This window comes from Theobroma cacao, chromosome 2 (assembly GCF_000208745.1).
Source record: "Theobroma cacao cultivar B97-61/B2 chromosome 2, Criollo_cocoa_genome_V2, whole genome shotgun sequence".
Lineage (NCBI taxonomy): Eukaryota > Viridiplantae > Streptophyta > Magnoliopsida > Malvales > Malvaceae > Theobroma > Theobroma cacao.
This window is the reverse complement of record NC_030851.1, coordinates 39,783,193-39,852,759: the sequence shown is the minus strand read 5'-3', so window position 1 is coordinate 39,852,759 and position 69,567 is coordinate 39,783,193. Positions and strand designations below refer to the sequence as shown.

General features: G+C 33.6%; 9 protein-coding genes and 1 long non-coding RNA gene across 13 annotated transcripts; 3 read left to right on the top strand and 7 right to left on the bottom strand.

Annotated features, from left to right (window-relative positions):
- On the bottom strand, window positions 116-2,312 carry LOC18610331. The gene has a single exon (XM_007045927.2). It carries the CDS (start codon window positions 1,823-1,825, stop codon window positions 743-745), a length of 1,083 nt encoding a protein of 360 aa, XP_007045989.2. The 5' UTR covers window positions 1,826-2,312; the 3' UTR covers window positions 116-742.
- Window positions 6,055-7,337, top strand: LOC18610330. Its single transcript, XM_018115849.1, has one exon. It carries the CDS (start codon window positions 6,180-6,182, stop codon window positions 7,179-7,181), a length of 1,002 nt encoding a protein of 333 aa, XP_017971338.1. The 5' UTR covers window positions 6,055-6,179; the 3' UTR covers window positions 7,182-7,337.
- Window positions 8,908-15,046, bottom strand: LOC18610329 (probable protein S-acyltransferase 22). The gene is made up of 9 exons (XM_018115848.1): window positions 14,474-15,046; window positions 14,239-14,352; window positions 12,149-12,553; window positions 11,627-11,695; window positions 11,468-11,539; window positions 10,906-11,034; window positions 10,600-10,680; window positions 10,248-10,436; window positions 8,908-10,126 (listed from the first exon to the last, which is right to left on the bottom strand). Exons 1-9 carry the CDS (start codon window positions 14,513-14,515, stop codon window positions 9,344-9,346), a joined length of 1,884 nt encoding a protein of 627 aa, XP_017971337.1. The 5' UTR covers window positions 14,516-15,046; the 3' UTR covers window positions 8,908-9,343.
- Window positions 26,435-32,375, top strand: LOC18610328. Of its 3 annotated transcripts, none has more exons than XM_018115881.1 (11): window positions 26,435-26,705; window positions 27,315-27,448; window positions 28,201-28,582; window positions 29,004-29,087; window positions 29,199-29,450; window positions 30,087-30,219; window positions 30,339-30,501; window positions 30,893-31,021; window positions 31,335-31,529; window positions 31,682-31,804; window positions 31,911-32,375. In XM_018115881.1, the coding sequence occupies exons 3-11, from the start codon at window positions 28,294-28,296 to the stop codon at window positions 32,028-32,030; spliced, it is 1,488 nt and encodes a 495-aa protein (XP_017971370.1). In that variant the 5' UTR covers window positions 26,435-26,705; window positions 27,315-27,448; window positions 28,201-28,293; the 3' UTR covers window positions 32,031-32,375. The 3 variants fall into 3 exon arrangements, with proteins under 3 accessions (XP_017971370.1, XP_017971371.1, XP_017971372.1); XM_018115882.1 differs by having other exon boundaries at window positions 26,435-26,763; XM_018115883.1 differs by lacking the exon at window positions 29,199-29,450.
- LOC18610327 (probable WRKY transcription factor 3) lies at window positions 33,168-37,513 on the bottom strand. Its single transcript, XM_007045919.2, has 4 exons — window positions 36,884-37,513; window positions 34,695-35,395; window positions 34,447-34,605; window positions 33,168-33,854 (listed from the first exon to the last, which is right to left on the bottom strand). The coding sequence occupies exons 1-4, from the start codon at window positions 37,349-37,351 to the stop codon at window positions 33,593-33,595; spliced, it is 1,590 nt and encodes a 529-aa protein (XP_007045981.2). The 5' UTR covers window positions 37,352-37,513; the 3' UTR covers window positions 33,168-33,592.
- Window positions 41,045-44,912, top strand: LOC18610326 (glutamate 5-kinase). The gene is made up of 12 exons (XM_007045916.2): window positions 41,045-41,400; window positions 41,542-41,778; window positions 42,018-42,115; window positions 42,334-42,376; window positions 43,007-43,068; window positions 43,196-43,252; window positions 43,865-43,900; window positions 43,985-44,062; window positions 44,151-44,217; window positions 44,297-44,359; window positions 44,454-44,557; window positions 44,635-44,912. The coding sequence occupies exons 1-12, from the start codon at window positions 41,352-41,354 to the stop codon at window positions 44,740-44,742; spliced, it is 1,002 nt and encodes a 333-aa protein (XP_007045978.2). The 5' UTR covers window positions 41,045-41,351; the 3' UTR covers window positions 44,743-44,912.
- On the bottom strand, window positions 45,202-46,765 carry LOC18610325 (eukaryotic translation initiation factor 5A-2). The gene is made up of 5 exons (XM_007045915.2): window positions 46,527-46,765; window positions 46,085-46,207; window positions 45,930-45,986; window positions 45,773-45,847; window positions 45,202-45,573 (listed from the first exon to the last, which is right to left on the bottom strand). Exons 1-5 carry the CDS (start codon window positions 46,647-46,649, stop codon window positions 45,472-45,474), a joined length of 480 nt encoding a protein of 159 aa, XP_007045977.2. The 5' UTR covers window positions 46,650-46,765; the 3' UTR covers window positions 45,202-45,471.
- LOC18610324 (mitotic checkpoint protein BUB3.3) lies at window positions 48,326-54,334 on the bottom strand. 2 transcript variants are annotated; one of them, XM_018115857.1, is made up of 10 exons: window positions 54,040-54,334; window positions 53,810-53,940; window positions 52,774-52,856; window positions 51,633-51,884; window positions 51,332-51,404; window positions 51,025-51,105; window positions 50,862-50,943; window positions 50,153-50,253; window positions 49,111-49,247; window positions 48,326-48,867 (listed from the first exon to the last, which is right to left on the bottom strand). In XM_018115857.1, the coding sequence occupies exons 1-9, from the start codon at window positions 54,142-54,144 to the stop codon at window positions 49,163-49,165; spliced, it is 993 nt and encodes a 330-aa protein (XP_017971346.1). In that variant the 5' UTR covers window positions 54,145-54,334; the 3' UTR covers window positions 48,326-48,867; window positions 49,111-49,162. The 2 variants fall into 2 exon arrangements, with proteins under 2 accessions (XP_017971346.1, XP_017971347.1); XM_018115858.1 differs by having other exon boundaries at window positions 51,633-51,866.
- Window positions 55,287-58,312, bottom strand: LOC18610318 (cell division topological specificity factor homolog, chloroplastic). Its single transcript, XM_018116149.1, has 2 exons — window positions 58,051-58,312; window positions 55,287-56,188 (listed from the first exon to the last, which is right to left on the bottom strand). The coding sequence occupies exons 1-2, from the start codon at window positions 58,138-58,140 to the stop codon at window positions 55,592-55,594; spliced, it is 687 nt and encodes a 228-aa protein (XP_017971638.1). The 5' UTR covers window positions 58,141-58,312; the 3' UTR covers window positions 55,287-55,591.
- LOC108660966 lies at window positions 64,048-64,788 on the bottom strand. The gene is made up of 2 exons (XR_001926769.1): window positions 64,548-64,788; window positions 64,048-64,450 (listed from the first exon to the last, which is right to left on the bottom strand). It is a non-coding gene; the product is annotated as an uncharacterized LOC108660966 (long non-coding RNA).

The window sequence follows — 69,567 nt, the reverse complement described above, 5'->3', positions numbered from 1 at the left end:
GATCATGGAAGGAATACCAAACTGTGAACTTGATCATGGAAGGATTAGTTCAGTTCTCATTTGTGTCTCCAAAGTGAGATTATTGAACCCATTTTCTGGACTAATCCAGGATGCATTTATTCAATAACAAGCATATTCATATAATAATTCTAGCTTTCATATGATTGTTCTGCAACAAAAGGAAGTAAAAGAGAAAGAGATAGTACAAATTGTGTATGCTTCCAACATCAGCAAACATACTTTTCCAGACCAATTCATTCTCATTGCTCAAAATCATTCTTAAGATCAATTAATACTCCAAGCTCTATTTTTTGACTATTTTATTAAGCATTTAAAAGAATTCAGAAGGAAAATACAAGGGTAGAGAAAGGAACATGAAATGGTCCAACACTTGAATTGGAACCATTTAAATCAAAGATTCTACCCTATATAGCTGATGAATATATATATATATATATGCAAAGATCATGAATCTAATTTGTGTATATAATTTTGCATTTCCATGTCTGGTAGATGACAAGAAATTTTATGCACCTGAGCTATGAATATCTTTGGAAGAGTTGAGAGAATCATCTTAAGCATATCATGAGCTGCAAACTCCCGATGGAGTTTTACTGAAACGACAACAAATACTCCTCATCAGCACCCCAGCTATGGGACTGGAATTACGCAGGCAGTTCCATCTTTCATGTTATGAGCACAAGAAATATTAGCTGATAACATAACAATGCCTGTGATGATGTCATTGAACACCCAATGATTCAGCAGAAACAGTTATAGTTTCCAACATTGATCGACATTCACCATCTGAGGCTTCGACACTATAAGATCTGCAACTGAAATAGAAAACTGTATTCATCATGGAATCAACAAGCACCACAAATGAATACATTATAACCAACAGAGGCCCTTCCCAGATCCTAGAAGATCCATCTCCATAACTCAACGTCTTTACCCTATGTTCAAACAACCCTTCCACAAATGCCAACCCAATTGTAGATCCAAGAAATATCAAAAGACCAACCTGAGTCTGCCCCTTGATTAGAACACCAGCACGAAGCAATGCCTGAAGTCCGGAAACCTCCTCCAACACACAGATTACAATCCCAATATTGCAGACAACAATAGCATTGGCAAAAACAACCGAGAACACTAGCCCCATCATAATCACCGCATACACAATTAAATCAGGTGTAAAACCAATGACAGAAAGTACGCTACATGCCGCAACAAGAAAAACGAAGAAAGTTGTTACACAACCAACAATTACCATACACATCCACACATACGTAGAAACAAGCCGCCTCCAAAACTTCCGAATTATCACAAAAAACTTCGAAACATCAGCTGATTTCCTTGAATAAGTACAATCTACACAATAAACCACCGCGGCTTTTGATAACAAAGACAATGTGATGAACAAAGGGAAGCACATTGCTGAGGAAACAGCCGTCTCAGCAAAACGTTGGCACGACTGTTTGAGGAAAGATCTCAATGGGAGTCCACTGGTTTTGGCAACTAACAAAAGCCTAACAGTAAATCTCTTCACAATGGAATGATCAACTAACAAATTTGACATAAGTACTGCAGATACTGGGCAAATTAACAAAGCTGCAATGATCATAAAACCGGACGAATTGTACCTTAAAATCCTAACGGTTTCTCTTAAGATCTCTAATGCATTCATGGAATGGAATTGGTGGTTATGATCACTAACATTACGAGATGAGTCTAGCTCAAAACTTTCCCCATGGGTTTCCTTCAATCCTTCTTTTTCTAGGTGATCTAATCTCATTCGTGGAGAAGTAACGCTAGCAATCTCCATTTTGATCAATACCCAGAAAACACACCAATCCCAGCAGCTAAATAAACATTCGAAACGATAGAAACAAAAAGTGTAAATCAGATCTGAAAGAGCTAGACCCACCTCTGTAACTGCTGAGAAGTCACAAAGAAAACACTGTGAAAATACTCAAACAGGGGAATCCAAAGTGCCAAGCACGAAGATTGTGGGGATTGGAGGGAAAATTCTCGAGCAGTAAATGTCTGAAAAGAGAAGAAAAAGGATCGGTTAGAAAACGTGCGAGTTTGAGTCTTGTGGATTTGACCCCTGGCCTTATAGTGTGCATGAAATTCTTCTGCAAGCTTTTTATAGTCTATTCCATGAACGAAGTTAGCTGCCATTATTGGGGTGCCTACGCCATGGTGCCGGCGTTCATTAGTCTGTAACAGCTCGAAACGGGATGTTTGGGCTCTCAAGATTGGAAAACGTCGACAGGCTTTGGATGGTTACAACCATCGAGGGCCTAAGATTTAGCAAAGTGACAGCGATTTTGGATTAAAATTGGGCTTTCGATGAAATTAAATAGTAAACATTAAACAAGACTTTTCACATTAGGAGTCGGTGGCCCTCGAAACAAAACAGCATATGGAAATCATTTTTACCATTAGCCTTAGCCATGGTTTCTTCACATTCCCTAATGAGAAGGATTTTGAACAGATTTGTCTTACCCCTTTCAGTTGCTCTAATTTTCCTTTTCTTTCCCCTTTCTTAGCTCATTTGTGACAACAATTTAGTTATTATGGTTTCTCTTTCTATGCTCACTATTGATATATATATTTTTTATTATTTTTTAATTTTTAGTAAAAATTTAAAACAAGTAATAAAAATATCAATCAAACGAAATCTAAGTAGTTTTTTGTTACGTAAATTAAATGGAATTTATGGGTAAACAATGAAGTAAAAGAACAAACATGTGTAATAACCACTTTAAAAGTATTTTTATGTGTTATAATTTATAGATTATTGATTTTCTTTTAGATTTTAGTATTTTTGAAATGACCAAAATACCATTTTAAAAGTATCTAATTTAATTTGGGCTTGTATTTGTTTTGTTATATTTGTATGTTTTTAGCTAATCGTAAATGATTGTTATTCAAACTCTAATTTGATAAATTAAGAAATAATTGAACATTCAAATTTTTTTAATTTTTATAAAAAAAAATTTGACGAGAGCAAGGATTTCCATTTCGAATAAATCTCTAAATTCTTGCCTGAGGCGAGGATAAGATAAATCGAGGACAAAGTTGAGGAGGCGAGGTCGATGACGAGAAATGCACTTTTCGCCCAATCAACGTGCCTAATTTCCTAAAAACCATATAAAAACTTTTTTTATAAAAACCTTATTTGACCTCTCAAACCTAAGACAAGCATTTGCTAAGCTTGACTTACTTTATATTTCTTCCTTCACAAAATAGGGGAAATACTTTTCATTTTTCTCCAATTTCTAACACATTTCCATGCATTTGGTTTGAATTAGTGGGCTCAATTCACCTGGATTGGAGGCCTAATAAGAAATTTAATGGGCTAATAACATGCTTGTAAGGCCCAAAGAGAGACATAAGCCTTGGATTATGAGATAGCTTGCCTGGCCCAATCAACTTAATTATTAGTTTTCTTATCAAATAATTAACTTCATTATATCTGTATCTTTAAAAAAAAAAACACCCTTGTACATCAAATTTGTACATAAAAAATAAGAAGACTTTATTTTTTATTTCATATTATTTTTTAAAAATATATTAGAGGTTAAAGACTTTTATAAACATTCTTCTTGGTCTTTTGAAATTTTAATTAATACGACTAATTCTTTAAATTTATGATAAAAATATTAGTGTGTGGACACTTTGACAATGAATTTCACTATCAAAATTGGTTTTTCTTGCTAATGAAGTTAATGCTCAAGAATATAAAGCCAATTGAATTGAATAGTCATGGAAGTTGATTTTTGACACATTCAAATTCACCCTAACTTATTACAAATTTCCTTATTTTGAGCTTTTGACAAGGAATAGTCATATACCCCTTTTCCCATATTTTTGTTATTTTATTTTATAATTAAACTATATGTAACCGATAAAAGTTGGGAACATGCAGGTGTCGAGGCACACCGAGATGGCGCATGCTATTGACCACGATCCTGGCAACAAATGTCTCGATAGGCGTATCATAGGCCCAAGCTGGAGCCATCGCCAAATTCCATGTCGATCCACATTCCACGCCCCAAGTCGAATCAGCTCTTGTTGTTCCAAATTTGATCGACATGCTCTTCTGCTCCCCTCTGGACAATTTCAAACATTTTTTAATTCTCTTTTCAAAAGACTAAGAGAAAGTATTTTAATCCTATATCAAACACTTGCATCAAACAGAATAGGAGATATTAAAAAAATTATGCTAAAATACTTTCATCTTTTAAGTTTTAATTAAAATTTTAAATAGATCTATTGATTTAAAAAAAAAACACTCTGTTTGAAAAAAATATATTTCATTAAACACATAGGTCCAATCATTAGTTAATTATTAGTGTTTTCGTTAATTTGATAACATGAAAATATTGAAAATATAATTTTACTTTTTATTAATTTTAAAATTACTAATTATTTAATTTTTAATAATTTTTTTATCAGTTTAAAAAATAAGAGAGTACTTTATTTATTTTTTTCAAAAAAAATTATGTAATAATAATTTTTAAATTAATAAAAAAAGACATTTTAATTTTTTTTTACTCTCTATTAATGGTATTTACACTTTTAGGACTAGTGTATATTTCAAAAAATTAATAAATTCATTTGAGATTTTGATTAAAACTTGAAGAGCGAACATATTCTACAAAATTTTTTAAAATGAAGATATTTTACCAAAATATTTATAAACATTGACACTACATAAACAGTTAGTTCTTTTTTGTATTTATGAAACGACCAAAATACCATTTTAAAAGCATCTAATTTAATTTGGGCTTGTATTCGTTTTGTTATATTTGTATGTTTTTAGCTAATCGTAAATGATTGTTATTCAAACTCTAATTTGATAAATTAAGAAATAATTGAACATTCAAATTTTTTTAATTTTTATAAAAAAAAATTTGACGAGAGCAAGGATTTTCATTTCGAATAAATCCCTAAATTCTTGCCTGAGGCAAGGATAAGATAAATCGAGGACAAAGTTGAGGAGGCGAGGTCAACGACGAGGAATGCACTTTTCGCCCAATCGACGTGCCTAATTTCCTAAAAACCATATAAAAACTTTTTTTATAAAANTCATGAAAACTTCTAGTTGGCATTGTCAACTCAAGCCGAACAATTTTGTGTCTCTATTTTCTTTTATCTTTTCAATATTATCTTCCTATAAGTGACTTGTTTGTTTGGACAGTTATTTACTTCATATCTGATATTTCCATCTAAAGTAGCTATCTCAATAATTGTTTTCTTGAGTAATAATAGATTGCCCCCAAACCTGCTGCGACTTAGCTTGGCATGGTTTTTTAGGCTTGGACTCGATTTAATTTGGAATATTATTTTTCTTTATTTTTAAAATAAAAATAATTGTTTGCATATTTTAATGTTAAAAGTTTAGATAAAATATTCTTATTTTTTAATTTTTTAATTATAATTTCATACAAATATATTAATTTTCATAATGGATAGTTTGTTTTAAAAAATATATTTTCTGTTAAACACATAAATCCAGTCATTAGTTAACTGTTAATGTTTTCATTAATTTGATAACGTGAAAATATTAAAAGGATGATTTTATTTTTTATTAATTTTAAAAATTATCTTATATTAATTTTTTATTAATTTTAAAAAAATAGGAGAGCATTGTTTTTTTATTTTTTTCCAAAAAAATATATAATAATAATTTTTAAAATTAATAAAAAAAAAGACATTTTAATTTTTTTTTCTCTAATAATGGTATTTACATTTTTAGGACTAGTGTATGTTTCGAAAATTAATAAATTCGTTTGAGATTTTAATTAAAACTTGAAGAGTAAAGATATTCTACAAAAATGCAAAAAGTGAAGATATTCTACAAAAAATTTATAAAAATTGACACTACGTAAACAGTTAGTTTTTTTAGGAGATAGTAATGATCCCATAACATACAGCATACATGATATAATATAATTCATTATTAAATTCAATATAAAGATAAATCAATAAATTTTATCAAATAACGAAATAAAACTAGAAATAGTCCGGACTTTGGCGTGTCTGACTTGTCTCGAAACCATAGCATAAATGAACAAAGCACTATATAAAGACAAAGCATCCCGATCGCTATAGTCCGCTTCCTGGATCAGAAGCTTCTCGTCTTCATCTCCTCCATCTTCACCGCCATGGCAACGCTACCATCACCGCCTGTCCACATCGACCTCTGGACCATCCTATCAGAATCCAAACGCATAATCAACGCCCACTCCCGCCACTTCCTTGCTCTCTCCGTCCTCTTCCTTCTCCCTCTCTCCTTCTCAATCTCCGCCTACCCCGCCATCAACCAGCTCGTCTCCCGACCCTCCCCTCTCACCGTCGAAACCCACCTCAGCTTCTTCAACCCTATTCAACAACAGCCCCGTAACTTCCCCGTTAAAACCCTCATCTTCTTTTTCCTCTACACCCTCTTCACCGTCATCTTCTCTCTCTTCGCCACCGGTTCCATCACTTACAGCGTTTTCCACGGCTTTTACGGCCGACCCGTCAAGCTCGTATCCACTATCAAGTCAGCTTTCACTTCCTTCTTCCTTCTCTTGTCAACTTGCGTTATTTCGGAGCTGATCGTATCTGGGTTCCTTTTAATTCTTGCTTTAATCTTCTTTTCATTAGTCAAAGCAATCCAACTTCTAGGCTTCCAACTTGATGTCTCTTCACCTTATTTTATTTCCCTTTGTCTGGTTTTTGTAATTTCTTTCATTTTTATTGTGGTTTATTTACGAGTGAATTGGACATTTGCTTATGTTGTTGTCGTGGTTGAATCAAGCTGGGGACTTGAGCCGTTAAAACGAAGCAAAAACTTAGTTAAAGGAATGAAGGGGGTTGCTTTTTCGATGATTCTGTTTTTCGGGTTCGTGAGTGGGATTTTTTCATGGGGCTCAGCTGTAAGATGGGGTGATGCAGATGCTGATAATTGGAGAAGTTGGGCATTTGTTTTAGATATTGTGGTCACTTCCACTGCCTTAATGATGCTTATGCTTTATAATTTGGCTGCAAGTACAGTTTTTTATATGTATTCCAAGGCTATACATGGAGAGCTTGCAGGGGAGATTGCTGAAGAGTTTGCAAGAGAGTATGTAAGTTTGCCTTTTGATGATGGCAAAATTCCTCATGTTGTTTCTGTTGTTTAAGGTTGATGAAAATAGGAATTTTGAGTTAGTTCAAGTTCTGTTGTTGTTGTTGTTGTTGATTTGTCCATGTTTTCTCTACTTTTACTTGTATCTATAAAAGAAAAGATGTGTGAACAATGCAAATAAATGTTACACGTTTCTGAGTTTGTTCATAAAGCTTCTCTTTGCATTTGGGATAAAACTGTTTAGCTTGTTAGTTTTGTCTTTGTGCTTCCACGTGTTTGAAACTATTATGGAAAATGGTGGGACTGGAAAGAATTGAAGAGTGAAATCTTGGCTGTGCTGCTGGAATGGAATGAGAGCACATTATGATTTGAATAAGAATTACCCATTAGTTTGATTGTTTCTTGGATTCTTTTTTATACTCAATTTACCTGGCTAGGTCCCATGATTAAATTTGGTTGTTGGATGGCAAAGTCATACATGACTGTGTCGGAAATTATGCTTGAAAGCTTTCTATCTAGGATCATGGAACTAATCCACAAATGAAGCTTCTAAGTTTTACAGAGTTCCAACCAACGTAAAGCTTTTACACAGCTGCAGTGATCTTTTAGCTTTTAGATCTTGCAACTGAAAAATTGAGCAGATTCACAGTGAAAGGGGAAGGTTTTGTGCTACGAAATTAATAAATGGGGAAGCTTACTAGAATTCTCATTTCCATGGTTATCATGCATTCATGCATGATCTTGTGTATGAGAAGCTTCTTTGTTTCACTAACAAGTAGCATCCTCTGCAACCCTGCTTCCTTTGGATGTTGCCATTCATTCTTAATTAAACTGAAACATGGAGCAGCTTCGAAATGAAAGGGGAAGGTTTAGAGCTGCAAGATTAATAAATGGGGAAGATGATTAGAATTCTGTCATTTAAGCCTTCCATAGATATTATGCTTTCATGCAGGATCTTGTGTATAAGAAGCTTCTTTGTTTCACTAACAAAGAGCATCCTCTGAAGTCCTGCTCCCCTGGGATTTTCTGGTCATCCTTTAATTAAACTGAAACATTGAGCTGATTCAAAGTGAAAGGGGAAGGTTTTGAGCTACAAGATTAATAAATGGGGAAGATGACTAGATTTCTCTCATTTACGCTTTCCATGGATATTATGCATTCATGCAGGATCTTGTGTATAAGACGCTTCTTTGCGTCACCAACAATGAGCATCCTCTGAAATCCTGCTACACTTGGATTTTGCTATTCATTCTTGAATTAAAGAAATTAGGATTAGTAACCTTACATGTGAGAGTACATGTGGGATACTAAGCTGCTGTCTTGGTCAGTTTGCATTCTTAAAAGTGGCTCATCATCCAAGGCTTGTTTAACTTTACTTTCTGAAGATTGCAACTCCCTCCTTTGTTCAATCTTTCACAATCGAACTAGTAGCTTAGTTTGGTTTGTTTACAGCAACTAGACATAACGTTTAAGTAGCGGAAAATTGGGATCCCAAAACAGGGCCATCGCCTGTTTATGCTTTGGGTTCATGTTTTAGGTGAGCTTGCGGTGTATACTAGCTGATCCATTTTCAGGAGCTAACGTATTGCTGGAAGAATGCTAACGAACATAAAGTGGATTAACATGAGAGAGTAACCTGATTGGTAGCTTGGTTGCAGTACTCCCATGGGCCTCATGAACAAAAGCCTATTTTAACTTTTAACTTCAAACCTCAAGAGCTCATAAGGGAAGATGGGAAGATAAAAATGCTAGACAGAATGAAAATGGTAAAGAGTTAGGACTGCTTGCAAGGGCACATACTTAAGAAGAGAGGAGAGATGTAACATGGACTATCCGTAAATTTTTCACTTTTTTTTTTCAGAAACTGAGGAGATGCTTAAGGGAGGTCCATTAGGAATCACTTTTTTACCAAAACCCACACTGAAGTACAATGGAGTATTATACCCAGTACGTAGCCAAAACCTTTCCTTCTTGCCATCCCCAATGCAAGTTACCAAAGGACTGACTTGATTGAAACTCCCGTAGATAGTGTTGCCTCGACGGAAATCAGAGTTGTCTTTACAGCCGTTGTCATCTCTTCCCCATTAGGCTAGGCCCTGAGTTGAAGATCTCAAACGCAATATTCAAAATTCCAAATCAATTGAATGAGGACCTCACTAAGTACACGAAATTCTTGGGCCCATAAAATTAAAGAATGAACTTTTTAACCACAATCAGTCATAGCATTCTAATATTAGCCTGGCTGGATGAAGATGGTGCTTTTAGTTTAACGACCGTCTCATCCTGTTCAGAACCAAAGAGAACATTGCTCCAGTTTGTTGATCTCTGGACAATCCTGGAAGGAACTCGATCACTATCTTCCCCACCAGACGCTTCATACCCATCACTAGTAGACCTTGACAATGGAAATCCCTTCAGAGCAGCCATATTGACAGCAGGTAAACCTGTTAGCCGTCTTGATTCTTCAGCTCCTGATGAGGAGACCCGAAATGGATGAATATCAGGTGAGTCCAAACTGCTCTCAGGTGAAGATGCAACAATCCCAACGGAGCTTGACATTGCTCGGCTTGTTTGGAAAGCACTTCGTGCTTCCATTTGAAGAGGTGCCAAACTACTTGATGTGTCATTCAAACCTTTTTCAGCAGCTTTAGCAGAAATGTTCATTAAGGGGTCCAGGGGTAGGTCAGCTGGAAGACGCACCCGCTTAGATGCTCGTCTTCTGTTGCCATCAGGCCTTGGGAACATTCGCCGGCCACTGCTGCCAAAGCTGCTGTCTGCCTCTAGCCCAAAAGGGGCTTCATGTCTCACCACAGGCCGCAGGATTTTGGACTTTTTCCTTGCTTCAGCTGCGGCTTTTGAAACATCTTCTGCATTTAACCGTGCCAACGTCCATGGACTGATCTTAACTGCTCCTGGGTTCTTCTTCTTAAATGGTTCTTCCCCTACCATCTTTTTCCCAAATGAACTCACAGATCCAGTATCGGGAGGAACAACATCAAACTAGCAACAACGATACAACAGCTCTCAGCTTCATCAATTCAGGAATACTAAACTAATTGTATAATGTACAATTCATATCCATATTGAAATCTCTTGCAGAAGAAGGGTTCATCAAAATTACCTGATCTTCAAGGAAGAGGCGCGGGGGTGTACACCATGCACCCCTGTGAAAAGTAGAAAAGGAGCTAGCACTACTTAATCCAGTAAGTGAGCTGGCAGGTGACATTTGCGGACTCTGCTGACCACCAACTCCTTGTTGCTCTTGCTCCTGCTCCCGTAAGGCTATAATGTAATCATATGTGCTGATTCCCTGAGGCACATTCAGGAATCACCTAATTAGCTAGTTAGCCTTTCTTTACTTTCTAATACTCATTAGGATTTGACTTATGTAGGATAAATCAGGAAGAAATTCTTCCATTAGAGTATTTAACAGAAACATCCTTCACATGGCAGATAAATTTTAGCAAGCTTACCTTCTTTATAAGTAGAATGTGAAAGAAGAAAAGCTGTGCAAGAGGTAATGTTGCGATCATGGCCAAAATGGTGCACAATGCCTGTAACAGTTAGAAATTATGCTACGTTAGCCTAATGTTTTAAATTGAAGGTTGCTACTCTTTTGTATTTTTTTTTTCTTGATCTCCTAAATTCTATAGAAAGCTAAAAAGATCCTTCAGAATCTACTAATATATAGAATTGAACAGTACCAGTGAAAGTCAATTAAGTAAAAGAGAAATGAGGAGGAAAATAAGGATTGACATAAGTATAAACAGAATACTTACAACCACAATAACAAATGGAACCAAAGAGAAACTGCTTCCTAACTTTGATGAGATATCCACAGAAAACTGCTTCCGCTCAATGAAACAGCAGATAAGTACAAGGATTCCAGTCGACCATTGTAAAATAAGCTGCAATCTCAAGCCCAAGGTGGACAAACCATGTATATACCTGTCAATATTCAATTAAAATGAAAATGACTAGAAAATAAACAGCTTACTCTGGGTTTCTTCATTTCTGGCAACCGCGGAATCATAGCAGCAATCTCAGGATGTTATACGGTATTATTTATGTATTTGGCATTTGATTGGAAGATAGGTGACAAGATAATAGAGGCTAACTGTAAGGTCCAAATTGAGTAACAGGACATTGCTTATTCATTCTTAGAATGCTGAGGATAAGAAGCTTAGTGTTCTAGTTCTCAATGATCAGGATCTGAGAGGCTTCTCAGGAAGAGGTTGGCTATAAAGGAATCTGGGATCTCAAAGCAATACACAGTATTACAGGATGTAATACGATGATTCAGATCTGATCTGTAAACGGAAGATGGAGACTTGTGCTTACCAATAGAAGAGCAGAAACCATGAGAGTGAAAAATTGTCGGTAGTTCCTTTTTCCTATGCAGTTGTTCAGCCACTACAAAAACCAAGGGAATAAAAGAAGCATTAGCAGAACCATTAATAAAGTGGGAAAAAGTTCCAACAAATGAAGATCCAGCAGTACCCTGCAGTGATGATCGAAACGGTCAACACATTTGTCACAGACTCTGCAGTGCTTGCTATATTTGAAGACCTGCCAACGATAATAATAAATAAATATGATAAATATTTGGAGGTGAATATTTTGTTCCCTCTGTTTATGCAATTCCATTACATTTCAAAAATAATAATAAAAAAAACTAAATTTGATAAATATAAACTATGAATGATGTCAAAACACAAAGCAATATCATAAATCTTATTATCAGCATAAGACCAATGCAAGATCCATGAGCCTCAAAACCATTATCTTTTAATTTGATCAAGTAAAGCATGTTTCATTCCAGGATACCCTTTCCCATCAAATTCTTCTGGCACACAATTTCAATAAAATTCAAACAGGCACAGTTGACTTCTGAACACCAGACCATTAATATGACAATCTTGAGATTATGGAGCTATTATTTTCCCTCTTAAGCTATGTCATGTCAACATTGAGAACATAATCTGATAAATTGAACTTTATGGGTTTTAGATGCTTTTGTACCTCAACTTCACACAAACTGCAATAGAACATGCCATCTTCACTCATATGTTGCTCAGAAGATTCTTCATTTGAGCTAGAGCATTTGCAGATAAAAGCACAAGGAGAGAAAATCCATAGCAAACAAGATGATTGCTCTGATGAAGCCTTGTTTCCCTCAATTTCAACACCTTTGTCTTTCACGGTTTCATCTGTACCTGCTGCATCCTTATCCAGAGGTTTTCCTCCAGCAGAAGTAGTATTATGATCATGCATGGATGCAGTTGAATCCCCACCTAATTTAGAGTCCTTAGCTCCAGAATACTTTCCATTATTGGGAATTTTGAGATACTTTTTAGATTTAAAAACTCCAGGGTCTGCAGGATCCGCCGCGGCACACCAAATATATAGGCCAAAACAACACATAATCTAAAAAGAAATACTGTTACTAAAGCTCCAAGTTGATAAGGACACATCAAATACAATAAAAGAAAGAAGCACAATGGGTGCCATATATAACTTCTATCATATACAGCATTATAAAACTGTTAATTATAACGTGTGGACAAGACTAGAAAATGACTCAACCGTGCATACTCACATAGAATTATAGTACTAATTATGACTTGTAGACAAGACTTGGGAAATGACTCAACCATGCATACTTGATACATAGAAATTGCTAGCATAATTTATGACCTCCCCAAATGCACTTCAAACCATGCATTAAATCTAAACTAAAAAGTTATGCTAAAGCCCATGACTTGAGCCTAATGTTACAATTGTAATCATCTAAAGTGCCAACACTATACTTTAAACAGCATATTGTTGAGTTCAAAAAAATCTAATTTCAACAGACTAACTTGAGATCTGCATAGGATTTCCTGTCCCAGAAAATCACCAACCAGAGTTCGCCTGAGCTAGATCAAATTAGGCCATGTGCAACTGCAGCACATTATATGAGCATGCGATAATTGAGAAGGGAAGTTCATTTATGTTCAAAAATAGCCATGTTTAATCTAACTACACTCTTCACTACTATTACTCAGATGTTGATACTCAAGAAAGAACACTTCACTAGTTTCAGTTGACCAAATTTTTGTCAGCAGATATTATCAGCTATTATTGTACAGTTTCTTCGAATTCAGGCCTCAGGATAATTTGATTGAAAATTTCTGCCAATTGGGTTTTTAATTAAAGTACTGAGTTAATGGCCATTTGTGTAAAGTATTTCTTGAAGAGAGAGTACAACACGCTTTAGATGTGTCACTAAGTAACCCAATCCACTCCTAGACAAGACTTGGACCCAAGTCCTTGAGTACCTTATAATGTAATGAGAATTAAAAATTAAAGGTCTTAAGTTTTTAGATCTCTCTGTTTGCTGTGATAACAGTTTAGTAGTTCATGATTTAACATTTTACAATGATAATATAAATTATTTACTTATTTGGACACTGCACCTTTTAGATTTTAATGGTAATACAACCAAAGATTCCAGTAGCAAAACAAAGTTAGGATTTTCTCCTGGGTTCAACGGACCACCACGAAAGAGGCAAACTTAATGAGCATTTTGAAACTTAAGGCTGTTCTAATGAAGGAATACAGGTTTTTCCAGGAAGATCCAATTGTTCTTAACTTCTTCCTTAAAGGTATTCAACATCAATAACTTAAACTATTTTGTCCAAGAAAACATAAGTCCAAAGGCAAAGAGGCTACCATCGACTCTTAATCAGAAGAAATTTAAATGTACAGTCTTTTCATCAAATCAAGCAAGCAACAAGTACTCTTTTAATGGACAAACGAAATTAGAAATTCTTTTACAGAATCAGTGCCTCCTAAAAGGAACAGTAGCAAAAAGACAAGCAGCACATTAGCCCTTATCAGCTAAAGTGACAGGTTGATGATATGCTTGAGAGAGTCTACTAAGATAAAACTACCAAAAGAAAAAACATGACTCAGAAAAGAAAGGGACCCTTAGATTGGAGAAAATTATCAGAGTGATAAAAATAAACACATGAATCAGAGACCAACAAGCAAAGAAAACACAGATCTCAGTTCTTCCACCCACAAAAAAAAATGTAAAAAAATAAAAGGAAAATGTTGAAATGGCTTACAAGTGGAGTATAGATTCCCATCACAATATATTGAAACATCTTCTTCCCAACAAAAGGAGCAAAGAACACATAGAAAGCAAATCCAAGTGCCAAGAACACAGCAACAGCCACCACCTTCACACAGACAAGGAAAAAGGATGAAACTTTGCTCAGCACCCAGAGTTGAAACAACAAAAAAAGGCTCAAATTTACATATTAGGAACAGAAACAACGAAAGGAACCCAAAAGAAAAAACCTGGAGTGGATGATAAGGAAGCTGCCATCCGTGCTTCCTCATTTCCTGTTCAAATGTTGCAGCCCCAGAAAAAAGCACCAAAAAAAAAGAGAAACAGGGAAGGAAGAAAAAAAAAAGAGAGAATGTGTCTGAGACAAGAAAATAAAAATATTGGGTGTTTTTTCTTTCCAGCTGGTTTTGCCTATACTTATTTTCTTACGCTTTCCCTCATTTTCCGGGGAAAATAAAGATCACTCATTTCACTACACCAACCAAACAAAAGCAGCATTTCCCATTTTTTTTTATTTTCACGGGTCTAATCAGAAAACAAAAAATGGGAAGAGTAAAAATACGAAGAAGAACAAAAAAGAACAAGGAAGCTGAAGAAGATAGGTTTGGACAGCGAGGAAGCCTTTGTCTGGTTCACTCAATCATAGCCCTGCCTCATGCAAAGAAAGAGAAGGGAGAAAAAAATATATGTGAAGAAAAAACAAGGCCTACTCTGGGGTTTGGGTTTTTCTTTGTTTCTTTTTGTAAAGCTTTTTCCTTGGCCAAAGATCTGTCCCAAAGCTCACAACTGTAACAATAAGAAAGAGAAAGTGAGTTAGAGAGAGAGAGTGTCTCTGGTTTTCTTTTCATGCCCATAATTACCTCCCAACCCAAGCTTTTACTTTTCTTTTGTTTTTCTTGTTTCTAGTGTTTACCTTTTTCACTGGGGCAAATCATGTGTCACAGGCCCAGTGCAACAGGCAGTTGTTTGGGTTGCACCTTTTGTGATTGCCTTCACCAACCCTTTGTCTTAAAATTCTTTCATCAACTTGACACTCATTTATCCATTGAATTAACTTTGTTATTGATTATCTGTTACATTGTTAAACAGAACAGATGACCCACCCCAATTTTTCTTTTGTAATTTGACTAGGGGAGGAGAGTATTCTTTTGCAGAAAGTAATTGGCACAATGAAGATGAAATGGTGGAGGCAACCCCACAATTCTTTAATGGCATTTCCTGCTTTGAAGCTCATGTACCTATCATTACCTCATGGCATCCTTTTTTTGGGATGAGACTTGATAACCTCATTGGGATTACTGTACACAAACACCTACTAATATTAACTGTTTCTCTGTTTCAAATTCTTTTCAATTCTTTTTTTTTAATTAAGGTGGAGTAGTTGATGGCTAGGGGGAAAATTGAAATTTTGTATTACAAAACCAAGCCATGTGCTCAACCTCTAACCCCTATAACTCTACGAGAAGGTTGATGATGGAAAATTTCAAATTGAAATATTTCAAAAAATTTCAAATAATTAATATCAAAATCGACCGTGCGCATTAATAATGTATCATTGAAGACAGCAAAAATCTTAACAATATAACGGTTGTAATTAATTGAACTATAATACTATATTATATACAAAATAACAAGATGTGCTGCAAACTTGTGCATGAAGGTGAATAATTCATGCATGAAAACTAGTTTTGATGGTAAAAAAAGACTGAATTAACATGTTTATTTGATTTCTATTCTTGAAACTAAATTTTTTGTTGATGGGGGTAAAGAAAAGATAGGGCTGCTGCTGCGGCTGGTGGAAGAATGAAAACTGTTGGTTGGTTTATTGAGGGAAGGTGGTAAAGTTAGAAACTTTAGGATTGAGAGGTTACGTTAGATTCTATCCTGTTAACGGCAAAAGGGGAAGGAGAGTGACATAACAGAGAGAAAGGACGGGAAGGGGAATGGGGTACAAACTAATTACTGGAGTATATTTTTTTATTTTTTCAAAAGCTTTGAGAAGCGCAATTGGCATTTTCTTGTCAGATTTTGGACTTGGTGACGATTTTTCCTTCTTCTTAAATATTTGAGATTTTGCTCTGTGCAGCGCGGCTTACACACCCGTTTGCCTTCGCTTTTTATACCACTTCTGTGATCAAAGTTTCAATATGATATAATAATAATATTTTTAAAAATTTAAATAAATTTTTATTTTTATTACATTTAATTAAATAATCATCAATTCAAATATTATTTTTTATTTTGTATAACGTAATATTAATTGTCAAGAACATACAAATTCAAATCAAAATGAATTTTATTTTTTCAATTCTATTAGTTTGATATTTGGTTATTTCGATTAAATGTGTTTGGTCATAATGGTTTAATTGGTTTAATTTTCGATTGAAAATTTTTTTAACTAAATTAATCAAAGTGAAAAATGTTTATACAAAGAAGAGTAATTTTATTGATTACATAGGTCCTTTTCTAAAAAAATTATAACTTTTATTTATAATTAAATTAAGGTGTGAAGAAATTATGCTTAAAATCATATGAACTTAAGCTCAAACAAATAAATCAAACATTATTTGATATCTAATATATATCTTATTTTAGTATATTTACCATAAGTTTAACTTTCGATAATTGAATCAAACTAATCGAAGTAATTTATTTTTTATATCAATGTTATATAATATTAAATAATATATAATATTTTAATTAATAATTTTGTTAATTATAATTATTTATTTGATTAAAAAATATAATAATTTGATTAAAAGTAATAAAAATAAAAAATTATTTGAATTTTTATATATAATTTAATAAAATTTTAAAATATTATGTTTTAAATTTTACTATAATAAAGAATAAATTAATATAAATTAATTTTGCATAATCTTTATCATCTTATCTTCATTATTGACTAGAGAAGGAGGCCTACAGGGCTAGGGAGTATGATGTTGCTTAGGTGCATGGAAATCATGTCTTGGTAATAGCAAAAGGATCGGGATAAAATTAAACAAAAGGAAAGAAAGATGAAAGAAACAGAGGCAGGCACTAGCAGTGGGAATAGTAAAAAGAAAGAAAAGTGAAAACGGCGTAATATAAGTAAAGGGAGTCTGACACTAGTAGGCTCCAACTGCATTAATTTACTTTGGATCTCTATCTGTCCTTCCACCATTTATTTTTCTTCTATTTTTATTTATTTTTCCAATCTATTATTGCCTTTGACAGTATTGGAAAAAATAAAATAATTTAAGATTAAAGATAGAAGCATATTTGGGCCGAGGAAGAGAAGACAGACACATCTTAATGCTTGCAAAGGTTTCACAAAAGTCAATGCACCCCCCCCTTCTCTTGCATGAGAAAAACAATCATGCTTTGCTTCTATTCACGCAGCTGCTTGTTTTGCTTAGTCAAACTGTTCGGTGGAGCAAATGATTTTTCCTATATATTAAAATAACAAATTGGTAATTATGATTTCAAAAATTAAGTGTTTTAATTATCTTATATAAATTTATTTTTATTTTTTAGTAATATACAATTCATAATATTTTATTATTTTTAATTATATATCATTTTTATTATATTAGCTATTTACTTGTAAAAGAGAGACTTTTACATTAATATGAGTTTCTCTCCATTTTTATATCTTTTTACGATGATTTTACACTAATGAATATTTAAATTTATTTTGATACCATACGTTTTAAATTGAAAAACATCTTTGATAAATGAAAAAAGACCCATGTTCATATACCAAAACCAATCTCATTTTTTATTAACATAATAGGTAAAATGAATAATTACATGACATAATTAATATACAAAACATTATAATTTTAAACTTAAAACACTTAATTTCGTATCATTCTTGTATCATGAATCGTGTTTAAAATGAAATTAAATATATGATTCATTATATTGTTTGTTATATAAACTCATGGATATTCTAAAATTTGGTTTAAATTTATTCAAATAAAAATAAAATGATTTAATCACGTGTTTAGGTAAAACTCTCGATAATTCATTTGACTTTTTGTCCCTAAGCAATGTACTAACTTCTTTCATTTGAAATTGATAAGGTTTTAATTATAAATAAATAAAACTTCTAAACTAATCATAACTAATATTAGTAGCAATTAATTCCGTAATAAAATATAAATTTTTATATATTCATTAATCTTGTGTATATATGTATTATTCATTTTTATAATATACATAATTTCATAATATAAGATTTTTTTCCTTGTAACAAATGCAATTAAAAAAATAAAATTTATTTATTTTTTAATGTATGGTTAGAACTTAGAAGAAGAACATTGAGTTGCTAACATAAAAACGAGGAGAAGAAAACAAAGGAACGAGGAACACAAGGTGGGAAGACTTAATTAAATATTTAAATTAATAAATTTAATTCCACAGGGTAGGGAGGGACGTGGACGAATCCTTGATGGGGTAAAAAATTTTCAACCAAGTGGAAAAAAAATATTATTTAAAAGAAAATAAAGGTGGAAATGACCCGTGAGAGGTGACTAAGATGTTTAGAGACACGTGATTGATACCCGTGACAGACATCAATACAATCATACCACGACCACGACCAAAGAACATCCCACTCCTCCAATGTTTGACTATCTTGGTTAGTTACTTTGCGATTCTTACGAAACATGTACATGTACTACTACCAATGGATTTTGTTTTATTATTTATTTCCTTTTAAATTGACTATTCTTTTTTATTCAAATGATATGAAATTATGAAAATAATGTATTTTATTTTTATTTTACAATATTTATCCTTAAAATGACATCAAAATTAAAAGAATTTCACTTAAAATTAGTACTGCAATCAAAATAATATAAAAAAAACAGATAGTATTTTGAAACATTATAAAATAATAAATTATAAAATTTGGTGGAGGACTCTTTCACTTATAAAAAAGACATCTGTCTTGGTCTAAGCCTACCTCGAAGTTAATATATTTTATGAAGAGTCTCATGTAGTGAAAAGTTAAGTAAATTTTGATATCACTTGTTTTGTATCCATATTTTCAACTTAAAAAAATACTTATTAAGTGGAAGAAATCCCTCACTTATAAACTTAAAACTCATATTTACCTCTTATTAATGTGAGATTTGTGATATATGTATTTGTTCAATTGATAAGTGATCTGTTTTGACAATAAATAATACATTGATCTTGAATTCACGTTTTATCAATAATTTATTTTGATTTTAATTTTGGATTTTTTTTTGGAAATACAAAACATTGCACCTGACTTGAAAACCGAATAATCTATTTATTTAAAGAAAATTTATTTAGTATAAACAGTCCAAACAAACTATTAGTGTTTTGGGATTTTTTTCAAAGCATTTCGTAATCCATTTTTCATACCAGAATTGTGATGGAAGTGGACCCAAAATTGGACAATTAAAGTTGTCCCTTTTTAGCCGAAAGTGATAACTTAGATCAAATAAATGATCATACCCAAAATACTATAAGTTTTGCTTAATTTGTGGGCAAAGAGAAAAATCAATTGAAAAGAAAAAAAAATATGACTCAAGCTATTTCATTTTTCATTTGCTTTCAACTTTAGCTCCCCTTTTTCTCATTTTGTTGTCTCCAATCAGCACGAGTCTTTCATTATCCAATCACTTTGGGTGCTAAAAAGTGAGATTCCAAACTTTTGCATTGCATGCTCTTATAATTTTTTTTATTATTTCCTATGTGACTAGACATTTAGTTGGTCTAAAAGATAAGCAACAATGACAAAAAGATGTTACCCCTTGCTAGGTCTTGAGGCATTATTTAAATTAGAATATAGAAATGCAAAAATTTATCGATTAAATTTCATAGTATTAAATTAAAGTACATATAATTATATGCTTAAAAGTCTAACATGTCTAAACTTTTAGTCATTTTGAAAATATATATGAATAGATATAATAATAAAAGTTGTTGAATTTTTCCATAATCTATCATTGATAGTGTTATGCAAAGGATGGTTACGGAAACTTTATAATCAAGTATCCTGCAATATTCGATTCAATTAAATAGAATTAAAATATCTTATAATCTAGTTTGAATAGGGTTTAAGATAATAAAAATACTATCTATTCCGAATTTTGTGCTAGGGTCTTTAAGGTACCCATTCCTTAAATCAATGACGGTTAAACCATGTGTCCAAAGGTCTAAATTCTGTAAGTTCAAGTTGCTTCCACTTCCAGTCTTTGTTTAAGCACCTCCCGGCACCTTGGTGCTTACTCTTCAGGTCCTTGGTTTAGCTTGCAAAAGGCCCATGGTGAGCATTGCTTTTGGATGCAAATTTTGGGCTTGTAAAAGAGGTGGTTCCTTTGACTAAATTGGACTGAGCTTTGCTTTCAATCCATCGCCATGTTAATCTAATTCCTCTTCCTCTTGTCCCCTCCCTTCTTCTCTTTTCCTGGTTCCCTCAACAAGTTTTGGAAACCAAGCAGAGACACAGAAAGAAAAAGAAAGAAAGAAAAAGCAAAAGAAACAGAGACAAAGCTTTGATGATGAAAGACGTGTCAATGGACATGTGGTCTCATTTTGAACATTGTCTAATAATAAATAAGGGGGGGGCCTGGGAAGGTCACTCACTCCCTCTGTCTAACAGAAAGAAAGGCAGGGGTTTTTATTACATCTATTGGTACAATTGACAACCTGACCTTTATTTTCTGCATTTGTGTAATGAAAAGAGTGGGGTCATTTTGTTTTGATTTGAAGGGGGAGTGGGAGCAACCCTCACAATAACTGCTTGATGGGAAATAAAACAAAGGCGTGGGGTGGGTGTATTTCATTATTGAACTTTACCCAAACATGTGAGTAGCATTTAATTATATCAATTTGGGTCAAATACCCTGAATCTCCTCCCATATGAACTTCTCTCGAGTCGTTTTATGCTCGTGTCATATCAAGTATTTCAGAAAAAGTAAGAGTATATTTTAATCCTACGTCAGACAGGGAGAGAGATCTTGATAAGTTTATAAAAGTAGACGCTACACATTTTTTCAAATTAATTTTTTTGAGAGAAAATTATGATCTCGTGATATTTATACATTGATAATACATCAAATATAAATTTAATAAATATCATATTGGTAATGAAGTTACTTAATTAGGAATAACTGAAATTTGACTTGAAATTGATCACTTTTTTAATTTTCAAATTTGAGTTTGTTTTGAGAAATGTAATGGAATTACTTATAGTTAATTAAACATTTGTATATATTATTTAAATTTTTTAAAAAAAACTCAATTAGGCTAATAAGGTATTAAGTACCATCGAGCTTAATTAGAGAATTAACAAGTTAAGTCCAAGTTGATTTTAACTTGATTTGGAATAACTCAGGAGCAAACTTGAATTGATTATCACTTAAAGTGAAAATAATGTCTCGAAATTACAGAAAAAGGTGATTAAGAAGAAGTTCTGTGTATAACAAAAGGCTGATCTTAGGTTCCAAATCCAGGACCGCCATGGCTTATAAGCCCAAGCAAGGGACAAGCCTGAACCTTCCACCCAACATGTGGCCCAAATGCTTAGTTAATCGCCTACAGATTAGGCAAGAATTCCAACCATATACTAACCCATTTAAGAAGAAGACTAGACCGCTTATAAAGGCAATTGCTTCTAATTCATTCTTAGTTTTGTTTTATATTGAGATCAAACTAAGCTAAAATAACTTAGCAACAAATAAAAGGGGCATGGTTCAACATATAGTTTGGTTCTTTTGAAGATGGAAGGGATGGCATTGATAAGATTACAGGACATAACTGGCATCCCCTCTTTAAAAGGTCAAGCAAAAGGCCCACCATACTCCCAGCATGCAACAAGCAGGGCAGCAAACTGATATGGAATGAGAACCCCAATCATTACAAAAAACAAAATGTTATCTATTTTCCAACTTCAATGGAACCCTACCTAGAAGCATAAGAAAGATTGAACATCACATGTTCTGATATCAGGGTCTTACAACATTTTTAGAACATAGAATTGTGCTTTGGGTAATGGGCTAAAGTAACTCCTATGTCCAAATTTTCATATCACATGATGTATTGAATTAGTTAATTTTTGTGATATGTTATGGGCTAAAGTGACTCTAATGTTCAAATTTTCATATCATACGAAGTATTGAATTAGTTCATTTTTGTGGCCGTATTTGGTCAATGCTTTACTTAGATCTAACACGTTTGTGACATGATAACATGAATTGTAAAATCTATTTAAAATTGTTTTTGTATGAAAAGAATACAATTTTACATTACATGTCTTACTATGTTTTTGAATATATTAAAAAATAAACTCACGAAATATCATGTAAAAAAAATTGAAATCACAATAAAGATGAGTAGAGTTTACCCTAAAAATAAACCAGTAGCAAAATGCGATTCCAGTGCTACTAATGTTGGGAGTTTGATTTTCTTTTGCTTCATATCTTCCTCCCTATATAAGCTTGTTAGCTGCTTGGGAATCCTTTTGTTTCTCTTACTGAGTAATTTTCTCTGCTACTTGTTTCCTGACAATCATATTCAATGAACTTAACTCAGCTTAAGCCAAATCCTGTGATCATAAAACTAATATGCATTGAAGGCCAGGCAGGAAGTATTTCAAATTTTGTAGTACGGATCTCAATAAATTGAAAAGAGATTTCACCATGTGCAACCCACACTTGGAGATATTAAGCCATACGTTTCAAACCCACAAAGAAAATTTAATGCTTTGCCATCTTAATGGTCAAAACCTTTTTTCCACCCCCATGAAAACAAAGCTTTCCGCAGTCTTGGATCTTGAACTATTGCCAGGTTAGCATGTTAAATGCACAATATTCCAGGGGCCTGGAACCATAATATCAGTCTCCTGAAACTCCTGGAAGCTCAAAATTGTGCAATAATTGGAGTAAAAATGCTATGGCCCTCAGGAGCTTTCTGATTAGGCATCTCTAGCCCTGTCTTTTACTACTAGGTTTTCCATTAAATTTGGTATGGATTTGGACAGGCAGAGAAGAAGATTGAAAAGGTTTTTCTCAGTGCTCTTGTAGCTAAGTTTGAAGACAAAATAATTGAGTAGGTGAGTTAGTGTGCATGTTTTTGTTTGATTCAGCTTTGTGATTACTGAGCCCCATATTATACTTAGCAAGACTCACAATTAATAGCTAGCTAGTGGGGTTTGAGATGACCCTCCACTGACTCTTTTCCACAACGTTAGGATATATATATTTATATTTGATGGTGATCAGGTCTTTGGATTTGGTGTACTTCGTGCAAAACAAGAGACTAAATAAAAGAAAAATTAATTTGGATTCTTCTACTTATGTTTCTTTCTGTTCTGAGATATTCCATTGTTCCCTTGCTCTATATCATTTGCAGCTAGCTACTTCTAGCTAGCTCACCTAACAAATAATCTTATTTTATGTATTAATCCATAGTCCCACTCTCTATAAAAATACAGGATAAGTCTAAACTTCTACCTCTCTAATCTTCACCTGCATTTCTTATGATTTCAATTTTTTTCTTGATTAGTCTTTTCCATAATGTGTTTGGTAATTTTATTAAGAAAAAATTAACAGTGTAACTCTTCTGCTAACAAAATTTACCATTAATTGAAAGAAATAATACAGGATATTGTGTGAGAAAAATTGATACTGCAGGAGATGTAAGTAGAATTTACCCTAAACATAATTAGTGACCATGAATGAGTGGGAAGTGCCCTGTATGTTTCCAATACCTAACCTTTGATTACTTGAGAAAAAGAAGTTGCAGTGCAGCTTCAGCCATGTTTGATTCTTTCTTCAACAGGTTGGTGTGGTGGAGACAAACTTTGACTAGAACTAAATTCTCCTTTACGGCTCAACCACTCCTCCCCACACTGGTTCAATTCAACCATTCGAGCCACCTTAAACACCCAAGAATGGTTCTTTAGTTTTCTTTTTTTAGGGGGGCTCTCAATGATAAAGGCACTTAATCAAAGGCAAAATCAGGGACAAATAAATAAACTAATCATTGTGCTTAAATATGGTTGCGTGGGCATGCATCTAAAGTTTCCTACTTTTAGAACCCTTTGCTTTTGTATTCATAAAAGAGATCTTCTCATTTAATTATTATTTATGTAATCACACGCTTTGTGAAAAGAGAAAGAGAGAGAGACACCTTGGTATTGTTTATAAATAATTGATCCTGCTCTTCATGCTCCTAAATTAGTTATAACTCATGGAATTCATTTAGGGAAAACTATTGGCTTTTAGTTTCCTTTTAGGTTAACAATTGGGGTGTACCAAACCTATGGTATTTCATAATGTGATTAGTAAAAACAACTCTATTTTTTTTTCATATACATAAAGTATAATGTTTGAAATTCTTTTAAAAATAATTTAAAAAAATTAAAATTTTTTTATTATATTTAATCAAGTTAATATCCTTGTCATGTAATATTAATATGATATTTGATATATAAAGTAAACATAATCATAACATTATGTCATGTTATCATTTATTATAATATGTCAACATATTATATTAGTGTCATATGATGTATAATGATAAGATTAGTAATAATTTGTCAATCATCAGTTATAACAGTTTATTTAACTCAAAATAAAAATATAAAAATTTAATTGAATTTAAAAAAAATAAGAATTTATTTTTATTTTTTAAAATATTTCATTTTTTTGGATATTATCTTTTTAAATAAAAAATTATATATATATTTAAAGCAACATCTATCATGTTCTAAAATAATGCAAGTATTAAGATTTATTCCTTGTTTTTATTTTAAAAACAATAGAGCTGCCACTTTCCTTTTGATTAAATTATATATGTTTGTTCTATAAAATAATTAGTTTGTTATAAATGTCCCATCCTTATAAGAAAAAGGACCTTATATTAAACAAGCCAAAATTAAATTGGCGTTTTCAATTGTTTGATTTCGTGGGGTTTGGGTTCATATTGCGACGAGTCGTTTTCGTGGAGTAGCTGCTGCTGCACACGGGCGCGCACAAAAGAGATCATAATCAGCCCCTAACCGCCCTTTTGCCAGTCTGCCATGATTGAGACCTTTCCTTCTTTCAATTTTCTTCAACTTAATCATAAAATAACCAACAATTTGATTGGAATGTTTGGTTTTGGGTGCTTAGAATCTCAATATCTAACACACCATTAACATCATTTAAGTCTTTCTTTATTGAGTTATTTACCTTTGGGACACTCTAAAAATCCCATGAATGTTAATTAAATAGTATTTCATTAGGTAATAATATGGTAATAACGTTCGAAAGCTTCATCGATTATGATTTGACTCATTTGATAAAATCGTTCGATTTAACATAAATAATTTTGAATTAATTAAATAATATTTCATTAAGTAATTATGAGTTCAAGTTTTATCTATGATCGATAAGTAATGTTTAACACTTGCACTCTAATTTAGGATTAAAACGACTTATCTAATCCGAGTATAATTAAGTTAAAAATATCGATTCATGATAGCCTTTAGGGGTGGTAGCTAATTGATAATTTTTTTATGATTTCTTTGTGTTGATTAATTTACCTCAATGGTATATAGTATAATATTTATGATTGATTTACTTCAATGATAGCTTCCCAATTATTTATAGTTAAAATTTAATGTCATTTACTGTTTTGCTGATAAGAACCTTTAGTTTTATAATCATTAAGATCTAATCATTCAATTCTATTCGATCATGGACATTTGACTTAATAATTAACCTTACGTACTCAATATTAATATTAATAAATAAATAACTTGAGAATATTTTATTTAATTTAATTACAAGATTAAGGATTTTGTATTACAAATTGGTTGTTTGTTTAATTGTTTAATTTGTAATTGAGAAGATAAACAAGTGTTTGTTCTTAGCTTATCATAATTTATCGGATGATTAAATTGGTAGAATTATTTATCTAAAAGATTATCTGGTAAATTAATTAAATTAAGGAACAGAGACAAAGCAGTTAATAATAACGAGAAACAGAGTCAATGAAGCACTAAATGGAAGGAAAAGCTTGGAATTACTCTTTCCTTACCTTAACTATGCCACGTGGGAGTAAAGACAAAAGGCTGTAATGCCCGCGAAATCTCGGGCGATAAACCAAAATAAATAAATAAATAAATAAAAATAGTAAAAACAGAGAGTAATTGAATGAAGAGAGAATGAGAAACAGAACGGGAGAGAGGGAGAGAGGGAGATTTAAAAGGAGAGACTTTTTGGCAATATAGGATCCGCCTATAACGGAGACTGTCACAAAAATTATTCCGTTTCCCTCTTTCTCTGTTTCTCTCTTTTTTTTTTTTTTCAGCTCTGTTTCGGTCTCTCTCTCAGGTAGAGAGAAAGAGAGAGAGGGGGAAAGGGAGAGAGGGGAATTCGAAGTTCCGAAGTGAAGGAACGGAACGGCGGATGTTTCCTCGTCCATGCCGGGATTTTAAATATTCTCTCTCCTCAGGTTCCTTTTCTCGACGTGTTTTTTCTGGTTTCGGTTTCCTTTTCGAACTTCATTATGAGTTACGACATGATCTCTCCTTCAGTATGTTTTGATCGTTATTATTGCATGCTTCAATGATTTCAACTTTGGACGTATTCCTGATTCACGACTTTGCTAATTATATATATATATATATATCTTATATTTGATGATTTTTGAGATGATCATTTTATTATTCATTTTTTTTCTGATTTAATTTAGCATATATTGAATTAGAAACCGAAGTTAGTATTATATATATTTATATGTGTGTGTATTCCTCAAATTTAATGATTTTTGAGATGATCATTTTATTATTCATTTTTTTCTGATTTAAATTTAGCATATATTTAATTAGAAACCGAAGTTAGTCTTCTTTTCCCTGGATAAGGATTTATTGGTTTAATATATTCTCATGGATCTATTTGTATTCTATGATCTAAAATGGTGTGAAGTGAGAGTCTTGCATTTTTTTTTTCTCTTTTTAATTCTTATTTTTCAGGTATTTTGTGTTCAAATTTATTTTCTTTCAGACAAAATCATATGTTCTTAGCCAGGAGTGATACTCATTAAAGTATTATTGCTTTTCAGATAGGGCGGTGTTCGTTTCTGTCAAATTTCTTAAGCACTTCAATATGATGTATTGCCCCTGATAAGGTTTTGCTTGCATAGCGAAGCTGCACCAAAGGCGTACTGCCTCCTTTTGAATGACTTATAACTTGAAGGTATGTAGTTGACTCACAAAGGAGAATGTTCTTAGCATATGTTGTATTATATAGGGAACTGCAAAGGGAGAAATTGTGCTCTTTGGAGAGCAAATAGATAGTGAATACCATTAAGTTAGCAAAGCTCGGTGATTTTCCATTAGTTTTGTGCATTTCCTGGTCATGCAATGGACTGCAGGGTTGTTAGCCTGAAGTATTGATGAATTTATTGCCTTTAAGAGATATTAGGTGTAGGGTGTAGCCACATAGGAGTCAACTTGCATTTTACACAGGAAAGATGTGTTTTAAGAAGATTGAATACACTACTTTTTAAAGAACGCATCAACATTGCTGATTGTTTGCTTACTATTAATTCATGTCTCCCTTTTGGTCTAAAGGATGAATCTCTTAAACATTCCAACTCCTAACTAGTAAGGGATTTCTTATGGTGAACTGCTGCCTCCTTCAGTTGTTGGTTTCTAAACGTATCAACTTATTAACTGTTAATCAGTACATTTCCATTTAAAAAAGAAAAAAAAGAAAAACAGTCCACTTCCAATTAGCTTTTTGAGTCTTGACTTAGAAATACATAGGAAGATATTGAAAAGAGAAAAGTTCTATGCTGCATTTGTGCATATTTAATTGATAGGTTGTCTTCTTACAATGACATTAAGGTCCTCAGTTTGGGAATTTTCTGGATACCATGCCTTTTGATATTTTATTACAACATTTTTTAAAATAACATTTGACATTTTTCTTGGATTATGTAACAGGTCAGCTGTTTTGTTGGAGCTTATATGCTTTGTACCTGCTCCTTTTGAGGTTGGCTTCACTAGTAGCAGTCCTTATAAAAGAATATCGACATAATGGGTAGCTGCATCTCAGTACATAGTGAAAACACAAGATCTAAACCAGACAAAAGACACTTTGGTAGATCACGCAAGCGCCATGGAAAGATCGCTGCTTCCATTCGTGATGGGCCTATGAAAAGGCTGAGTGATGCTGGGAGTCGTATGAGAGATTTTGCTGTTAGTGAATATGTTCATCTTGATTTTGAGAAGGGTGCTACAACCACCTGCAAGCGCTCTGAGATGTCTAATAAGACATTTCATCTAACCCAGCTACAATGGAACCACAGTCAAATTGATGCCAATGGTCTCTTCCATCCATCTCTTGCGTTTACAAAATATCTGATAACTGTGCTTTTAGTTACACATGTGTCCATCCGTCCATCCATACATATGCATGCATGTATGTATTGATGGAAAGTGAGATGCATTTCTTTTAGCAGTATTATTTACATATGCTAAAGTCTTTTGGAATCTAAAAACAGATCAATTTATACTGTATAATGGAGGTAAAGCCGAATTAATATAGTGGATTTGGCGACCTAGAGACTTCTGACTCTAAATTCTCAAATTGAAAAACTGTTCAATACTTTTCCTTTTGTGCACTTACTAAGAGAGTATTTCCTACCATATTGAAATCTGTGAGATAAGGTGGCTATTTATTAATGGGGTTTAAGCAACTGTCATTTTGAACAATTGGTGACTGTAGAAATGCAATTATTTTGCAGGAAGATGCCAAGAGGAAGTATGGTTTGATTCTGTTAGCATTATAGAGTCTGAGTCAGATGATGATTCTGGTAGTGTGTATGGAGGTAATGAACTTGCATTTCATTGCAACCAAGTGATCATTTCCTTCAATTATGATTTCTGATGCTTGACTGGTCACAAAGGCTTCCACTTAATTATTTTGCTGTTGCCTTCAGATGCATTTTCTTCAGTAGGTAATGCAATTGGGAATATTTCAAATGCGCAATTGCTTCAGTATGAAAGTGCATCATGCTTTGTAGATAATGTGTCTAAGTATGAAGGATTTTATGAAAGTTACAGCATTAAGGGCCTGAAAGATGGCACAGTTGATTTGGGAGAGAAAACCCAGGAGAGCATAAAAAAATCGACAGTTATCATGCTTTCTGTGAAGAGGAAATCGTTTGAAGGGGATGAAATTACAGAATTTTGTAAGTAATGATCTTGTGTGAACATTTGGATAGAAATAGTTAGACATTGTTCATGATATTTGTGTGAGGCATAGCATTAGTATATCCTTTATAAACGTATATATACAAAAATAAAATGAGTTGCCTTTATGATGCAGTGGCATGTCTTAATGCTACCTCAGCTAATTGAGATGAGATCAAGGTGGTTATCTTTTTTATTTCCCTTTTCTAGAAGAAATTGGTACATCTTTTGAAATTATGGGAACTAAGAATGCAATTATAAGATGATGGCAAGCTTTATTGTTAAATTTATGAGAAGTATACTTCCAGAGTAGTGCAAGATATGAACTAAATATCTAGAAATTGATGATTTGTTGCATATAAGTTTTTAACATCTAGATCTTTAGTATTTTCACTTCTGGTTGGAAATATATGCATGGTGTCAAATATTGAATAGGGCTTTGGATGTAGAGGGTGTTTACCTGTTGTTTTTCATTATTCATTTTTGTAATAATCTAGCATTTGAGGCTGCATTTTGTGAGAACCTACTACCAATATAAGTGGTGGTACAGTGTAATTACCTTTGTCCCCCTATTATTGAGTGTAAAATTGCATATGTTTTACTTTTGGCTGGAACTAATTACAAGTTGATAACAGGTGCAGCTGAGAGGTACTTGTACCGTCCCAGAGCAGGACTTCTAATTCCTTGCTCAGTAGAGAAACCAACTCCAGGAAGCTGGTCAGAGATTTCTCCTTCACTTTTTATGCTCCGTGGCGAGAATTACTTTAGGCAAGCCGTTTAGTTGTTGTTATCCACAATATATCATAACATTCATATCTGGAACTGTTAATGGATGCTTTTATTTTTGTTTTTCTCGTATCTCATTAAGGTTGGACATTATCATGCAGAGATAAACAGAAGTTCCCTGCTCCAGACTGTAGCCCATATGTACCAATCGGGGTTGATTTATTTGCCTGCCCGCAAAAAGTGAACCACATTGCTCAGCACCTTGAACTGCCAAATGTAAAACCACACGAAAAAGTACCTGCTCTTCTGATTGTTAATATACAGGTTCTCTCTCTCTCTCATGTTTGTGCATATCTTACACACCTTAAAATTCTCTTGATTTTGATTGCTTAGAGTTGGTCACAGTTAGAGTCATCTACAGAAAAGAAAGAAACAAAAGGTTGTAAGTAAATGAATTGCTTGTAAAGAATACATGCCAGAAAAAGGAGACCGAAAGGGAAAGAATAGTTTTTCAGCTAGTTCATCGTTGCTAGGTACAATGCTTTGGAACAAATTAGCTATAAAGCAGTAACATCAAGTTCTTTTACAGAGTAGATGTTTCATGCTGGCATTTCTGGGAGTGCTAATGGAAAAATTAATTGATATAATTTGCTTATGTCTTATTTACTGTATCATTTTTATGGATTTTATAAGTTGTTTGGTTTTCTTCTTGCAGGTGCCTACTTATCCCGCCACCATGTTTCTTGGTGATGCCAATGGGGAAGGCTTGAGCCTTGTCTTATATTTTAAGGTGTCAGATACTTTTGACAAAGATATATCCGCTCACTTCCAGGACACCATAAAGGTACTCCCTTACCAATTTTCGCATACAACTTTAGAATCAATGTTGATTATCAAAGAATTGGAGTCTTGCCATATTAAATGGGATAAGTAAAGAAATCAAATCTATTTCTTTAACTGATCCAGCAGCAGAAATTTGTCTCCATATATTTCCATTCAAATGAAACTTCAATTTTCATACTTGCAATCATGTTGCTTGCTTGAAATCACGTACTCTTTTCAGAGGCAAATGGCATCTGTCACATATTTTGGTTATTTCTGTTCTTTCCACCTTGGAAACCATTTTGGTTGATGGTCATGGTTGTACTCTGTTACAGAAATTTGTTGACGATGAAATGGAAAAGGTTAAAGGGTTTGCAAAAGAGTCCACCGTTCCTTTCAGAGAGAGGCTAAAAATCATGGCTAATTTAGTTAACCCAGACGACCTCCAGCTAGGTTCTACCGAAAGGAGGCTTATTCAAGCTTACAACGACAAGCCAGTGCTTTCACGGCCTCAACACAACTTCTATAAGGTAATTCAATAACTTTTTTTTCTCTGCTGCTTTCAGATACTGAATTATATGCAATGCAGTCCAATGATTTACACTTTACACTGCTGTTGTCTTTTTTGACTGACATCATGACCAAATTTAATAAGTTGTGGGCTCTGTTGTTTGTCATTCAGGGGCCCAATTACTTTGAGATTGACCTGGATTTACACCGGTTTAGCTACATATCTAGGAAAGGACTTGAATCATTCCTAGAACGCATGAAGAATGGAATAGTTAATCTGGGTTTGACTATTCAGGTAAGTTCTTGCCATCTCTCTCTAATTTTAAGCAGCCATGGATTGCAACATGAGGAAATTAATCAAGGGAACTGCCCAAACTTATGTGATATATTAATGTTGTCAGGCACAAAAACCAGAGGAACTGCCAGAGCAAGCCTTGTGTTGTTTGCGCTTGAACAAGATTGATTTTGTAAATCACGGCCAAATCCCTACCATTGTAACAGTCAAAGAGGATTCATTTTGAACAGGCACCAGGAGGTTGATGCATTTAATCCAACAATACCTGCAGAGAAGGAAAGGTTTGTGGAAAAAAAAATGAAAGAAATTTTTGTATTTGATAAAATATAAGAAAAGTTTTCATTTTTTTTTTTGAATCCGAAAGTGAAAATTTGTTGGTAAATTTTAAAAATCATTTAAATAATCTGTATTAGTATTCTTTGCTTTCATTTACATTGTTACTTATCTTATCTGCTGCCTTTGTAATTTCTATGTGCTCACCAGCAAGCTAATTACCATAAAATCTAGACATCATAATCTGTTGTATGGTACCTAATGTTGGTTCATTGAGAATAATTTTGTGTTCAAGAGAGTTTCTGGGAGATTTATCTTTGTACATTATTAAAGTGATGGACTTAATTTTTATATAATAATTTGTGAAAATTTAATTTATGTATTTTTTAAAATTGACAATATCAGCCCTATTATTAACAATGTTAAAATTTTTTATTTTTATGCCGACTTGCGTTTTGATTACATTGTCGTGGTATTTTATTGTTGATGTAATATTGAATTTGATAATATGACAATGATAACGTGATATTTCATGAATAATACAATAGTAGTGTTGATATGATAGGATCAAGCATTAACATGAAATTTGTAAGTGCTGATGTGAAGTTGTCTGATATAAGATTGTTGTGTGAAATTCTATATTATTAAATGGAGAGGTTTACACCATTCATATACTAAGTTTAAAATTCAAATAAATTTAACGGTTAGGACTTGTTTGGGTAGTTTAAGCTTTTTTTTTCTATTTGACTATAACTGTTAATGTAAAATGAATTACATCGTCACATCATATATTATATGAAAAAAAAATATCAATTAAAGATGATTAAATTTTCTATTAAAAATAAAAAATTCTACAAATACAAATCATAAAATAAAAAATATTTGATTACAATAAAAAAAATTTTAATTGTATAGACGGACATAATTCAAGAAATTTTTTTATTATTCAAGCCAATTTAATTGGACACCTCAAAGTTGACCAGCTCTAGGTATTTATGCACAAGGATAAAGTTAAAACTGGTATCAAAGTGGTACACAACACTAATATTGCACTCCAACAAAACAATAACACACAGTAGGCAGCAAAAACTACCCAAAGATTTTGGCAGAGATGAGCTATAAATAATGTAAAAATTCTTGAGATTCATACATTATCAGTCAACAATCATATGAAACAACATTAATTCAGTATTCCATGTACAAAAAGAATGCACGGAATAACAGAAACTAAATACAGTATGCCCTCTAAACTAGTTTTACATACAACAACAATGCCCCTCCTAGTTCAATCCAAGTGAGTTTTGTTCCAAACTGACTTCCTTCTCATATGTTTCTTCCTCTGTTCTTTTGTATATCATATCAGTTGGGTGGATGGCCTCCATTAAAACATCGGCCGCCAGTGTTGAATTACAAACTTTGGCAAAATGCAACGGATTTTGCCTGATGTACATGGGAAATTTCCATGCTGTACTCATGCTCTCCTGCCCCTTCCCACAGTTGCAAGTACAGTAGAAATTATGTTATCTGCTCTTCTTTTAGCCGTAAATGTGCTACACGCTGCTGACTATTGTTCCCAAAATCTGCACTGTTAGTTACAGTTTGTGTTCTTACTTGTGATGCATTACTATTGGCTGTGTTATGGCTGCTAGTTTTGGCAGCTGGTACGTCATGATTATGTTTTCCCTCATATGTTGTTATAACAGCCTTGGGATCTGTTGAAGCCCTCTCAACATGCTTACGGACGTTGCATCCTGGGGTTGTACATTTATAGTAGCTTCTGTAGAACCAGAAAAGATGCATCAGGAATGCTCCAAAATAATCAATAGATCACATAAAAGGTAGTCATATTTCCAAATGGAAATCAGACATATTGTAAAATTGATAGAATTATAAACACATTCATACGAATTGAACAGAACAACAACCCAACAGTTGAGAGGTTTTCGCAAAAAACATTCTATGTAGAAATGTCTCCATTGTCTAAGGTTGAAGAGGTTAGACACCAGATGAAAATTTCAACATATGTCATAACCAATATGCAATTTCTTAATAGAAATATACACAGGTAATGATATTTGTGTTGGAACAATCCAACATATTAAGACAGTTAATGACTACCTTTCTTCATAAGATACCATAAGCCATTTTCATAAATTCTTGATACTATTTGCATTTTCCAATTCTTAGGACCAATGGCTCAAGAGGCTTTCTATTTGTTATCACTCCAAAAAGTCCAAATTTCTTTTGTAAAGCTGACACCAGGAATCAATGGTTCAGATTAAGACAAGTAACAACACAGTACACATAACCAAGAATGAACCACTTTGCAGTAGATAGTTATTTCTATTTTCCACAAACAGGGGCATTACCTTGGGTAAGGATTGCCTTTGACAACTTTCTGTCCGTACTTGCGCCACCTATAGCCATCATCCAATAGATCAACTTCACTTGTTGTCTGCACAATAATTCTAGGTTCTGTGACAGTCCTATGTGAAGAAGCTGGCTCTGAGACCCTATATTCTGTACTTCTGCATATAAAGATGAAATTTTGTTGGATAGAGAATTCATCACCAATTCAATGGAGCATATAATAGGTTTATGTAAAATTTTTACATACCTTCTTTTGGGGTCAGGTTCATCTTCATCTTTTTCATCTGCAACAGTTTCATTGTCACCTGCTTCCTCACTATCACTGGTCCCAGAAAGATGTTCAGCTGTAGCTTGGCTAGATTCATGGTCCTTCTTAGACATTGAATAAGCAGATGTCCCTTCTTTCAATATGTTCAAGTTGCCACCCTGATGTTGGGAAGCTGATTCAGAATTTCCCTGATTATTTGGATTTCCATTTAAGCTTCCGCTATCCTTTGCACGCTTATTTGACTGAGGAGGTTGATGGTTGTGTTGCCCTTTGTAGATAATTTCAGTTACTTGGCCATCTAGTGATCTCTCAACCTTCTTCTTGACTGGACAACCTGGATGCGTGCACTTATAATAACTTCTAGGAAATTCACTGCCCTTTACCTGCTTCTGCCCATACTTTCGCCAGTTGTAGCCATCATCAGCTGGCTTATCAACAATAAATGAAGCAGGTTGGGATCTTGGATCAGAGTGAGATACTCTGGAAGGTTCCTTCCTGGTAACACTAGAGTCTGGCAATGATGTTGGGATCTGCTGGTTTGTGGTTGTACTGGCAGTAAATGATGAAACCTGAGCCAAAGATGCTGCTGGTGCTGACGAATAGTCAGCCTGCATTTGGGCTTGTGCAGCCTGAGCTGTGACCTGTGCTAGGGCCTGCTGGTGTGTCATCCCAAAAGGACCCTATACATTTCATAAATAGGGAAAATTGGTTAATGACTGAAGTATGAAACATATATTGTAACTACTAATAAATAAAGGCCAAAGTACTACATTTTCTCTTAGCTTTTGATCTTCTTCAGTCTTCACTACTTTATAGCTGGGAGTGAATCAGAGGCACTCCCATTTACACAACTAAAAGCTATCCAAAGATTTTTACACTGCTGATAGGACAAGTTCCAGTCAATTGACAGTGGGACAACCAATTCACACACTTGAAATGTCACCAGCCACCAACCATATTTATAAAACATATTTATGTGTATCTTTTTCATATGCAAACACTCAAAGTGGATAAACATTCAGATGATAAGATACAGATTATAGACCATAGAACACTAACCTTTTCTGTTCTTGTACTTGCTCTACTACTTTCACAGACACTACGCACTATACAACAAACAAATGGAATTAAAGGATAAATTAAAATAGCAAAGATAGTATGTTCCTTCACAATAACATGTTACAATAACAATCAGGAGACCACTTAAAGCAAATAAACTTTTATCATCTATTATACGGGCATTAGTGAAGGTTGGGTAGAATTGCTACAACCTCATTATAATTTTTAAGATTCTATGGAAAACAAGCTTTTAATCCTCCAACTTCGAACAGGCAACACATAGAGATTGCTGCCTCCAAGAAAGACTTCCCCACATGCAAAATGCAACACATCGAAATTCAATTAAGATATATCCAAGAAAATGAGCATGGAGCTCAAAGCTTTCTATTTTAAGCGTATCGCCATTCCTTTCATGCAGCAATCCGTCAATCCTTTGACCTCAAAAACATTGCAGACTTTACATTGAGCATAAGCATATCAAACTATCTCAGCATTTAACACGACTATCAAGGATAAGCAAATCCTTAGTTCTTAAAGATAATTCCCAAGTTCCATGATATTCCACAATAGGAACATAAAGTCTTGGCTTAAAGCCATATCCTTCTCTCTTTTCTTACTTATACCATCCCTTGAATCCTTTCCCTCTGTCTACTCATAAAACACTTATATAACAACACAACTCCAAAAAAGAAAGCCAAGCATATTTGCATATCCATTTGTCCAGCCATTCTTAAAAGTTTTGCCTTTTACATTAACCTCAAGCAAACTAATTTTCAGATACCAAAGACAAATCCGATTCACTCAACAAGCAAAATAGATCCCAATTCCTGATTTCAAAACCTTCTTTTTCTTTATAGCCAACATTGCCATATGAACAACAATAACAACAACAATGATAATAATAAGCTATTCCCATTTACTTAGAATTAAGGAACTCTCCTTCCCCATCTCAAAATTACCTTTCTAGACTAGACCAATACAACTAGGAACTCATAGAAAATTAATCAAATTTAACAAAAAAAAAATACATAAATATTAAATGTTATTACTACCCAAAAATCCTTTCATTTCAATAAACACCCTCCAAAAAGTTAAACTTCAAAAGTTACCTGGGCACCAGGAGAGAACACACTGAACCCAGGAGACTCCAACAAGCTCGCAGGGCTCAACCCTGGCGGCACAGTAAACATAGGCGGCGGTTGAGCTATCACCAAACCGGCCGGTTTATTCTGCCTAAACCGCAACCCCGTGTCACCAGCACCTCCAGCACCGCTAACGTCACCCTGCTCTTCCGTGGTAGTAGTAGGAGGAGGAGCAGGAAAGTTCGGTCTCTGGGCAGCTGCTGCAGCGGCCGGCGAGGCCATGGCACCAGCAAGTAGCTGAGAGAAGGATTTAAACTCGTCGGTGTCGGAGAAGAAGTTGGAAACAAGGGTCATGGGTCCTGGGCTAAATCCCATCATGCCTGACCCACCGTTGAATAGCGCCTCCGTGAAAGGCCGTGGTGGAGGAGTAATGGTGGGTCTTTGAGACGCAACCGTTTTGGATGGCTGGTGCTGCTGCTCTTGGCTCTCAGCCATTAAAACATCAAAACAAAACGAAACAAAACAAAACAAACCCAATAACCAAAAAAAAACCTGTCTTTCTGTTTCTGTTCCTCTGTATTTCCTAAGTTCCCCTTTTGCTTTTGTCTTCGGTTTGCGGATCTGAAACGAAGTTTAGGCCAAAAAGTCCACGCCGCAGATACCAAAAAGCTCTTTCTCTCTTTCCTTTTCCTTTTTCCATTTTTCTTTTTTCATTTTTCCTTCTTTTGTTTACATTTCTATCCCCGACGACTTTTGGAATCACGGCTTGCCCCCCTGAACTGACTTAGGTGGGGACCAATTTTACTGCTGTACATAGGGGTAGATCTGTCATTTTATTGGATAATTTGAAAGATTAAAAATGTTTGGGTAAATTTGTCGGCAGTAATTTTTTAATTTATGGATTTTTTTTTAAATTAATATTCCAACTATAGTTGGGTTGGAAGTTAGGAAAGATAATGGCGGAGCATGAACATTGAAATTAGTGAGTAATGCTATCCTACTAATGATTTTTAATTTTTTAAAATATAATTTTAAAAAATAGTGATAATTTTTTAATTGAATTTGCAAAATTTGAAAATTTTATCAAAATTTTTTCTTGCAGATCAATCTCGAGTCGACGTCTTTTACTTTGGAAAAACCTTCAATGAGTCATTCTCAATCTGTCTCTCGACCAACACATAACGATCTGCTCTCATCATCGGAACAGTCGAAGCAATTCACCAGTAATTGACAAAGTTTGACTTAAAATAATAATATATTTTTTAATTTTATAAATATAAATTTATTTTATTAAAAGTAATAGTAGTGCTAATAGTAATAATTGATTTGATGGTGACATAGTAATCTCAAGCTCCCCACATTTGTTGCAACTAATTCATATATTGAAGAGTCAACATGGAATCATAGTTGAGACCCTTAGAGAACTTTTTTTTGCTATTTGATGAAGGTACTTGTACAAATTAACCACTACCACTTAATTTAAATGGGAAGATTTAATCAAATTTCAATAAAGATTTAAGTCTAATCATCGTATGTCGTTTTGTTTGAAAAACAATATGCAAAGAAAAATGTAATCAAATTATATAAATAAACGAAAATGCATACAAAATGAAATTTGAAACCAAAATAAGCGACATAACACGATGAAAAATATTATATATTCTTTTCATTTGTATATTTTAATTAATGTATCTCATTGTTTTTCTTATAAATACTCTTGCAATACGACTGAAATTAAAAACTTGCCACTATGGGCAAATGGATATACAAACAAGTGGTATCAAATGACATCATTGAAGTGCCAAAAATCTTTATTAATTATATTATTTATGTTAGAGTTTTATATAATTAATGATGTTAATGAATTTATTAATTGTTATTATTTTAATTATGATAAAAAATGCTTGAATCCGTCCTTGGATAACTATATAAAAAAGATGAGAGAAATATAACAAAAATAAACAAGATTAAAATCCCACTTTTATTATTGATGGAATAATCCAAATTACATAAATTTTAAGTAAAATTGATGCAATATGATCAACATAAAATTGATATTATACAACAAGATATGAAGCAAGGAAGAACACAAAATAAATAAATAAATAAATAAATAAAATAAAAAGATAAGAATAGCATGATTGTTTACTTGAAAGTGAAGGGTAATCTAATCTCCTATCATCATTTTTGGAACAGTCAAGCTCAAAAGTACAAAACAATGTCCACAACTTGGGATTTGGAATAACATAATTCCTTAACATCTGTTTCTGTCTCAAACTTATTGTCAAGCAAAGCAAACAAACCAATGGCAAATCAAATTGCCAGCAAACGCCACTCCATCCATTGTCCAAACTCCAAACTCATCATCAAACCTTAACCTTAACTAACATTTTTATGTTATTCTTTCAGTTTGCACATAAAATATTGATTTAATTTTGAAATATTTGGATTTTATGAGTAATTTTTTATCGTACGAAGATTTAATTTAATTATTTTTTTAATATATAAAGAAAGAATACAAAATGAGCAAGGAGTCGAATTTTGAATCTTATTTTTTTTTTTAAAGAAAATAGTAACCGTTAAATCAAGTTTAGTTCATCTTAAGCATTGAAATGGCAAAGACAAAAACAGTTCTCCAATTTAAAATGTAATTTTTCCTATTAGGCAATCAGTTTCTGGTAGGAAATGGGCATAGACAAGAGCAGTAAAAGGTCAAGTTGTTGTCCATTTATATAAATTCCTTCACCAGGCAAAGAAATCCCATCAAGAAAAAATGATGGAAAAAGGCAAAGATAGATAAATGGGCAGCCTCCCTGGTGGAGCTGCAGATCAGGGTGGTCAGTCCAAGGAAGAAAAGGTTGACAAACTGGTGAAAGAAAGGAAGGAAAAAACCATGCAGGACTCCCAAAGAGTAAAAAAGGTTTGATTTGGAAGGCAGAGAGAGAGAGTCAGATTCTGTGCCACCAGGGGCACCACACCAGCAAAGTCCCAAGATGGCAAATCACGTTTGATAGGAAGAAGCAAAGCCGCTTTGTCATGACTATGGGGTCTAAGTTGGAAGGGGCAAGCTGGCAATTGTGGGCATTATTAGGTTTCGAATTTGATTGGTGACCCCAACCACTACAAACTTTGGGAAGAGTTTGTGCAGTGCACGTAGGGCCATACGTCTTTGGGAGGAAGACGAGAAACCCTTTTTAAAGTACAATTTGCTAGTTTCTTACTCCAACTTGCATTTCTTTTTATTTTCTTTCTGCTTTTGTACGCTGGGGAAGCCAACCCTCTGGGTTTGGTCAGTTCTCATTTACAGAAGGGGCTAGCCGACAATGATTTTGTCCCGTGTTTTTGTAATACCCATTTGCATTTTTCTGCATGCAGATTGCTAGAAGAGGGAACTTTTCCAGGGAACAAGTTTTGCTTTGGATTGGGGGGAAGTTGTTGTATTTGTTACAAATGAGAAGGCAAAAGGGGCAATCTACACGCATATTCTTATTTAGAAATGGGGCTTCTTCTCTTTCTTTAGCTAAACAAAGAGATGGTACTGACTACGTTTTTCCATATTACAAATTGAGTTGCATGAAGACGAGTATAGTTGCATTGAGGTAGAAGATTGGCACCAGAATTTTAATTTGTGTGCATTTGTTAAACTACCATTATGTTTTGGGGAAAATGGAGTGCAAGTTGTTAAATTTTTAAGATAAATATTCAACCTAAAATCAATTGATCATAAACAAAATGGTTCTTGTTATATTTATGAGTTCAAGATATTAACTTGAGAGATATGAGATATATTTATCATCGTTTTAATACTTTTTGTCACATGTAAGGATAATCGACCTAACATATAATAATCTATTATAAAGAGATAACAACGAAAAAAATGCTTATTTTAATATCATGTTAAATTTTTAAAATGAATATTTAATTTAAAATCAATCAACAATACATAAAATGACTCTTATTATACTTATGTATTTAAAATACTTTAACTTAACAGATATTGTATTTATTTACCATCGTTCTAATATAAGCAAATAAGTGAAAAGAAGGGGAAGAGAAAGAAGATGGATGATTGTTAAAGATGAATGGTTTCCCTATAATTGGGAGGGATGACAAAAATTGAGTTTGTGAGGAAATTGAGGAGAGAATTAGAAAATCTCATATTCCATTCAATTCCCTTTGTTTTCATCTTGTGACTCTGCAAAAACAATGGGAAGCACCTCACCCTTCTTTCATGACCTAACAACCGAATTGTGGCCTACCCTCATATGAGCCATGGCCCAAGCATCAATCATATAGGCCATGGCCAAGTGGCAATCATATGGGCCAAGCTATTTGAACCCGGTTTATTTGCTACTTAACTCGGATCTCCCGGCGAGTCAAAGTTAGTAACTCAATCCTGCAGCCACTGTCCAGTCCTGTGTTCGACACCGTCGTGGATTTCGGACACAGGGAGGCTGCAGAAGAAGAACAACTCAGAGTTTCCAAAACAACGAAAATGGAAGAACTCAAGCTTAATCAAACAATCCGTTGCATCGTCAAACTCGGTCTTTCTCTCTCTGAACATAAAGTTTTCAACCTTAACAAGAACATAACTACAATATTCTTCTTTCATTTTCATACTACTGATGCAAAAGTTTCCTCTTTGTTTTCTCTCCCTTAAAATTGGATTTTTGGGTGTCAAACAGGAGGTGCAGCAATCACTTGTAAGAACGAGTTAGAGAAGATCAACGAAGAGAACCTTGAAACAGTTTCATCCCAGTTGAGGCAAGCAATGGTTTCGGATTCTTGTTCCAGGAAAGTTATTGGGATGGATTGGAGTAAGAGAGCTGGGGTTTCCGATATTTCTTCTAGTTTAAGTGATTTTGGTGATCAGGGTCAGCTCAATGTGGATTTTAGCAGATTCATTGTTGTGCATGGAGCAGGTGAGCTTTTTGATAGCTTTATGTTTTGATTCATGGGATTTTTTCAGTTGGGTTGTTGTCATAATTGGTTAACAAGCAATGAAATCATTTCCTTTTTGAATGTTTTAAGAGTTGTTATTGGATTTACCAGGGTTGAGCTTTGAAGTGATCTAGAGTTAGTGATTTAATTTCATTTCAAAGATGGGATTTTTATTGATGGTTCAGCTCTTACTTTTTTAATGTAATTATGTTGGTTGTAGGTTCTTTTGGGCATTTTCAGGCTAGCAAATCTGGGGTTCACAGAGGAGGATTGGAGCAACCTCTAGTCAAGGCTGGTTTCGTTGCAACACGCATTTCTGTAAGATACACTGTTATTTTCTTCTAAATCTTGATGTTATTGGCTTTCTTTAGTTTTAATTGAGTATAAAAACACCTTTCTATTGGAGTTGTTTTGATTTCTTAATCATGCCTTCTGCGTTTCATCCATTTCTGTTGTCATTGTCCTGTTTCAGATTTTCAGGAACATAAACCTTTTTTCTCTTCCCATAGTTATTTTTCCTTGTGGTTCTTTTCCAGGTCACAACCCTTAATCTTGAAATTGTCAGAGCACTAGCTAGAGGTACTGATCTAGTTACCACAACACATCTGCTTTGAAAGCTTGGTACAATGTCCTCCTATGTATATTTTGCAAATGTTTTTCTATGGTTATGTTAAGTCTGACAGCTATTGCTGATTAAGCTTAACCTTCTTAATCATCTCTAATTTGCTCGACAGGTCTAACAAAACCTAACAATGCTTTCAAATTTACATTTATATTTTACTAGTCACATGTAATGTCACATTTTATAGTAAGAACACCAAAATTCTCAGGAAAGACAGACGTGTAAATTTCTTAAAGTTGTTATTTGTGATTGTGCTGCTTCTGTTGAATATGAGAATGATCATCATAGAGATATGACAGACCAAAAGGCTTCACAAATTTAGACTAAGAATGCTATACTTGTATTAAGTTGTTTTACAAATTCATATACCATAATTTTTCACATTGTTAGTTTTTGTATTATGCTTCTTGCTCCATCATCCTAGATATAATAAAAATGCTTTTTGCACCTTAACATATTTGGGATCAGCTTTGGTGAGCCTGTCATTGCATAATTGCAGTTATCTGTTTTGCCAGTCTCATTTTTCTGCACTCTTTTTCTCTGAACATGCAACATATCAGTAAACAAAGTTTGTGCTTATCTTGCAGAGGGTATTCCTTCTATCGGAATGCCTCCATATGCATGTGGATGGTCAACTTCTGAAAGAAACGTTAGTAACATCCATAAATATTTGTTAGATTTTAAATCAGCTTCTTTGGAGTCTATTTCCCCTTTCCTTTATATTTCCTCCCGGTGGAATCATTTTTTTATAAGCTTTGACCCCTATGTTTCTTCAGGTAGCTTCTGCTGATTTGTCAGGGGTGGCCAAAGCAATTGACTCAGGCTTTATCCCTGTAAGTTTGTTTCAAATTCTACAAACTTGTGATGGTATTTTCATTTAGAAGGAAGCATCTACAAGGCTCTTTCAATCTTCAAGGTTCTTATATATATAATTTTCTTTTTATTTCAATTTTGGGATCAGAAATCAGTTTTAGTAGCATTTGCACATTAATGCAAGCATGTCCATGAACATTTATTTGTTTTCCCAATAGAATGTTATATAGACATTGCAGAAATTGCAAATCACAATGTTTTGATTCAAAGTGTATCCTCTGACATGGTAAGAAGATTTCCTTCTAACAACATAAGGAGAAAAAAGTATAAAAGTTTTGGAGTTAAACAATGTCAAATGCTTTTTTCTACCTCCCTCACCCTCCAATACTTTTTGTTCCAACTGCTGGCCCTCCTTAACCTTACAGATTAAAAGGGTTGTGGCAATGGTTTAAGATCACTGGTTCCAATAATCCTTTTCCAGAAACCTACTGCTCTGCAATAGGGCTGGCTATACCTTGGTAACAGACTTCAGCTTGATAACAGAGCAGCATCTATCAGATTATAACCTGGTTAGAGTTTCCTAGACATTGTCTAATATGGTATTCATTATTAGTCTGTTACATGCTTTCTAGGTTTTACATGGAGATGCTGTACTTGATGATGTGCTGGTATGATCACTCTAAGCCATATCCAAATATCATTTTGTTATTCTCATATTCCAAAACCTATCTAATTAGTACTTGTTTAATCAGGGATGCACTATTTTGAGTGGAGATGTTATAATTCGGCATCTTGCAGAGCACCTGAAGCCCGAATATGTTGTCTTTCTTGTATCCTTTGGAACTCCAATGCCTTTTTTCCCCGTTATGGATGTAAAACATTGTTGCATGCTTGTTTTCCATTTAACATGGAATAAAGACAGATGTTCTGGGTGTTTATGACCGCCCACCAACCGATGAAAACGCAGTTCTCCTAAGAGAAATCGGTGAGCCCTTGCTATTAACTGCAGATCTGATGACTTTTATAAATCTGGATGGGCTTGACAATATACTTGTCTCTAACAGCCGTGGATGAAGATGGGAGGTGGTCTGTTGTGAAACCAACACTTCAAAGCACGAATAAGCAAGGTACATATGTGGCTCATCTTCAGATTTGTTTGAAGAGCTTTCTACCCTAGTATGGTTCAAGCACCAGAGTAAACATTTTGAATTGTGGAAACAGTTAAAACAACCGCAGCAGCCCATGACACAACTGGGGGAATGGAGACCAAAATATCGGAAGCTGCAATGATTGCAAAACTTGGAATCGATGTCTACATTGTAAAGGTAAAAAGGTCAAGTCCCTCTCAATGCTTTTTCTCAACCATTGAGTTCATTTCCATGTTTTTTGCCAAACTTTCCAGGCCGCCACAAGCCACTCGCTGAGAGCCTTGAGTGGGGAACTGAGACGTGACATACCCGAAGGCTGGCGTGGGACGGTTATCCGTTTCTCAAGAGAGAATAAATGTTGAAATTGATGTGGGCATACCTTATTGACTTTGCCCCCTAATTGGAGCATATGACTGGTACAATGCACCTGATTTTTGGAAATGTTTGACAAGTCTCCGGACTGAATTATGTAATCCAATGTGAGCAAACTAATAAACATAATTTTCACCTTTACAAGCCACTTCCATTGTTAGTTTTTCCAGTTAATATTCTAAGCTGTAGTGCCATCATTGCTTCCCCCGCTGGAGCAAATCTCAATAACTACCATATCGCAGCTTTGGGCAAAACAGGATCACCACCCTGAGTCCTGCATTTGCTGGGTAAGGAAATTGGAATGCAATGACTCTGCCCTATTCACCAAAGCAATTCACAGCTGTTTTTAACTTTGACGCAACAATTTAAAGTAGTAAATGAAATTAGACTGGACGCAACAACTTAGATTTTTTCCCAAACCAGTAACATTGCAAATGCAAATGACACCATAAACAAGAAAGGGAACCAATTCGGGTATCAGACAGTAATTGAACAACATAACAAAAATATTGTTCATAGAAGGCTTAATAATTATGGCGAAGTCATCACATATTAGCTTGGAGGCCACATCTTTATCAAGATGCTCCTGAAACATAACCTCCCACTTTTTCAAACCCATATAGAACCCCTCAGTACGAAGTAAAAACCTAGTATTTATCTGTCTCATTTGGATTTCAAAGACTTGAGCAAATGAGCATTGTTGAGGATGTTGGGGCATTTTATTTGGGGCCAATGTCCTTCAAAGCACAGATCTGCTCCTCTCCCATTGCAGACATGACAGTCACAACCAGATCTTTCCCTTCCGCAAATCCATCCTTGATCTGAATGACAAAAACACGACACTTCACTTTAATATCTCCATAATGGGAATAACATCACATGCTATTAGTTTCTTCAGACCAATTGTAGAGACATCAGGATAAAACCAGCTTTGACAATCCAAATCAACTTAAGAGGAATTCACCCTATTCAGGACAGCAAAATGACACAAATCAGACATCATTTAACGTGCATACTAACCTGTGTAAGCAGATTGTCATCGGTTGGAAGCCTGAGATCATCCTTAGTGTTACCATTCTCAGTCAGCAGGCTCACCTGAAACATTAACAAGTATAACAATCAAAAAAGCCATCAAACTTAAAAACCTAATCAAACAAAGCCAAAAGCAGGATCTTACAAATCCATCCTCGGAGATATCAATCAGCTGGTAATCAGTACGGTTGACATGAGGAACCTGCAACAGAAATAAACATCATCATTAGCCTCCGAAAACTACAACATAACACGGTAACAACGGCAGTAAAACTAGAGAAAGAGATAGAGACAACATACATCACAGTTGTGAGAGGAGGGAACGATATCTTCGAGCTTCTTGGCAGTGAAAATATCGATTCCAACAAAGTGACACTTCGCGTGACCGTGCTTGCCAGTCTTGGAAGTTGAAACTTCCACAACCTGTAAAAACATTCATAAGAAAAATCCCTAGATTATGAGCAAGATATACAACAAAAAAAAATTTAAAAAAAGAACTCCAACCAAAAGCCCCGGATCAGATAATAATTTAGCTAAACAATAATTAGAGATCAAAGCTTAATAACTCGCAAATGATTTCGGATATCTAAGGCTTATACATACAAATTTGAATAGATACACAGAAGAAAAAATCTGTAAGACCTAAATTTAAAAAAATTTACAGATCACCAGCAGAAAAAAGGGGCATAAAATAGGTTAATTTTGAAAAAAAAAAATAGATCACAAATAGGAAAACCCTAACCTTGCAAGGACGGTTTTTGATGACAATGTAACCGTTCTTACGGATGGTACCAGCCTGCTGAGGGTAAGTCTTCGAAGCTCCAGCGTCGGCCTTCGACTCGAAGTGGTGCTCCTCGTCCGACATGACGACGCTAAAAAAAAAAAAATCAAAGCTTTGGGGAAAGCGAGAGAGAGAGAGGAGCACAGCTTCGAAAAGGAAAATTGGAATGAGAAAAACGAGACAGAGTGAGAAGAGAGAGACAGAGTTTATATAGCGGTGGAAATTTGTAGAAAGTAGGGTTTTATTTTTCCTTTTTCTTTTTTTTTAAATTTTCTCACGTGGCAAATTGGGGTCAAGCACGTGGATGGTGTTTGGGCCGTCGGATCGCTGGCGGTGTAAATCGGATTGGAAAAATATCTTTCGATGTTGCGTGCTACGGACGCTGAGCTTGAGATGTTTGCACGTGGGCTGCTTTGGGCCCAGTCACAATTCAATTGGATATTTTGCATCCCATCCATATTTAAAAATAAAAAATTTGATAGGTTGCTTTAATTATATTATATGCAAAATGTTCAAAATTATTTATCACCCTAGATAGGCCCAAGACATTTAAATTTATAATCACTTACTACGGAGATCACTATTATATGCGACAGATTATATTATTATTAATTAAAGTATTGAACTACCCAAGCTAGCTTTCTATTTGTTAGTTCTCGCATTGCTAATTAAATAAATTATCACATTAAATATTTTTTTACGGATAAATTTTATTTCGTTATTAAAATATTTTAAACATTAATAAATAAGTTAAGTGAAATTAACAATATAACAGAACTTATTAACAGAAAGTTAATTAAAAAAAAACCATAGAACACTACATGAAAAAAATGAAAACCATATAAAATGTAAATAAAATTTATCCTTTTTACAATATCATAAAATTCATTAAATTGAATATCAATTAGTACATTGCTAATTAAATAATACTGTTAGGTGACTTCTTTGCCATTGTCCTTTTTCTTTAATGTTGACAATAACGTTTCTTCTCTTGAGACAAATGACGAATTAAATAAGCAGTAGAAATTTTATGTTCCACTAGTCTGCTTGAGCATAAAAAAAGTAGCGTCGATGTTTGATCAACAGGAAAACGACATGATTGCTAGCACGATGACTTTTCGTTTTTTTTTTTTTTTTCTTAAAAGGACCAAAGGAGAAATGATACTTTTCTTTTATCAAAATAAAATCAAACTTTTAATTATTTGATTCTTATATTTATTTTTAATTATTATTATCTGCTTCTAACCATTGCATTTTACTTTCTTTCTCAGCCAAAATAGCAGCAAACTTTTCACCGAAAAGTAGAATCCTTTTGTTCTCTCATTTCTCCACTACAGTGCACCACTCCAGGAGGTAAAACAGGGTTGAAGGGTTTTGTCTTGCATTAATTAATTAAAGTTTTAAGACGAACTTCTAATGTACACTAAAATTAATTAACATATAATGAAACTGATTATATTTAGATTTTAAATCTTAATATAATTGGCGGAAAATTTCTTTTATCACTACCTCTCTTCAGGTATAAAGGCAACAGACACATGAATTCGACACCGTTTCAGTGATACCGAGAGCACTAAGCAATGTGCAACTCATAATACCAGACGATGCATATGCAAAACAAAGATTAAACAAAATTTTGGTAAGAAATTCACACAAAAAAACAATTTGTTAAGAACCTGAACCCATCACGTCTTGATCCCTTAAGTTAAGTCCAAGCAGCAAACCGGTTTGCGTTTGCCACAACTGGGGAAGCAAATTCAGACAGAATGCTTATTAAACTGCCAAGAAACTTATCAAGCTGATATCAATCCATTAATGGATATCTACAGCAACCAATTTACAGGCAATAGTACTCATTGTCTTCCATATATATATGGCAAAAGGAAGTAAAGAGAGAAAACGATAAACCCTTATAGCATCATCAATAGCTAGCAGTTCAAAGTAATAGCCCATTATACTGGTAGAAAGAAACACAATTACGAGGAATATTACATAAATTAGCTGAGGAAGGTGTGTGGTACAATTTTCTTTCAAGAAAGGACAATACCTTAAGTACAAAGATGTTAGAGCTTTGTGCTTACTCCTCTTGTGTTGTCAATTAGTAACGCAGTATCCCAGAGACAGGATGCCCTCAATATCATAGCAGATGCAAGAATTTACTGAAAGTAGAGGAACATGCCATCAAGTTAAGACGTTCTTACATAGGGAGGGTGATGGAAATCCTTTAGCTGCTGATTTATTGTGCCCCTAAGGTTTTGGAGTCAGGTTCGGGATATGGGAAAGAATTCATCTGGGCAAAAATCTGCCATTGATTTGAAGATTCATAAGCAAAGGGGTAACATTAAGTAAATGTAACAGGCAACGGATTAATGCAGTTGAAAATCTTGTTATCTTGATCAGACAGCATAGACTTATTTGCAAATTAGAATGTACAAATCCTATTCTTAGAGTCAAATATGACATGCATTGCAGAATCCTGGCCTTGGATGCATTGATACAGTTAAATCAGCAGTTTCAGAAAAAGAGAGAAGAAAGTTGTACATACAAGATTGCGTAGATGTGGGTCATTTCTGTAATTGCTAAGCACACTTGTGCAGTCATTTCCTACTTGAATTTCCAATAGAAACTGATCTGATATATCTGTCATCCATTTTATGCAGAGATATTTGAGGGGGCTTTTCCCTGTCACAGGCAAAGTGTCCATGAACAAATTAATAACTGTTGACGAGAGCTACAACAACTTGATTTTCATAATTAGAGTTGTCAATCATGTCACCATGATATATGACAATGAAACTCTGTAAAGCTTGATGAAAAAATATATATTGGGCCAACAAGATAATACAATCCACAAAATGATTGGTAGATGTGAAAAAGTACAGTAAATGAACGGAGGAAAAACAGTAATCAAGCAAAGAGATTGCAGATTGCCCTCTGTAGGAGATAAGAGACCGTCAGTTTGAGATGGTCCAAGGTTTAAAAGAAATCAAATGACAGTAGCAAAGACAAGATCAAATCAGAGCAAAATTTGGAATGACATCTGACAAGAAGACAGAAATAGACCAAACAAATCCTAGAAAAAAATGCACTTCAATCCTAGCTCTCATCACAAACATGGGATATAGCGGCAGCATATCTTGTAGGACTCTTACTATCAAACATTCTGAAGTCGCAGGACAAAACCATAATAGCATCTATCAGCTAATTCAATGCAGTATGCAGATTATGGAAGCCAGAAAATGCACGGCCAGCCTTGCAAGCACAAGACACCATCAAGCAGAAGTGGTAGATATAAGCAGCAAAAACTCAAACTCTTATTGCACCATATGGTTCTCACCCTTCTTTAACTGATGGTTCTTTTGCTCTTCTCTTACAGTATACAACTCTTACAGACCTTGACAACAAACGTTTTTCTTCCATAAGTGCACGATGATTCTTCATTGGTGCATGCAAAAAGTTTTCAGCAATGTAAAAGCCTTGAATATGACAACAATGAAGGTGATTCTGAGGTAGTTTTCAAATTGATAAAGATCATAATAGCATGAAAAAAATAAAATAAAAGCACAAGAAATGAAAGAAAGACTAACATTTCAATGGCTTCTTGGTAAGTATAGCTTGATGCAACAGCCAAAAATTGTCCTTCATGGTTGTATGATAGGGATGCAACACTGTTTGAGCATCTAGGCAACTGTAAGCAAGGGAAAACAAGAAAAAAAAATGTTAACTGGATGAAGAAGCAATTAGTATCAGCATGTTAGCAGGCATTCAAACATTTTCTATTGGAACAGTTGCAGACCATGTATGAAGGAGAAAGTCCAAGCCCAGAGGGTACTCCTTCAAAAATCTTCCCATTTATCCCAGTAATTAGAGACATGACACTGTTTAACTTTTAAAATAGAATGTTGCTGTGAAGGTTGTTCACAGTGAAATGTCTGAATGATTTCGAACCAGAGAAGCAAATCAACATAGTACTACCCCTATTATAGCAATAGACATCTCGTTTTTTTTTTTTTTTTCTAAAGAAAAAAAATTGGTTGAACCAAAATATTAGCATGAAATGTTAATAATACAAGTAAAGACAACCTCAGAATTTTCTTGGAATTGTTATTCACTATACTCTAATGGCAGTCTTTAAAACTAGTTATCTAGCATGTGCCTTCTGGAAACATCCATTTAATCAGTTGTGTAAGCATATTTTTTAAAAATTAAAACCACTGGTTTAATAGACTGAGGAATCATACAATACACTTATTACAAGTAACAGCACAAACTGGGGAAAAAAACAATTAAGATTACCTCAAACAATCTTCTTCTACTTTTAGCATCCCATGCAGTAATATAACCCTCATTATCTCCCGTGACAAAAGCACCTGAGATGCTAAAATAGAAAGGTAACAAATAAATGCCTGTACGCAACAATTTCCATTATCTATGAGGCTACTTATTAGAGAACACATACAATGGGTTAAATGCAATGTCATTCACCGGCACTAGATGGTGTCTTCCATCTCTTGATTTTGGATGACATCGGAAGACATATCTGCATAAAGAATGAGAAGTATAAGGTATTATGTAAGCCATTTTTCCAAAGTTATGCCAAAGGATAAAAAGGGCTAGTAAACAATATGCTTTTCTGCTTAGGTGTAGATGAAAATTAAAATTTAAGTGCATTAACATGTATAAATGAATAGAAATTTGTAGTTGATGGAGACCATGTTTTTCAAGTTTCAACTGCTACAATGATCTAAAATTCTACAATAACTGACCCCATGTTGTTTGAATTGGACTGATATGAGATCTCTAATTTTACTCTGCCATCTACTGATCCAACTGCGTATCCTGCATGGACATGTAATCTTCTTTAAAGGCATTATAAGAAAGTTGAAGCCATCTACGGAAGTTGCTATCTTGAAGATTACAAATTTCTCAGAAGGCTGTACTTAAAATCTATCACGTTCATTCATGTGAAATTCACTGCTTAGTTATGGGCCATTCATCAGCCATACCTTTCAGGCATAACAGAAGAACAAAATTACATATAAAGCTAACAAAATCAAGAAAATATACCTTTAGAATAAGGAATTGAGTGGACACATCGTATTTGAACATCCATACAAGATTCATTTGATTGAACTGATCTGTCTAAATTGCGTAAGTCATAAATATCTACTGATGATCCAACAGCTACTGTTAATTCAAATCCAGAGAGTGACATGGAATCCACTTCTGCACCTAGATTTTTCAAGAATGCAAGGGGCTTTGCCCCGCACGTGTCCCAAGCTATCACCTTCTTATCAAAACCTGCAGTAATCACTTGACCTGTAATAATAGAATAAGGAGTTTAACTTCTCCTACTAGAACAAAATGAAAACATGGGAATAGTATATCTAAGGTTGTATAGAAGGCTTTTTGGATGTTCATCAGAATAAATCTTGCAATTTGAAAAGAGTCTTCACAGCAGATCCAATTGTGAGCACAAAACATTGTGCATTCATGTGAAACAATATAATTACAAGGAATTGCTGAGAATAGGACTATTAACATTCTTTACAAAAGAGGTGCATCTTTATAGAGGTATCTACAACAAAAACTAACAGCAGGAATTTGAAAAGCCTTTTCTTTAGAAAACCCAATTATCTCTCAGCTAAAACTTCTTTATCATTGCCCCATAGAAAACCACAGTTTATGTAATTGTTTGTACTTAAGTTGAGATCAACTTGATGCACCAATGTTATGGGCTTCCAAGTATAACAGAGAGGTTTAAATTGCTGACAAATTGACCTTAATTGAAATAACTTCTGCACAGATGTTAAAAGGTTTGTGGAAGGTTTAAGATAATGCCACAACATATAGTTTCCTAGGTGGATGAATTGCAACAAAATTCAATTACAAAATGTAATCATCATTACTTGCTCACAGATTATGGCCTTAGATGTACGTAGTAACAATCAGATTTCTATTGCCCAAAGCAGATGCATTAGTTGATTTAAACAGGAAAAGGACAGGTTGCAGGACATAAAAATGAGAGAAAGTCTCTTGATGTATAAGTTCCATATATGCAAAGCTAAATCCAGCTATGTTTATTGCAATATAGTTGCTATACTCTATCCCAGTATCTTAAAGTAGATATTGAAACAAAAGGTCTGAAGTTGCAGTTAGAAACTTGAATACAACCAAACTGACAGTGGAAATGAGGTAGGTAACTTACGTGTTTCATTAGAATATTCTACACATGTTGCTACATCATCATGATTTCCAATTCTATTACTGATTCCTGAATGCAAGTCATACCTAGAGAAAAAACATTTACAAAAGCAGTCAACATGGGTCAACATGGATTGCTTGATTGTCTCAACTATTACATCCAAAGTGCAAAGCAGTTATAAATATATTTCCATCTTCGGTTTACCAAAAAAAGGTTACATATTTCATGCTCCTAATATAACTACACAAATGGTTTACAAGGGCAACAGGTGTCATCTCAGGAATGCACTTGCCTCTTGGTAAACCGCCAAGCATACATTATCATATAGTTGCGGTTTGCAACTATGACTAAATGGGATCATGAAACAGAAGAAAACGTAAGTAAAATATTAGTAGATACATGCTATTAGGTGAGGGGACTGGTATGTAAGGCATTTAAGGCTAGCTACAATCATCTTTTTTATCACCTAAGCACTGAACCCACATTCTTTTCAGCTTTCCTCTTAAACTTATTAACTAACCCTAAGTTATTTTTGTGGTTTCCTCTTTTGACAAGTATAAAACTCACTCTTTTGTAGAATGTAACGCATTAAGCTTGCAAAATACTTTCAGTACCTATAAAATAAAATTTGTTCACTGATGAAGTATAGATACTCCACATTTTAGCAATATGGTATAAATTCAAAGCCAATATTCTTTTCAGGAAATCTAATTACATAGAGCCATAATAATTAAAAATCTAACTTGCTTTTGAAATTAAATTACAATAAAAGTTCATGTATGTTGCAACATACCCAATTTAGAGAACAAAACTATTACTGCACATTGGATATGTTTTACAATAAGATTAATATGAAGCAAAATTCAACTCAACTAAGCTTCGCTTTACTCACTTTGCTGTAACTTATCTAATCGTAACCGGTTAGTAACTTGTTAATCATTCAATTTAGTAGCAGATAATTACAATTAAATAGGAAACTAATCGAGTAAAAGCTTAAATTAAATTTCGCAATTCATTCAAGCAATTTAAAAGGAAAAACCTTGTAATAGAACCATCAGTGCCAGCGCTGAACACAACAGATTCCTCCTGGAAACAACAGTCGAGAAGTGCAGCCTCGGACGGAGCTTCTAATCTCAGCTGAGAACACTCCACATCGTACAATCGAAGACTCTGCACATCGAAGGAATCAAAATCAACCGCGAGTAATTGCAACTCAAACAAAAACAGAAATAAATGAAATAAAAAAAAACATATGAGAAGATTACTAACGGAGTCCCAAGAAGAAATGAGGAGGTTGTTGGACTGCGGCGAGAATCGGATCCTAGAAATCGCGTCTCGGATCGGGTTCTCGAACTCCAAACAAGTTCCGTTCATTTCAAATGTTTTCAAGGAGAGTTTCAATTCATGAAAGCAAGTGTTAATAAGCTTGTTCAAGTGAAATTATCTCCAGTTATTCAACAGCTGAACCAAACATAAAGGTTCCTTCGGGGACTCTCAGATGGGAACCAGATGCAGAAAAGGAAGCCCTAACCTGGAGGTGAGGGAAGAAGCTGTGAAGGCACAAATTTTCGAAATTTCCCGCTCGGGGGAGTTTCAGGTAAATTTAAATTATATTACGAATTTACGAAACTATCCATATCTTTGTAGTTCTTCTAAAGTCAAAAGCCAGAATTTTATTTTTAACATGTTTATCATTTTTTGTTAGTTAAGACAAGATTTATAGAGTAATCATAACATATTTGAAAGTATTAGAGTGACTAGTAATTTTTATTTTTATTATGAATTTATAAAGGTATATTCTTTAAAAATTAAAAAACTCAAGAATTATTTTAAAAATCAAATAAATTTTTATTTTTTTATTCGTTTAAGTCCCTATTCTTTTATATTTTAAGCTAAATAGATTTTTCTTTTAACGATTGATTAGTTACAGTTAATCAAAATAATCACTTATCATTTTATACTTATGTGATGTTAATGTGACACTAACTTAAAAGATAAAAATACTATATGATTATGTTATTATACCACATATCATCCATTATAACACATTAATATATTATGTCAATATCACATGGTATAAAATGATAAATAATGTTTTAACTAACGATAGTTAATTAATTATTAATTATAAAAACTTATTTGATTTAATATAAAATATAAAAATTTAATTAAATGTAATAAAAAATAAAAATTATTTAAATTTTTGTGAATTGTTTAAGAGTTTTTTTTAGTTATTATACCATTTATAAATTACTATCATTAAGTGGTTTAAAAGTGATTTAAGTTAGTTTATGATTGTTGAACGGAGTTCTTTAATTAATTTAAAAAATACTACAAAAATCGAGCACGTTTATCTTTCACTAATTTGAACAGAAAGATACATATGCTTATCATTGAATTAAATACATAAATTCAATTACTCGATTTTTTTTTTTTTTTAGTAAAGTACTTAGGTTCAAATAACTGAAAATATTTCTCGCAAATGGAGCACCATTATCAAGCTTAAGAATCAGCACTTGAAGGAAAAAAAAGGGTAGATTGTTGCCACTTAACCATTAAAATTTAAGTGACACAAACATACTGCAACACAAGTTGATAGACAGATTCAGCAAACTGAGGTCTCATGAAGCCAATCATCAAATCAAATTACAGATTGAAAGAAGAGCAAAAGAGAAAATCACCTCACTGAAAATTTCATATATACAAATAAAGTGTAAAGTTGCATTGCTACCTAAAGACCCAAACATTTAAAAACTAGAAAGGAAAATTCAGGTACGAGCAAAACACAAATTCTTTCTTTCTAAGCCCGGGAATCGGTGTATTATTCATCCGGAACGTAGAAATCGAACCTGACATCCACGGAACCAGATCGTTCTCCAGTATCTTTGTACTCGATGTTTCTGATTGTTCCAGCTTCATCTGCAACTTGATATTCTGCCTTTACCCGCCGGACAGGAACTATGACAGAGTAAATAGTCCCCAGATCAGAATCAGTAGAGACACTAAGATGAACCTTGTCCTTTGACTCTATCTCCACAAAATCTGACAAAGCACGCACAATGTTTTTAACAATTTTCTGTTTCGCCTCATCGCTAACTGCACAACGGTCGGAGAACAGAATCATCTTCAAGCGCTGCTTAGCTATATTTGCATTAGAGCTCCTTTTAGTTGCTGGAGATGGGAAAACTATTTTCCAAGCCAAGTTTAGTCGCTCAAAGAAGCTCATGTTTATGGCATTTAAGAGGAAGCTCTCAACCTCATGGTTTACAGCATTTGTAGATAACTTAAAATCTCCCATGATCCCAGCTAATCTTTTAGTTTGACCACGAATGTCTCGGCTATTTATTGTGATTCCATTCCATTTCAGGCTAATTTCGGAAAAACTTGATCCTCCCTTCATGGAACCCATGAAATCTACCTATAAGCAGAGCACAAAAATTAAAATGTGAGCATGCATTTGCATTTCTTCTAAATCCTCCATCCATAATAAAGTCTACTTGCCAAATCCTTCTACTTCTAACAAATGAAGGTCTTTATTCTAACATACAAAATGGTCTATTCAAAAAATGAAGATTAGAGGACACGACATGACATCTAATATGACTAAAATAAAAAGAATGGAGCATTTGGCTTCATACAAAAAATTGCATTTCTGCGCTTATCTATAGCATTTAAAGGTACCAAGTCTGTTTATTCATGCTTAGCACATCAATTGACTGCTGGCATTGAATGGTTCTCTGTTCAAAACAATGAACCTTTTTGTCAGACAAGTGATAAATTAAACAGATACCCAATAGCAATGCAAAAATGTTCCCTCAACAACAAAGGCCACTACTACAGCATCACCAGCCACAAAAAAGCACCATACCATCTAGACTCAAGCAAACTAAAGAATTACACTATTTGTTTGAAATGATAACTTGGAATATAAAAAATCAATGAGAAAATCAACATGACTACTACTGCCACCATAGTGGTTAAATAAAAAATTTTCAATAGATTTTCCACACAGTTCTACCAGACATTAGTAATTTTACCGCATACTCCACATTAATAGAAATACTATTCAGGCATCAGTTGCAGCTGCTTATTACAGTCAATGCAACTACCACAAGAGTATAGCTAGATCCAAACACCATCCCATTACCTCCATATGCAGCAGCCACCGTCACCCTACATATAACCTTACTACTAATGGCAATACATCTTCCTTTAGTCCCTAATCACCATTTACCATTGCTGATTTTCATTACCTAATCAGTTTATTGTCATGGGTAGGATAAGCATGGCATTGACTTGCTTGGAACACCAAACTCATCAAGCTTGGATCTTCCAGTTTCAACATCATATATGACTGACAATGCCTTCTCATATAGAAGGGAGAAGGGTGTCAATGTTTTTGTTTCATTGGGGGTGCAGGAAGGAAGATAAGGATGATGAAAAATCAGCCAATAGCACTTACTTACTAATATACCAAGCATCAAATTGGATATAAGAATTCTGAATTCCCAATCCTTATCAACAATATGAAAACAAGTACATGGAAAATTACCTTGACTAGAAACAGTTGAATTATTAGTCTAGAGTTTTAGGTTCCTAAAATCAACAGGAAATATACTCAGGATAACCTCGCTTGCAATTTGATGCCCTAGTCATGCTTATATTTGGCTCTACTTGCAATACACTATAAGTATAATTACCTAAAATTAAAAGAGAAACAGGATTTCACCATTCTTAATAGGGGACGGAAACAAGATCAACCCATGGTCATGACCATTGATTGAAAGAAGACAAGACCAACCAGAACATGTATGTATTTGACTTCGATGAAGTGCAAATTTTCGATAAAAAGTAGAAACTTGCAAAGCAAACTGCACACAAAATTGAAGCTTACAAACCCAAGAAGGACAAAGCTTAAAATAGTTAGAGAGATGGACAGATAATAAAACCCAGAAAACATTTTGCCGAAATTGAAAAAATGGAGCACTGGTAAGGGTTTACAGGGCTACATGTTGCTGCAGCTGCTGCTGCAAAAATTAGGAAAACCCAATTAGCTCATTCTCCATTTGGTTGGAAAAGAGCAGCTAAAATCTTGGAATTCAAACAATTCAGAATAGCATCTCCAACTCTAACCCTCAAATAGACACTGAAATCTTATTCGGCAACCAACCACGAAATTGAGCAAATCTATTGATAAATTACACCAATATTTCAAATCAATGCAGAGAAAAGTTAGCAGAAATGTCGTTATAGAGATAAGAAGATAGGGATTATAAGGACCTTTGAAGAGAGGATGGAGCTTCGAAAAGGGTGGTGTTGATGGTAAGAGGAGAGGGTAGCAGCGACCCTTAAATTCCCGGATATCGCCATTTCGGAGTCTGCCTGGAATTGCCCTTTCTCTCTCACGGAAAACTGCAGCTCTTTTGCTCACTGCAGCTTTCACACTTCAGACTCACTTTTGTGTTTCAGGCGGCTCGGGAGCAACACCAGTACCGAGTCCATAGGCAATTCCTGGGAGAAATGTTGCCGTTAAAAACGACATCGTTTTGCGCAACTCCTTGATTTTACTCGTTAAGCACATTATTAATTGTTTAATTGTTTTTGCATTTCTGGGCCTTTTTGTCTAGAATTGGGCTAGATAGTGGGCTATTGGGTTTCAGGCCTAATTAAGCAAAATTTCCTTTTATATTCTTGCCCCTTTTTTTTTAAGGAAAAAAAAAAGAGTTCAAAACCTCTGATCTGTTTTTCGCGGAAATCGCATAATCTGGGAACAACACGAAGAAAACTTGAAAGAAACGAATTAGAGAGATACATAACCATAACAAACATTATTGACTCTAAAACAAACAAAGAGAACTTGAACAGATTCAACGTTCCCCAAAGCAAATCAAAATCATGAATCGTGTGTAGTTCCCCGAAACACTGAAACAGAGTAAGTAATAAGCTGTAAATAACTAAGTAATTCTAAAAGCATTACACTGTGATGAACCTAGAGCAATTCATCTGACTTTATTTAAACGATCTGAGAACTACTCCATACGGGCATCACTCATTATGTTCCGAGTTCTGCTGGCTGTGTGTGAGTCCAAGCTCAACGTCGTCGTGCAGTGGAGCTGAGGTTGAACTTTCTTCATTCTGGGTGATGGTGATTGAATAAGTGGGAACGGACTTAAAGGCGCCTGAAAACCACCCGAGAAAGTGTTTAAAAAGATGAAAGAACATGCCGTGCCAGGGAGATGAGAAGACGAAAATTATATGGACAGGCCAGAAGAGCGAAGGTGGAAAAAAGAGTGAGGCTGCAAGTGATGTGGTGAAGGCGATGGAAAAATCTCCAACGCGAAGGCGGATTTTAGACCTCTTCTTCTTCTTCTCTCTCTCTCTAAAACTGTTTCTTCAATTTTAGACCTCTCCTTGTTCATTTGCAGAACCTCGGATCCATGCCACCACCAGCNGAACTCGAAGAAGTTGGGAACCAGACCGAACAAAAGTTGAAAGAAACCAAGTAGAGAGATCAAAACAGTATTGCATTGCATAATCAACTGGACAACAAATAAGGAGAATCTGAACAGAATCAGCATGCACAAAAGCTTTTGCTAGGAAATCAAAATCAACAATCGTGTGTAGTGCCCATAAACACTGAAACAGAGTAAATCAACAAGCTGTAAATAACTAAGATATTTTAAAGGCAGGGTTGAATCGAGAACAATCCCTCTCACTTTATTTAAACTAGCTGAGAACTACACCATGCCGGCTTCACTCGTTATGTTCCGAGTTGTGCTGTTCGTGTATGAGCCCAAGTTCAACGTCGTCTTGAAGAGGAGCTGAGTTTGAACTTTCTTCATTCTGGGTGACGATTATGAAATAAGTTGGAACTGATTGATGGGCGGCAGAAAACCACCCGAGAAAGTGTTTAAAAAGATGAAAGAACATGCCGTGCCAGGGAGATGAGAAGACGAAAAGTATATGGACAGGCCAGAAGAGCGAAGGTGGAAAAAAGAGTGAGGCTACAAGTGATGTGGTGAAGGCGATGGAGAAATCTCCAACGCGAAGGCGGATGGCGTTGAGGTTTAGAGGGACTTCAGCCGATGTGAAGAGGAAGAGTAGCAGAAGCATCAGGACGAGAAGTAGGAATGCCAGCTCCAAAATTGGAAATTGGTGGACCAAGGTTGAGGACACCACGAGGTTCCAGCTCCACTCCCGGGGGCTGGGTTGGGAAGTGAAGAAGAAAAAGATCAAGTTCAATAGAGGGGGAATACCATAACGCAAATCCATTTTGTGAGGCGAGAGGTGTGCAAATTGTTGCTTTTTATAGGATAGGGTACAGTTTAAAGAGGATCTTTTTTAGAGGTACCTCCTAAGTAGTATATTTAAGGAGGTCTACATATTTTTCCAACCACTAGGCCAACCACTAGGTCGCAAGATATTGAGGATAGAAATTGATGATATGATTGACGATCGAACTCATATTAGTTACCTCCTAAGTAAGATATTGAGGACAGAAATTGATGATATGATTGACGATCGAACTCATTTTTAAGGAGGTCCCAACCACTTTAAGGACTCATATTTAAGGAGATCGAACTCATATTTAAGGAGGTCTACATAACCAAGGAGTTCCAGGTCGCAAGGAAGGAAGGAAGAACTCATATTTAAGGAGGTCTACATATTTTTCCAACCACTTTTACATATTTAAGGAGGTCGGAAGGAAGGAAGGTATTTTTCCAAGGAGTTCCAGGTCGCAAGGAAGGAAGGAAGGAAGGTATTTTTCCAAGGAGTTCCAGGTACATATTTTTCCACAGGTATATTGGGATAGAAATTGATGATATGATTGACGATCGAACTCATGCCAGGGTGGATATTATTTAAGCTTTTACCAATTTTACCAATTTGTCATTTTGGTCGATATTTACAATATATTATTCTTAATCATATGTAATTGTATAAGTATAAATTATGATAAAATTATCAAATTATTAATTAATAAGTCATTAATATATTTAAATAACATACTTATTAAATTGCAGTTAACTTTAAACAGTATGAATATCATATTATAAAGAATACAATTACTATTATATATATAATAACGTTTTATGATTAATATAATAATATAACAATAAATTATACATGTATTAAATATAATAGGTATTTTCATTTCTAAATATATAATATAATATGATTATGTATTAAGATCATGAAATATGTAATTACAAAGTATATATTTTAAATGATATAAATTATATTTTAAAATTAATATATAATTATTATATTTTGGGGGGTCGGGTACATTTGGTGTCCTATATTTTGTCAAATCTGATATATTTGTCCGCGTGAAAATGTCTGCGTCGTATATTTATATCATCAGCTACGGGTTAGTGGCATTAGAGGAGAGAGTGGACAAAACAGTAGGTCACATTCGTTAGTTCTTTGGTTCAAACTGCTCCAGCGAGCGACAGTCTAAACTATCTGCTTTTGTATCTTACGTCTGCATGCTAAATCATATCTACCAATCAGTATGAAGTTTATGATAAAAGATATGTTTATATAGTAGGGATTTGTCCTACTTCTTCCATTTCCTTGTTTAATGTTTCTCACAACAACAGATATGGAATTAGATTATCCGGTGGCTAACATGCTCATTACAAACTAATTTTCTGTTTTTTATTTGTTTTATTTTTGGATTAGATTATGCTGTCAAAGAGCAGCCATGGTTGGCTAAGGATATGCAGGGAGGACCAGACTTCGTTGTTCTCAAAACTTTAGACACTGACAGTATCCGCATTATTGGACCACAAGAGTATAGCTAGATCCAAACACCATCCCATTACGTCCATAAGCAGCAGCCACTGTCACCCTACATATAGCCTTACTACTAATGGCAATGCATCTTCCTTTAGCCTCTAATCACCATTTACCATTGCTGATTTTCATTACCTAATGAGTTGATTGTCACGGGCAGGATAAAGCAGGGCATTGACTTGCTTGGAACACCAAACTCATCAAGCTTGGATCTTCCCGTTTCAACATCCTATGTGACCGACAATACCTTCTCAGATAGAAGGGAGAAGGGTGTCAATGTTTTTGTTTCCTGGGGGGGTGCGGGAAGGAAGATAAGGATGAATGACAAAATCAGCCAATGGCACTTACTAATACCAAGTATCAAATTGGGAATAAGAATTCTGAATTCCCAATCCTTATCAAGAATATGAAAACAAAGTACACGGAAAATGACCTTGACTAGAAACGGTTGGATAACTAGAGACAGTTGAATTATTACTCTAGAGTTTTTGGTTCCTAAAATCAACAGGAAATATTCTCAGGATAACCTAGCTCGCAATTTGATGCCCTAGTCATGCTTATATTTGGCTCTACTTGCATATGCTACAAATATAATTACCTAAAATTAAAAAAGAAACTGGATTTTTACCATTCTTAGTAGGGGACGGAAACAAGATCAACCCATGGTCATGACCATTGATTGAAAGAAGACAAGACCAAGAAGAACATGTAGGTATTTGACTTTGATGAAGTGCAAATTTTCGATAAAAAGTAGAAACTTGCAAAGCAATCTGCAGACAAAATTGAAGCTTACAAACCCAAGAAGGACAAAGCATAAAATAATTAGACAGAAGGACAGATAATAAAACCCAGAAAACATTTTACCTACATGTTGCTGCTGCAAAAACTAGGAAAACCCAATTAGCTCATTCTCCATTTGGTTGGAAAAGAGCAGCTAAAACCCTGGAATTCAAACGATTCAGAATAACATCTCCAACTCTAACCCTCAAACAGGCACTGAAATCTTATTCGGCAACCAACCACGGAATTAAGCAAATCTATGATAAATTACACAACTTTTTCAAGTCAACGCAGAGAAAAGTTAGCAGAAATGTCGTTATAAGGGTAAGAAGACAGGGATTGAAGGATAAGGACCTTTGAAGAGAGGATGGAGCTTCAAAAAGGGTGCTGTTAATAATTATCAAATTATTAAATAACATAGCTATTAAATTATTACTTAAGTTTAACATTATGAATATCTTATTATAAGGAATATAATTACTATTATATATATATATATATATAGCAAAGTTTATGGTTAATATAATAATATAACAATAAATTATACATGTATTAAATATAATAGGTATTTTCATTTCTAAATATATAATATATATAATATGGTTATGTATTAAGATCATGAAATATGTAATTACAGATTATATATTTTAAATGATATAAATTATATGTTAATATTAATATATGATTATTAGATATCTTGCATATTAAAAGGTTATAATTATCATACCTATGTTATAATTTTCACAACATAAAATATTATGAATAATTGTATAATTGTATGTCTATTAATTATAATATACACATTTTAATTTAAATATAAATATTACTATATACTTATTACAATAAAAAACTATTAATTATCATTATTATATATATATATATAATTTAATTTACACAATATAATATGTATTATATATTTTTAATATAAGTATATTTACTTTTTTCGTGGGGTGTGACCCGCTATTTACATAACCCACACATGGACCCTAACCGCAGCAGTGTGACCATTTTCACAATCGACTGGGCTGCCAATATCGTCCTTAGCACCCCGTGTTGGGTTGAAAAAAGAGTTCGGTAATATGAATATATCAATTCTCGTTGTTTCTCACAAATACATATAACTTATTTTTACTTGATATAAACTTGTAAGCGTATAAATATTATTCTAGAAGATAAGGATGGTGCAAATTAAAGAAATTTACTTTGACTCAATGAAAACTTTTCTTTAATTTATCATTTTTTTGAAATTTTGTTAAGTTTTTATACAATATTTAAAAATTTTTAAATAAATCATTAATCTTTTATTTAGCTAAATAAAATTTATATATCAATTATTATCCCATGTAATGTAAAGATTAAGGCAAATAAGGAGAGAGAAGCCCTGCTTTGAACAAAAATTAAAGTTCACATAAGAACCATGTAAACTCTTTTTTTTTTTGTCCATGGGCATGTTGAAATCCCACCCTCATTGGCCTCCTTCTACATAAATAATTGGATTCAAAGACTCCTGACTATTTGAATAAAGGATTAGTGTGCTCACCTCTTTACATATTAGTTTATTTATTAGTATGACGTGATGTAAAATAAAATGATTTTTTAAGTAATAATCGTTAGTTAATTATTAATTATAAAAATTTATTTAATTAAAAATAAATTAAATAATTATAAGAAACTGGATTTTTACCATTCTTAATAGGGGACGGAAACAAGATCAACCCATGGTCATGACCATTGATTGAAAGAAGACAAGGCCAACAAGAACATTTAGGTATTTGACTTTGATGAAGTGCAAATTTTCGAGAAAAAGTAGAAACTTGCAAAGCAATCTGCACACAAAATTGAAGCTTACAAACCCAAGAAGGACAAAGCATAAAATAATTAGACAAAAGGACAGATAATCAAACCCAGAAAACATTTTACCTACATGTTGCTGCAGCTGCTGCTGCAAAAACTGGGAAAACCCAGTTAGCTAATTCTCCATTTGGTTGGAAAACAGCAGCTAAAAACTTGGAATTCAAACGATTCAGAGTAGCATCACCAACTCTAACCCTCAAATAGACACTAAAATCTTATTCAGCACCAACCACGGAATTGAGCAAATCTATGATAAATTACACAAAGATTTCAAGTCAATGCAGAGAAAAGTTAGCAGAAATGTCGTTATAGAGGTAAGAAGACAGGGATTGAAGGATAAGGACCTTTGAAGAGGGGATGGAGCTTCGAAAAGGGTGGTGTTGATGGTAAGAGGCGAGGGTAGCAGCGACCCTTAAATTCCCGGATATCGACATCTTGGAGTCTGCTTGGAACTGCCCTTTCTCTCTCACGGACAACTGTGGCTCTTTTGCTCACTGCAGCTTTCACAGTCCAGACTTTCTTTTGTGTTTCAGGCGGCTCGGGAGCAACACCAGTACCGAGTACATTGGCAAATCCCGAGAGAAATGTTGCCGTTAAAAACGACATCGTTTTACACCACTCCTTGATTTTACTCGTTAAGTACATTATTAATTGCTTCATTGTTTTTGCATTTCTGGGCCTCTTTAGCTAGAACTGGGCCTGGTAGTGGGCTGTTGGGTATCAGGCCTATTTAAACAAAATTTCCTTTTATTTTCTTGTCCTTTTTATTTTTTAAGAAAAAAAAAGAATTCAAAACCTCTGCTCTGTTTTTCGCGGAAACCGCAGAAGCTGGGAACAACACGAAGAAAACTTAAAATAAACGAACGAGAGAGATACATAACAGTAACAATATTAGATTTTCATTATTGACTGTAAAACAAACAAGGAGAACCTGAACAGATTCAGCGTTCCCCAAAGCAAATCAAAATCATCAATCGTGTGTAGTTCCCCGAAACACTGAAACAGAGTAAGTAGCAAGCTGTAAATAACTAAAGTAATTCTAAAACCATCAAACTGTGATAAACCTTGAGCAACCCATCTGACTGTATTTAAACAAGCTGAGAACTACTCCATGCGGGCATCACTCGTTATGTTCCGAGTTCTGCTGGCCGTGCGTGATGGTGTGAGTCCCATGCCCAACGTCGTCTTGCAGAGGAGCTAAGGTTGAACTTTCTTCATTCTGGGTGATGGTGATTGAATAAGTGGGAACTGACTGAAGGGCACCTGAAAACCACCCGATAAAGTGTTTAAAAAAATTAAAGAACATGCTGTGCCAGGGAGAAAAGAAGACGACGAGTAAATAAACAGGCCAGATGAGCGAAGGGGGAAAGAAGAGTGAGGCTACAAGTGATATGGCCAAGGCGATAGAGAAACCTCCAGCGCTAAGGCGGAAGCGAATGGGGTGGAGGATTAGAGGGACTTCGGCCGAGGTGAAGAGGAAAAGTAGTAGAAGCATCAGGGCGGGAAGTAGGAATGCCAACTCCAGAAATGAGAATTGGTGGAGCAAGATTGAGGAAATAATGAGATTCCAATCCCAAATCCCAGAGCTTGGTTGGGTGCTGAAGAACATAAGGAAGAACAAATTTAATACACGGGGGACACCGTACCGCAAATCCATTTTTTGTCTTGTTTTCTCGCTGAGGGTTCTGGAAAGGGTAAGAATTGGAGGAGGTGAGAGGTGGCTGAAGCTAATCCTAGATTTTATAGGGAAAAAGAGAGGTTATTTTGTTTGCTAAATATAAGTTCTGTTCATATGAATATAAGCATATTTGTTTGACATATTTATGAAAAAAGAGAGGTTATTTTGTTTGCTAAATATAAGTTCTGTTCATATAAATATAAGCATATTATATTTGTTTGACATATTTAAGTTCGGATAGTGAAAGGCTTATTTATGAAAAGGCTGAGGCTGAATATAAGTTTGAAATGTAAGTTCAGCAATTCGGTATATATTTATGTATTTAAGTTCGCATAGTGAAAGGCTTATTTATGAAAAGGCTGAGGCTGAATATAAGTTTGAAATGTAAAGGCTTATTTATGAAAAGGCTGAGGCTGAATATAAGTTTGAAATGTAAAGGCTTATTTATGAAAAGGCTGAGGCTGAATATAAATTTGAAAGTAAGGATGTAAATTATTTAAGTTTTTACCAATTTTACCAACTAGTCATTTTGGTAAATACTGACAATATATTATTGTTAATCATATGTAATTGTATAAGTATAATTTATGATAAAATTATCAAATTATTAATTAATGTGTCATTAATATATTTAAATAACAAAGTTATTAAAACTTTACTTAAGTTTAAACATTATAAATATCATATTATAAGGAATATAATTACTATTACATATATATATATTTATATGTTTATATATAGCAAAGTTTTATGATTAAAATAATTATATATCAATAAATTATAAATGTATTAAATATAATAGGTGTTTCAATTTCTAAATATATAACATGTAATATGGTTATGTATTAAGATCATGAAATATATAATTACAGATTATATATTTTAAATGATATAAGTTATATGTTATGATTATTAGATATCTTACATATTAAAGGTTATAATTATCATACCTATATAATAATGTGTCGTAATATAAAATATTATAAATAACTGTATAATTATATATCTATTAATTATAATATACATATTTTAATCTATATACAAATATGGCTATATACTTATTATGATAAAATAAGTTATTAGTTATCATTTTTATATATAAACAAAAAATTTAATTTACACTATATAATATATATACTTTTAATATAAATATATTTACTTTATATTTTATATTAACATTACAAAATTATAACTTATAAAATTATTAATGGTTTCAGTTATACTTTCGTCAATTGAACATATCAAAGTGTGTTATTGACTATTAAGGAAAACTCTACATAGACATCTTATAATATGACATTCTCTCACCTAACATTTTGAGTTGTTTTTTGGACATAACATTTAAAAAAGCTCATAAACTATTCAAAAAAATTCAAATAAGTCTTTATGCTTTTATTACGTTCAATCAAATATTTATAATTTTATTTAAAATAAATAAATTCTTATATTTTTATTTTTTTATAATAAGGTCATATCAGTGACATCAGGATATAAAATGACAGTGAGTTAATTATTAGTCATAAGAGTTTATGTGACTTAAAATAAAAGTATAAGGATTTAATTGAACACAATAAAAGAATGAGGACTTATTTCAATTTTTTTGCATAATTTATAAATATATTTTTTTCAAATAAAACCTTATGTTTTACTACTGATCTTAAAATAACAATGTTAGTTTTTACCTAAAAAGACAATAATACTCTTATATTTAAAAGTCTTATTTTTTACATTGAATCCTAAATTAAATTAACAATATAGACTTATTCTACATATTATTTAATTAGATTATTAAGTTTTTATGTAATTTTAGCAAGTGAATTGGTGTCACTTTTAAATATTAGTATAAATTAATCAAATAAAATTTGTATAACTCTTAAAATACTCAAATCTTTCTATATTTTATTGCTCAAAATCAAGACATTATTGAAGCAGAGTAAGTTACCACTTAGAATTTGAATATATCAATTCGTAATTTTTCTTAAAACACAAGTAACTTATCCTTATTTGATATAAACTTGCAAGTGCATAAATATCACTGCATAAGATAAACCAAAATTGACTTAATATTAGTTTGAATAATGAAAATCTCTTCAATTTTCGAGGGATAAAAGGTGTTTGGGAGAGTGCAAGAGGGTTTTAGCAAAAAACAACAAAGGAAAAGAAAAAGTGCAAAGGGTAAATATATTTTGAGTTTTGCTAAAGATGCCTTTTAAGATTAGTGAATAAATATATAAATATATTATTTTTGATAAATTTTAATATATCAAGAGAAAAAAATCATTTAATATAACAAATTTCAAAAGTATTCTTAAAACACTTATTAACAAAATAATTGAATATGGAAATCCTTTTCATAATTTTGAAAAGGTATAATACTTTTAAAAAATTAAATGTTTTTATACTTTTATTATATTAAATCAAATTGTTATATTTTTATTTTGATTCAAATTGATTTTTATAATTATATTTTTATTTTAAATAAGTCGTGGAGTGATTATATTTTTCATTTACAGACTTTCCAACCAATATTTGATGCCCACAATCCTAAAAGCTAAAGAAAATATTTGGAGTCATAAATTAGTTGCATCCGAAAAAAAAGAAACAAATATAATATAATCATTTTGTATTTGAATATTTTTAAATTTTGAGAGTAAAAATATTCGCACTATTTGAATTGCTTTTTTTTTAAAAAAAAACTCTTAAACATTTTCTCATTTGGAAGAAAAATATAATTATCAATTATATTAGATTAGATAATCAACCTTACAACAAATAAAAGAGAATTCGAACAGAATCAATGTTCCTAAAGCTTTTGCTAGGAAATCAAAATTATTTTCGTGTGTAGTTGCCAAAATACTGAAACAATGTATAGCACCGTTTGTGGGCATTAACCTGAATTGCTATATTTGTTATATAGCTATTTTTTAAAATTATTATAGTAATAATAAATTGATAAAATTACTTAAAATCATTTAATTTTTAATTATTTAACATAAAATATTATATATTAAATTATGATTGAAACTTTTAACTTAAAAGCTACTAATCCAATTCGATCATTTTACCTTTGATGACACTAATAAAACGTCATTGAATCATTGTTCCCTTCCAGCAGACAGGGATTGATAGATAAGGACCTTTAAAGAGGGGCGGAGCTTCGGAAAGGGTATTGATGGTAAGAGGCGAGGGTAGCGACGACCCTTAGAATTCCTGGATATTGCCATTCTGGCGTCTGCATGGAATTGCCCTTTCTCGCTCACGGAAAACCGTGGCGCAAATCCATATTCCCTGCTCGTTATTCCGCAGGGAATCTTGAGGCAGTAATAAATAGGTAAGTGACGAAGGTTACTCCCACATGGAATATTCAACAAAATTGCAGTCCTACAAAATTGCCACGTGGAGTATAACGGAATCTCCTACAATATTGCCACGTGGATGTAGCCGAATCGTCGATCCTGAATCAGACTACTCCCACAAAGTCGTCCGTTACTTTCAAAAGTCGTATGCGACTCATTTTGTTTTTGTTCAACGCGGTACCAATTGCCAACCTTACTTTCTAGATTATTAAATTGTTTTTTTAAAAAGGCATTATTCAATTCTATTTCTAGTCTTTTATGTAAATTCATCAATTAACTTGATGTCACATTAAATGTTAGTATAAATTAAACAAATGGAATCCGAATAAC

Excerpts from the sequence above, each read along its gene's own strand:
- LOC18610331 (XM_007045927.2), bottom strand. The coding sequence starts at position 1,825 with ATGGAGATTGCTAGCGTTACTTCTCCACGAATGAGATTAGATCACCTA.
- LOC18610330 (XM_018115849.1), top strand. The coding sequence starts at position 6,180 with ATGGCAACGCTACCATCACCGCCTGTCCACATCGACCTCTGGACCATC.
- LOC18610329 (XM_018115848.1), bottom strand. The coding sequence starts at position 14,515 with ATGAGGAAGCACGGATGGCAGCTTCCTTATCATCCACTCCAG. Across the intron at positions 11,540-11,626 it reads GTTTCGATCATCACTGCAGG|TGGCTGAACAACTGCATAGG; the intron begins GTACTGCTGGAT and ends TGGTTTTTGTAG. Across the intron at positions 10,681-10,905 it reads TTCCATTTGTTATTGTGGTT|GCATTGTGCACCATTTTGGC; the intron begins GTAAGTATTCTG and ends TAACTGTTACAG.
- LOC18610328 (XM_018115881.1), top strand. The coding sequence starts at position 28,294 with ATGGGTAGCTGCATCTCAGTACATAGTGAAAACACAAGATCTAAACCA. Across the intron at positions 30,220-30,338 it reads CGTGGCGAGAATTACTTTAG|AGATAAACAGAAGTTCCCTG; the intron begins GCAAGCCGTTTA and ends ATTATCATGCAG. Across the intron at positions 31,805-31,910 it reads ATCTGGGTTTGACTATTCAG|GCACAAAAACCAGAGGAACT; the intron begins GTAAGTTCTTGC and ends TAATGTTGTCAG.
- LOC18610327 (XM_007045919.2), bottom strand. The coding sequence starts at position 37,351 with ATGGCTGAGAGCCAAGAGCAGCAGCACCAGCCATCCAAAACGGTTGCG. Across the intron at positions 35,396-36,883 it reads TGTTCTCTCCTGGTGCCCAG|GGTCCTTTTGGGATGACACA; the intron begins GTAACTTTTGAA and ends TGAAATGTATAG. Across the intron at positions 34,606-34,694 it reads GAACCTGACCCCAAAAGAAG|AAGTACAGAATATAGGGTCT; the intron begins GTATGTAAAAAT and ends CTTTATATGCAG.
- LOC18610326 (XM_007045916.2), top strand. The coding sequence starts at position 41,352 with ATGGAAGAACTCAAGCTTAATCAAACAATCCGTTGCATCGTCAAACTC. Across the intron at positions 42,377-43,006 it reads TGTCAGAGCACTAGCTAGAG|AGGGTATTCCTTCTATCGGA; the intron begins GTACTGATCTAG and ends CTTATCTTGCAG. Across the intron at positions 44,063-44,150 it reads CCGAATATGTTGTCTTTCTT|ACAGATGTTCTGGGTGTTTA; the intron begins GTATCCTTTGGA and ends CATGGAATAAAG.
- LOC18610325 (XM_007045915.2), bottom strand. The coding sequence starts at position 46,649 with ATGTCGGACGAGGAGCACCACTTCGAGTCGAAGGCCGACGCTGGAGCT. Across the intron at positions 46,208-46,526 it reads TCAAAAACCGTCCTTGCAAG|GTTGTGGAAGTTTCAACTTC; the intron begins GTTAGGGTTTTC and ends ATGTTTTTACAG. Across the intron at positions 45,574-45,772 it reads ATGACAATCTGCTTACACAG|ATCAAGGATGGATTTGCGGA; the intron begins GTTAGTATGCAC and ends TTTGTCATTCAG.
- LOC18610324 (XM_018115857.1), bottom strand. The coding sequence starts at position 54,144 with ATGAACGGAACTTGTTTGGAGTTCGAGAACCCGATCCGAGACGCGATT. Across the intron at positions 51,106-51,331 it reads TCCAATTCAAACAACATGGG|ATATGTCTTCCGATGTCATC; the intron begins GTCAGTTATTGT and ends TTCTTTATGCAG. Across the intron at positions 50,944-51,024 it reads GACATTGCATTTAACCCATT|CATCTCAGGTGCTTTTGTCA; the intron begins GTATGTGTTCTC and ends TTTCTATTTTAG.
- LOC18610318 (XM_018116149.1), bottom strand. The coding sequence starts at position 58,140 with ATGGCGATATCCGGGAATTTAAGGGTCGCTGCTACCCTCTCCTCTTAC. Across the intron at positions 56,189-58,050 it reads GCTCCATCCTCTCTTCAAAG|GTAGATTTCATGGGTTCCAT; the intron begins GTCCTTATAATC and ends CTCTGCTTATAG.